At 38.0% G+C, this 70,360-nt stretch overlaps 1 non-coding gene and 1 pseudogene across 1 annotated transcript; one reads left to right on the top strand and one right to left on the bottom strand.

Annotated features, from left to right (window-relative positions):
• Positions 1–28,681: 28,681 nt before the first annotated feature.
• On the bottom strand, positions 28,682–28,841 carry LOC113835970. Its single transcript, XR_003485874.1, has one exon. It is a non-coding gene; the product is annotated as a U1 spliceosomal RNA (small nuclear RNA).
• A 46-nt stretch (positions 28,842–28,887) lies between these two features.
• Positions 28,888–29,484, top strand: LOC100758997 (annotated as a pseudogene).
• Positions 29,485–70,360: the final 40,876 nt, after the last annotated feature.

Raw genomic sequence — 70,360 nt, 5'->3', positions numbered from 1 at the left:
AAGAGTTGTTTTGGCTATCCTGGGTTTTTTATTTTTCCATATAAAGTTGAGTATTGTTCTTTCAATGTCTGTGAAAAACTGTGTTGGGATTTTGATGGGGATTGCGTTAAATCTGTAGATTGCTTTTGGTAGGATTGCCATTTTTAAGTCTCTTTTTATTTTACTAATAAAGACTTGGGTGCCAGGCGCTGGGGTGAAAACCTGCTAGCTCAGAGAGGCAGAGAAAGCAGCCAGCTCATCTTCCACCTCTGCTGTTGTCCCAGTGTCCCCAAAAGAGGGCTCTCTCCTGCTGTCTGAAACAAGAACTCCTCCAGCTGCATGTCCCTCCCTTCTACTTCCTCTGCCTTTCTCTCTTTCTAATCTTCTGACTTCCCCCCTATTTATGGTTACTTCCAGTCAACAGATTGCTTGCTCAACCTCTTGGCCTATGGTTGATTTTATTTAAATAACACAATCTTGGGGTTACAGTGTGAGCAAATACCCCATGACAATAAATTCATAGTTTTTATTATTGCTAACTAGATTTTGCTAGTTAAAGGCATTATTAATCAATTTAAATGTAAAATTATTTAGGGTTTCATATTAAAGACTAAAAATTAAATAGCTAAATAGTTCATTTTGGAGTTATTATAGGACATGTGTTACTCTATAATTCCTAAACAAATGACACATCCTTTAATTTAATATAAGGAGCTAGGCAGTGACTATATTTCTTGTTTTATTGCTCAATACAACAAAATGAGAGGTGACAGTTGGCCAGAGGAAAAGCTCAGTCCCTGAATGCTGTGGACAAGTAACACATGCTTTCTCCTTGTGTGCAGTGGGTCAGAAAAATGTGATCAAATTATGGCTTTAATCTGTATAGCCTCCTCAGTATCCTCTACACAAATGCCTTCATGTTTTCAGTGTCAAGTAAATTCAGCTGCTGATGACTTTGGAGGCTTTGGAGTACCGTTTCCATACATCGGGGCTCACACAGAGTTCTGGGGAATGGAGTCTCACCTGTTATCTTTATCAAAGGGTTTACTTTGTTTTTCTGAAGAGGATAGCATTTAGCCAGATTGAAATTGCTTTACAATTAGTATGGAATAGCTTCTTATTCCAATATACTGGTAGATATGCGTGTGGGCACACACACACACACACACACACACACACACACACACACACACACACACAATATACAAGTAATGCATACAACATGAATACAGTATATAGATTATGAATCTTTACTACTTCCGGATATGTTTTCATTATTAATAATATTTATGGACAAAGTCAACACCAAGGGAGTCAGATGTATAGATAAAGGATATGAATACTAAAAAAATAATCTGGAGACTAATTATCTTTTTACAGGAGCCCTTGGCTATCCGTAGCCTTTCATAAGTATGGGAATGTGTAGAATTTCTTTTGTTCTCATTGGCATGGCAGCTGGTATTGCTATTGTCATTATGTTGGATTTGTTCAGGAGCTATCTGTGGACACATGTTCATAAGAGCAATGCTAAATGAGCTCAATAGTTTTTTATACATTTATGTGTCTATATCATCTATTATCTATCACCTATCTAACAATAATAATAAAAGAAGAGAACATGAATTTGGGAGTGTGACACAGGAGGAGTTTGGAGGATGTGGGAAGATGGAAGTAATATAGATACAATTTTTCATGAAATTCTATTTTTTAAAAAATTAAGAATATGGAATTCTGTAGGGATATTGGGTTATTTGTGAAAATGCTAATGAGAGAACTGTCATACCGTTTTTCCCAGGTTCAGTTAGGATTACATTTCCCATTAAAATAAATCCCTGCATTTTGATTTATTTTTGTTAGTAGTGGTAATTTTTATTATTTTATTTCATCGTCCCTGACATTCAGTTTTAATCCTATTTTTTTCATAGTGCCAACTAGTTAAATCTGTATTGAGACAATACATAGAAGATTAGATGAGCACAGTTTATACCAAGCATAATTCATATAAAATATATTCATACACAAATGTATATAGTATTTCCAACTTTGTGTGTGTACTTCGTCTTCATTTCCTACTTCATTTATCTCACTACTTTTAAAACTGTTCATTCCTGGCAAAAACAACAACAACAAAAAAACACTTGATGAATTGATGAAAGAAATATTTGATTTCTCTGCACAGCTTTAAGAAACTTTCCAGAAAATAAAAGTTTAATCAATTTTTGTTCTTTATGAGAAAATTCCAATAATGAAAATGGCAGGTTTCCATAGCTACACATTGTTTTCTACCTCTAGGAAGCACAAAGTCTTTAAACAAGAAGGGATGCAAATGGTTTTTATTAATATTCACATAATGGTACTTCCCACTCACAATAAACACATTAAAATTTAATCAAGTAGTTGGCAAATGAATGCACTCAATGTTAATTTTCTGATCATGCTGTTCATATTTGGATCTCTAGTCTGACATGTCTTTTTTTTGCCTTGCATTCAATATTGTGTTGGTGCTTCATTTTCACAGTCCAATACCTCATAGAACATTAGTTCCCACAATTATAATTAAAGTGATTTTATTCTTCTTGTATATTATGCTCTTTGACGGTGCTATGAATTATAATTAATATATAACATAAATTTAAATAAGTCAAATAGTGAACATATTTAGACACTGAAGCTATTTTAAATTGTAGTGAAACTTTTATATGTCTCTGAAATGCTAGATTGTTGGTTATTAGTGGGTTTATAAGTTTTACTGATACTAACAAATTTGACTCTCCTCATCAAAGACTATGACCATGGTTATTACTTGGAGACAAATCCGTTCCCTAGTGCTGAGGTTTTTGCTAATGTCTGAGAACATTTTTTTTTTTGGCTTACCCACTGGGGTGGGTAGAATTTGATAGTAGAATCTAGAGATTAGAAGGCCTTGGATATGTCTAAATACTGTACAATGCACAGGGCAGCTGTCCACCAGAAAGATCCAGGATGTGAATGATGTCATTCTTGAGAAATTGTGACTTTGGCAATAGTTTTTTCACTTTAATAAATTAGGCATCTAAAGTACATCATTGCTTTCTATCACCTAGGAACCCCAAAGGTCCATCCTTTGATTTTGTAATCAAAGATAGTATTGATAATATATAATTTTTCAATTTAATGATTGTTCAGGGAGGATAATGTAGAAAATAAAAATAACAAAAGAAAAATATCACAATAATGCTTTCTTTGTACTAACAGAGCCAACTACAGTTTCTTCCAAGGTTCATTTGGTCAGCTTGAGAAGATATTTTTTAAAAAGTAAATCATGGAATTACATGACAGGCTTTTCAAGATTCAGTTTTATTGCTAAGAGAAATGTGTTGGAATACCAGTCCTCAGAATGGGAAGAGATGTCAACACAGAAAAGGCCATTTGATTATAACTTATTCATCCTTAGGAAATTCTAAAAAAAATTCATTTCTCTCCCCCAATAAAATTAATGGATATATACTAAGACACAAATTATCTTAATTTTTTATTGATTATTCTAGTTATCTCTCTTGGTATGCACTAGGGATAAAAATTACTTTTAAACAATTCTGGTGGACTTTGAGATACACACTACCAAGAAATAGAAACAGAAATAAATCTTACTAAAGTCACTAGTAAACCGATGTGGTGGAATATACTCATCCTGCTGGCAGGGTTCTTATTAGTCATACCACTTAGCATCCTGCTTACATAGTACAGTACCTGTCATTAAGTGAGTGCTGGAAATGCCAGTGATTTCAGCATGAACAATCCATTTTCCAGCCTGTATCTGAAACAAATATACCAATGTTGACCAGGGTGTAGCCCAAGAGTGGAATGCTTGTCAAGCACTCACAAGGGAGAAACAATACATTTAGAAGATGCAATTGAAGATAATAAACAGTGTCAGAGAGATATTGCTTATTAAAAAATTCTTATCATGAACCAGTTGTAGGGTATTATGTTTTAGAATCTAAACATGAAAAAAATTCATATGGCCCATGTTGGCTTGAGACCAAGAAACACTTTCCAGAATGTAGGCCCCTGAGGCAGCTTGTCCCATATCGCTCACATACCTTTCCTAGTCCTGTTCTATGAAGTGGCTCCCTCCACTAACTTGACATTATTCACAGATAACCAGTGGGGCTCACTCAAATTAATCAGTCTCAAATCTTTTGGAAGGTGTTTAACCATTGTAGCATATTTCTTTTGTTCTCCCTGATAACTCTTTAGAAATATGACTGATTTATTTATGTATGTATTTATTTTCATCTGGGTAAAGTATAACTGAAAGTAGGTCAGAAAATATCAGAACACATGAGGTTATTTCATCAGAAATATATGTGCAATATCTTCACTCAAACAGCTGGAGTTTTTTGTAGTCAGAGTTGAGCACTGTTTATTGCAGAATGCTTTGCAACTAGTTGACAAATAAGGTTGTCACTAATCTCATGGTCTCCATATCTCACATCTGTCTGTAAATGCTGTTCCATGTAGGGGAACAGTAAGCACTTGCTGCTCTTCTTCTGTGTTTTCCCCTTTTTTATTCTTCTCTTATGCAATACTGAACACAGCCTCCCCTCCCTTCCCTCCTCCCAGTCCCCCTATAGACACCTCCCCTCTCCCCCTGATCCACTCCTCCTACATTGCCCTTCAGGAAAGAGCAGGCCTTCCAGTGATAGACAACACATGAACACAGAATAACAGGATTCAATAAGACTAGGCACAAACTCTCACAGCAAGACCAGACAAGTCAACAGAGTATGAGGAAAAGGCTCCCATGAACAGGCAAAAGAGTCAGGGACATCTTCACATTCAGGGTCTCACAAGAACACCAAGCTAAGCAACCACAGCTTGTATGCAGATGACCTAGCACAGACCCAGGCAGTCTCCGTTGTTGCTTCAGTGTGAGCCCCCATGAGCTCTGCTTAGTTGAGTCTGTGGGCCTTGTTCTCCTGGTGTCCTCAACCCCTGTGGGCCTTGTCCTCAACCCCTCTGATTCCTACAGTCCTTCCTCCCCATCTTCTGTAGGGGAGCTCCACTTAATGTACTGAAGAGTATCATTAGGAATCATTTCATTTTGTTGATGTTGTTGTTGTTGTCAGTCGTGTTTGGTTTTACTCTAGGTTTCTGAGTCATTCAGCTTCCTGTTTCTGGTCATCCAGGAAGTAATGGACATAGACTCTCTTTGGTGGTGCGGGTTAGACCAGTCAGTCGTTGGTTGGCCACTCCTACAAGCTCTGAGCCACCATTGCCCCAGCACATCTTTCAGGCAGGACGGGTTGTGAGTTGAAGGTTTTGGGGCTGCGTTGGTATTCCAGTCCCACTACTGGGAGCCTAGCTTGGTTACAGAAGGGCAGTTTGGGCTCCATAGCCTCCATTACTAGGAGTCCTCACTAGGGTCTCCCTCATAGGTTCCAGGAAGTTTCCACTGTCCTTGGTTTCTACATTATCCCCTAAATGCCCACCTATTCCAGTTGCCCCCTCTCTCTCCCTCCCTCCCCCACCTATTCCTTCTGTTCTTACCCACCCTCCCCCAGTCCACCCATAAAATATATTTCCCCTTCCCAGGTAGATCTATGTGTCTCTCTTAGAGCCCTCCTTGTCACTTAGTGTCTCTGGGTCTGTGGATTGTAGCTGTAGTTTTCCTTTATTTAACAGTGAATATATACTTATAAAGTGAGTACATATCATGTTTGCCTTTCTGGGTCTTGGTTGCCCCACTCACGATGACCTTGTCTAGTTAGTTCCACCTGTTTGGCTGTACTTCCCAACATCCAGCAGTCTTCCACTCACTTACAAGGTCCAGAGTCCTCTCTGATTGCATTCACCCTAAACCAAACACAGTGCCATTTCCACCAAAAAATGCCTTCCCCTCTCATTTTCCACCAAAATCCATGGATTTCTCTAGCTTCTAAAAATTGTTGGAAAGCCTGCAAACCATAAGTCGATATTAACTCCCAACACAGTCATGTTTCTCAGACCATTACATCTTTAATCATTAGTGGATAAACAGAATGTAGCTTTTCTTTTCATGGGCTTCACATGTGTCCTGGTGACAATTACTCATTCCCAGTGGGTCATCCACACACTATGTAAAATAAAGTTAGGAACACACTGTGAGTAAAAAGAACCCATAGATCTTTAAATTGGCCAAAGAATCCTTATTTGCTAATATAAAGAAATAAGGAATTTAAATTAAAAGTTTGTGAAGAAAACAATTGAAAACTAATGAGGGTAAAATATGGTTAGTAACAGTGCCTGATACTGGTCCAGGATAGCTTTCCATTTTTTGACTTGAAATACACCCTGATGTTACAGTAGACAAATGAGTTTAATAGTACTTTGAACAGTTGAAAAGGCAGGATACCAGCCTGTGGTTTAACCTGGGCTTAAAAATTCCAGTTCATTGTCTCACCTACTTAACTCTAATGCTTCCCATCTTTGGGGTGGGTTGGGGGAGCAGACTTTATGGGAATTAATGGTCATTATTACCAGTAATAGTCCTAGTAGATTTTTGACCATATGCTCCAGACCCTTGAAGACTTTATGGCTGTCTTTCCTGTGCTTGGGGTGTTCTCAACTTCCCCTACCCTCATTTCCTTCTGCTAACTCATATTCCTTTGTTTTCAGATCCCACTGAAACATCTCTTCTTCAGGAATGTTTTTCTTGCATATTATTTCACTCCAGATGTTTATTATTTATAATATCTGTATCTTTTTCCTCAAAAAATGCATCACAGTGTTGTTCTACAACTTGGCTTTGTATACCTGTTTGTTTAAGGACATTTGTTTTTACCTTAGAGTATAAAAGACTAGGTGAGCAAGGCTTGAGCTGATTTTTTGTTCTTTTGCATCTGTAGGAAATAGAAAGCCTGTTACATAGTATAAATATTGACTCCATGCAGGTATACGGTGCTTGTGTAGCAAGAGGATATTCATAAGAAAACTATATATAAAAAGCAAAATGCTATCACATTGCTACAGCAGGGGAAAAATGAGCTTCTGAATGTATGGAAACAGGAGAGGAATATCATGCATCCCCTCTGCTCAAATCTCCCTCAATCCAAGACTAAATTCTTCCTGATATTTTCTTACATTACTAAACTGTTGGTGGTATAGCATGCTTATTACAGGATTTACAGTTATATACTTCCCTGGAAATTATGATGACTGAGGACTGAGTCCTGGGTATTTCTGTGGTGTGGGGCACTAAATGAAGCATTTAATGGAAACTAGAGAAGGCATTAAACTGCTCTCTGTGAATGCATTTTGTGGTTGACTGTTTTATATTAAACATCTGCTTGTCTGGAAATGGACAGTGTCTGTTGGAAAAGGGGAAAGGAGAGTCAAGAAAGAATGTCCAAAGCAATGATGAGCTGATTGCTTTCAGTAGCCCAGCCTGACACTGTGGTATAATTTCCACAGTTTGCATCTGATTGCTGTCTGTCTGGGCTCACTATACCACAGTAAGTTGCCACAAAAACTACCTGGGCTAGGTAAAGAAAACAAATCTCACACTTCCAAAGACTGAGAGGCTGAGTGCAGCAGGGGTGTGTTTTCTGAGACTCCTCTTCCTGGCTGTCATGTGGCCATCTTTCTGCTGTATTGTCACTCAGCGGAAAATATACATGTAGCGAAAAAAGAGTCAAGTCCTCTCATTGTTTTCTTTTTTTTAATGAAAGCATACTTATTTCTTTTTATATAAATTTTTATTTAATTTAGAAACAATTTTATTTTACATATCAATCCCAGTTCCTTCTCTCTCTCTTCCTCCCATTCCCTCTACCGACCCCCCTTTTCTACCCCATCCAACTCCCCAGGAGGGTGGGACCTTCCATGGGAGATCATCAAAGTCTGTTACATCATTTGAGTCAGGGTCTAGGCCCTCCCCCTGTCTCTAGTCTGAGAGAGTATCCCTCCATGGGGAATGGGCTCCCAAAACCTATTTGTGCACTGGGAATAAATACTGGTTCCACTGCCAGAGGCCCCATATACTGTCCAGGCCTCCTAACTGACACCCATGTTCAGGGGCCTTGGTTCAGTCCTATGCTGATTCCCCAGCTTCCAACTGAGGGAGGACTGATGAGCAAAGGGGTCAAGACCATGCTGGGGAAACCCACAGAATCAGCTGACCTGAGCAAGTAGGAGCTCTCATTGTTTTCTTATGAGAGCTCCATTCTCACAACCTTAATGTTGTCTATGACTCTGAAATGCCCCCACAGTCTCATTTTGAAGATTTATTGCTCAACTGGTGGTGCTATTTGGAGATGCTTTAGATACTTCTGGAGATAGGCCAAGCTGGTCTAAGTAGGAGAGCACAGGTAGGTTATATCTGGCCCCACCTTGGGTTTTGCTTTCTGCTTTCTTGCTCCCCACGATGAGAACGAACACCACCATTTGTTCCCACCATCGAGTCTCTCTGGTCTTGATGGAATGAGATCTTCCAAATCCATGAACTCAAATAAATCCTTCTTTCTTTGAAATGCTTCTGTTAGAATCTTAACCACACTCTTACAATAGTAATTAACACATATGATTTCTCTAGACTCCAAATACTATCACAATGACAATTTGATTTTGAAGACACACACGTGTTCAGATCATAGAAACATTAGTGCATTTTATTGAAAGAAAAACAAAAGCACTTTATTTTCCCAGTTGACCTAATTTGAATGACTTTGGGTATCTGTTTAGGGTTTATTATGTGCCAGACACCAGCTCATGGTGATAGAAAGAGTTTTAAAAAATCCCTTGTCTTTAGTGAGCTCACAGACAGTGCCAGACATGGAATGCTGTTTTTTGAGAAATGAGTGTACATAGTGTTTGGAGGGCACAAGAGATCATGGGACATAGACGAGAAGTCTGCTTTTATGAAAGAAGGAATCCTTATATATTCTGAGTAATAAACAAGAATTGATTGTATCTACTTTCTCTAATCATGGTTTATAATTATGCATTGCTTTAATTATTTGATTAATGTTTGTGCCTACCACTTAGATACTAAGTTTCATGACATCAGGCTAATATATCTTCTTCCCACCTTATTTCTAGCATTTACTATGGTGTTTGGTACACAGGAAATTGCCACATTTTCTTTCTGAGAAAATAAATTGGTCTGTTTATTTACTGTAACTATTTGATATCATGTACTAAAGCCTAATGCCCATATTCTGTGACACTGTATCTCACTCCTACAAGTGCATTCAACAAAGATGACTGTATACGTTCACCTATAAAGTTCATGATAGTAGGATTGAGTAATAATTTTTACTACTTATCTCTATTTAATGATATGTCTACACCAATAATACATTAAATACCTCTTAACCATGAAATTACTGGATTGTGACTTATTTATACAGCATCATCAATAAATAGGCAAACTTCCATATTTTAAAAATATATTAGACCAAGAAGCTAGGTACAAAAGAAAACATGGTTAAGTTTAGAGACAGCATCAACATAGGCAAAATTAACCAATAGTTTTAGAGGGTAGGACAATGGTTATCTTTGGCAAAGGGGTTGTCTGGAGAGTGGAGATGGGTGTCCAATTGTAGTGTGAACATTTTGGTTGTTTTCTGGATGCACAGGTGTCTTTACTATGAAAATAGATCTTTATGAAACATATTTAATGCTTCGTATTTCATTAGAGAAGTTTATGAAACAAATGACAACTCGGAGTTGCTTGCTCCTAAGTATATGCAGATTGGAAAGGGTCAGCAAGAGGAGAGGGCAACTTTGCTGCAATGCTTTTCTAAGGTGCTGAATAGGGATGAGGTAAGCTCTCCTCTTTTAGGACAGCAAAGGGTTAGCAACGTTTTTACTCAGTCAAGATTTCCCCTTTACTTAATTCTAAACCGTTTTGACCCCTCTGAGTAGTTCACATTTGCCTCAGACATTTATGAAAAAAGTGAAAATTGCTTTACTATAACATTTTTGGAAAGGTTGTGAGTTGTTTTGAAAAGGGCTCTGGAGGGTTGCATTCTTGGTTGTGCCACCTTTGTATTGGGCAATAACAAGAATTCCTTTTCTTCTTTTGCTGAGCGTATGGGAGAGAGATTTTATTGGGAGATCTGGTATTGGCACTTCTAATAGTATTGAGTAGAGAATGAGCACACTCTCAACATAGAATTAAGCTCTAATGAGGCTCTGATGCATTCTAGAAGAAATTTATTATGTTCTAATAACTTGATTATCTTCTCAGGAGAGAGGAAGTGCCCTGAGTTTTGTGTCTGGTCACTGCCTGTACTTGATAGCTTGCCATTGCAGGTTTGCCTATGCATTGCCCTTATGCCCTCTTCAAGTTGGCTGAAGCTGTAGGGGTTCTTCTCTCTTTCAGAACTGGATCAAATGAGGCTGACTTCTTTAAAATAATCATGTAATATGGTGTGCAGAGAATTTAAAGACAAAATTTGCAGAGGAAGTAAAAGCCACTTTTAGAAATATGAGCTAGCTATAATTATGAAAGTTTTTGACTGACATTATATCCCTGCATGAGTGTCAGTACATAAACTACTTTAAGGTATTTGTAAGAAATATTTCTTTATGTCTGTCCTACCTTGACTGGTGGGGAGTGAGGTTGTATAGATGGAGTTTAACCATCTAATCTGCACACATGCAAGAATTTAGGTATATATGATTAGTGGATGAGCTGACATGACTACAAATTTCTTGACTTGATAATTTTATAGCTTCTATAATTTATAACCAAATGATGCTGTTATTGTGCTCTAGCAATTTCCTTTTGTTTTCCTTTAAACTTAAAATGAATATAATGGCAACTAACCACCACTGGAGACAATTTGTTTTAATGGCAGGTGACACTTTGTGTAATTAAGCCATTTCATTCATATGGGAAAAAATATGGCTCAGCATACAAAACATCAATATTACACTTAAGTTTGATTTTCTAAGAACCGTTTTCTTTTTTAAAGGTTCATCATAGCTAAATATGTGTGAAAGGATGCTTTTATTTCAGTTTGGCTTTTCCAGTGAAGTCCTATGGCTAGATCTATCTATCTATCTATCTATCTATCTATCTATCTATCTATCTATCTATCTATCCATCCATTCTATCAATCGTCTATCTGTCTACACACACATATATGCAATAAATTGCACATGCTTGATGGAATTTTAGGTGGTAATCAATCTCATGACCAAAAATCACAGCTATTATAGAAGCCTCTTATCACAACAAAGTCATCTATGGCCATAATTAAAATCTGACAAGGATAGGATGGAAATAAAGGTCCTCCAAGAGGACAAGAGATAATGGTTTAGTAGTTAATAAGATCAAGAAGACAGAGATGCTGGGACGAATCACCAGTAAGCAGGAATGATCAGGATGTGACTCAGCTGGGCTACTGAGATTCTGTGCTTCCATTATTAAACCTCATTTTCTGACGATTATCTTTTATTGAGTCAGTGTCATTACACATCCCTGTATGCAAAGAATCTTCTCTTCATTGCCATTTCTTATTCCCTTCATTTAAGTTCTTTTGTCAGCCCAGGAAACAACCCAGAAGAAGAGACAGAAAGTACACAAGAGCCAGCAGATCTGAAGGAATGCTATAAAATGCAAACTATTTGTATTGTAATTATGAACTCATACATAAGATCAATACAACTGAAGCTGTTGCTTAGATGGGGAAGTGCCCTCCAGGCCCATCCTATACTGAGGAGACACTGTCAGATAAGTGAAATCAGTATCTAGAGAAGGTATTTGCATCACAATAGTTACTTCAGCATTATTTGCAAAAGCTAAGACAATGAATGCACATTTCTACAAGTCTAGCAATTGATGAAAAATGTGATAAGTATACATAATAAGGGAGAGCTTTAACTTGGAAGGGGGAGGGTAATATAGAAGGGGACAGAGGAAGGAGAGTTAAATAACACTAAGGAAAATTGAACAAACCATAGGGAAACATAAATTTTTATCAGCTTACTTAACCATGTGCGTGCGTGCGTGCGTGCGTGTGTGTGTGTGTGTGATTTAAATAGTTATGCCTTTATGCACTTTTAATTAATGCCAAGAGCAAAACAATATTTTAATTCACAGATACAGATTAAAAAATACTACAACTGATATACATATGTGAGCATGGAAACCAGAAGACACTGGTAGTTCCCAATTTAGAACCAAGTCATATAATGACTTCAAAAAGCAGAGGAAGAAAGTAGAGTGCTAATAGGGTTCCACGCAGACGAAATCACTTTGGAGCAAAAGTCTTATTCAGAGTGGGTATCCCGACAGTGAGTCTGAGCCTTAGTATAGCAGATGATATAATACTGGAGAATCTATAATATGAAGAATACCTTGAGGTTTTGAAGAACCAGAAGTGATCAACTTGTGAAGGCACCACTTTGGGGGTACCTGGAGGCAATTTAGAAATTTTCTTTGAAGTATGATTGGCAAAGGAAAATAAGGAAATATGCAAGTTCTAAGAACCAAGTACCTTACATTAAAGGCAGTGACTGTGAATCTAAGACATGCCAATTATCCCTAAAGGCATGTTAAAGACATTGGGATTCATTGCATCAACAGACCCCTTCACTCCCAGCTCTTCCCCTGGTGAAACACCTCTTATTTATGGTTTGGGAAAATCCAAAACATTTCAAAAGGAACAGAAGCTGTCAGGTAACACCCACACAAAGCTAATTCAAGAAGGAAATTAGTTTGAAATCAAAAGTTTGACACATGGTAGCAAACATTTCTCACCTCCCCCATAACCAGGAAAACAATAAAAATTTCCAGAGGATCACTGATGTACATTTAAATGTTTATTAAGCATCAAAACCCAAATACATTTTATATGTGAAAGTGAGGTTTGTGGTAAAAACTAAGAAACAAGCAGAGTGGAAATGAACAACAACAACACATACACACATACACACAAACAGAGAGAGGTAGGGGAAAGCAGGATAGAGAGAGAGAGAGGGAGGGATAGAAAGGTTTGAGAACTGATTAAATAGGAAGGGAACTGGAAAATTACATTTTAAAAGTCATCTTAATAAACAAAGATACCACACATGAGAGAACAACTAAATGGATTGAAAATATGAAGGCAAATGATGGAATATCCAAGCCCAGGAAAAAACAAATGAAAAGATAAATGCATGAGAAAATTTTTATCTTTGTGTAGAAGACAAAGAAAACCAGAATCCATTTATCTGGTAACTGCAATTCTTAACAAAAAAGCAAGTAAAAGAAAAATAGTATGGCAGAATTCATCATTAAAATAAACATTTACACAATGATCTAGAGTCCATGTACTTCCAAGCGCTCAGGTCAGCTGTCGCTGTGGGTTCAGATGTTTCTTTGAAATGTTGACCTTTAAGATGTTTAACACCTGAAGTATACAGGATATGACAACATTTCACAAAACTCCAAATGTTCGTTGTAAACACTACTGGGAATGGTCATTTATGAAAGGAGGGAGAAGCTCATTATCTATCTAAAAGAAATTCCCAATGAGATAAATTATTAGAATAAAGACAGTTATCTATTCCAATGTGGTATTTTCATCAAAGTAGCCTAGACAATTGTTATAAATAAAACTTCTATCATTGTACAACCAACACAAAATAAACAATAAATAAATAACAAAATTTTCAGTATCAATCTTGTGCAACAGAAATAAAAATCACGCTTTTACTAGAAAACAACAACAAACATTTACACAATGAAAAGATCCACTTTATACCTGCAAAGCTGACCAAGAATTGTCACTCTGAGACACAGCTAAACAAAGATTAAAAAAAAAAAAAAAAACACTTGAGGAAGATCAAGAGACCAGAATTACAAAAGATTTTTGATAAAGTACAGCACAAAAACTCCCCGATAGTGGAAGAACACACACAAATCTTAAGAAAGTAAAATGTAAGCTGATTATTTTGAATTTTTTAAAAAAGAATCAAGCTGTAAAAGTGATCGCAAATTTGATTAAAGCTCTCCTGTGTCACGTACATTGACATATGCTTCATCACCGAAAGAAAAAAATTGAGATAACTCAATGAATGAGGTTGTGTATCTAAAATATTTTGTTGTTGACATACAACCAAAATATAGAAAAATGAATCTTGCATGAGTATTATAATAAAAAACAAAAATGACACAACTAAAAACAGAGACTGAATGCTGGTGGAAAGCTGGATAAGCTTGTTATCTGTCACATAGGATTTAAGAGGAATTAAAGATAGAGTCAACTTCAGGTTAAGTTATGGAAAGGGGCCTTGGGAACCTTTGTAATACCATGATATTGGTATTAGTTTCATAACTGGGAAGAGTTAAAAATTTCTAAACAAGTCAACACAATGTGTAGTAGCACACTCACAGAAATTAATGTGATACAAAGTAACAGATGTTGGAGATACATTTATATATAATACTTTTAAATGTAAATTAAGCTAGGCTCACAGAGGAAAATTTCAGAAAAGCTCATATATATATATTATATATACATATATATATATATAATATATATATGTATATATATATCCTGATAACCCAAAAGGTCTACTTGGCAGATCTGAAAAAAAGTATAGACGACTCCTGTATATGACTTGGAATAGAATCCAGGTTATCCCTGCAAAGCAAAATTATAGAAGTGTCGACAGAATGTGTATAACCTTCGTTTTAATATTTTAGGGCTATTTCCCTGTCATCCCCCCCCAAAATCCTAGTTTTTTTTTCAATTTGTCTAACAATGCACTAATTTAGTGAAGAATTTTACCAAAGAAATTTAAAGGGTCTTCCAAATTACAATAGAAATTAAATGGGTATGTTTAACATGAAGGATACAAGTCAATGAAAATATAATGCCAATTCTACAAAAGTGTACTTAGGCACAATTGTTTTTATGATACATGCACACTGACACATGGCTACTTAATTTAAGCAGTCATGAGTTTTATAGACCACTGTGTTAATGGGACAACTGGTTATTACATATACTGATTGACCTGTTAAGAAAGAAAAGGAGGGTAATGGAGGGGTGGCTCAGTGACTAAGAGCTCTTTCAAAGGACCCGAGTTCTCTTCCCAACAGCCACATCAAGTGGCTCACAACCACCTGTAACCCCAGCCAGGAGATCTGATGCTATCTTCTGGGCTTCTCAGATACTACACTTGCACACATCCATAATTAAAAGTAAAAATACAATCTAAAAAAGAAAGACCAACTAGAAAGCTACAGGGAGGGAAAGCTACCTAAATAGGGCTATCTTTCTTCCCTCTCTCTTCCCTTCATTATTTTCTGCTTTTTTTCCTTTTCTTCTGGTCCTGATCATCCATCTATGCTAGCTATTTCTATAATTTTTTCACAGTATATGTGTTGGACTGCTAAAGTTGTTTCTTAGATGCATGTGACCAATCAGCTCCCCTGCCAATGAGATGGAATTGTGACTTCAATGCTAAGTTAAGTGGAAGGAGAGGCAGTGACACATGCACAGCATGAGTGACATGCCTGAGTCAGGAGTTCTGGCAGCAGGCTCTTGACATCTAGATCAGGACCCAGATGGTGTCCTGCTAATATCAGCAGTTGGCTCATAACTCTGCAGTTTCCTAGTTATCTGAAGAAGATGGAATAGATAGCTCTTGGATACCTGGAAGTCACCAAAGGAACATATGAACAATTAGTTCTCAACATTAAGTCTCTTCATTTTTTATAGTAACTGGAGACATTCCTTTTGTTTGAAACTAAACCCCCAGCTGAGGAAATACCTTGACATATTGAGGTGTGTTTTCTTGATGTTCCAAGTCTCTGGTTTCATTATAAAATACATGGAGCTATTAAACTCATCTTTCCATATGTTGAGTAAGCTTCTGTGATTGATTCCTCTTTCCCATGCCTGAGAGAATTCTCTACTTACCACCCTTTCCTCACTTATCACTCTTTCTTTCCTCTTCTGCCTCTTATCTCTTTCCCACTACTTTTTAATGGTGGCAGCAGCTACTCTTCAGTCAAAGCTAATATTGATTCTGGAATTTATCTTACAGAGAAGAAGTTTTCTTTTTTCTTTTCTTTCTTTTCTTTTTTTTTTTTGAAACTCTGAGGTCAGACTCAATCCTGTCATTCTGGCATCTATGAAGTCTGGCTAAAGATTGGGTTTCCTTCCTTCCTCCCTTCCTCCCCCCCTCCCTCCCTCTCCCTCTCTCCCTCCCTCTCTCCCTCCTTCTCGCCTTCCTTCTTCCTTTCTTGCTTTAGTATCTTATCACATAATCCAGGCTAGCTTGTATACCACTATGCAGCTCAGGCAGGAATTAAACAGGTAAGTGATCCTCTTGTCTTCAGTGTAAGTGCTAAAATTGTAGGTAAGAGAGACCATGCCCAGCTCAAGATATGGCTATCGTTCTAATTAGATTTGTGGCTAGCTCTGAGATCTAGCAGAAGAGCTAGAAGATATATCGTTCATAGGGAAATTTGAGTTATTGGAAAGACCTCAAAAGAAGGCTTGGATTGTATTATTTGAGCCAATAGTTTATCTGGGCTAAGACCTAAAAGAGATATTTGATAATAAAGGAATTTTTGCAGTGTTGAAACTAGAAAGTAAAGGATAATTTATGTTGTTTTCTGGGCAGCAGAAATGATAGGATATCATCAAGGTAAGTGTTAGGTTGTTTGTCTTATTTAGAACTGAGCTGAAAGGTTATTTAGAACAGGAAGTTTAATAACTTTAGACAGGGCTATATCTGCCAGAGTTAAGGCATTCATTTTTATTTTAGACTTTAACAGAAGGAATATTCTTCCCCAAACTCTGAAACTGGCTCCTCTGCTTCAGAGACAATATCAAAGGACAATTAAGACATGGGCTCTGGAAATAGACTGTCTCCAAATCTTAAATTCTTCTATCAGCACATCTGTGACCTAGGGCACACAATTCATGGCTTGATAACTATGTTCTAGACACTGTGTTCTATTAAAATTATGTACTGAAACCTAATGCCAATAATGTGTTAGGAGGTGAGGACTTTGGGAGGTGGCTGGGTCTCCGGAAGAGAGCATTCACAATTGGGATGAGAGTTCTGACAAAAAGGAACAAAAAACCTAGGTCTTTCCATGTACCATTCCAAGAAACAGTAAAAAGGCATTCTTAATAACTGAGGAAATCCACTGGGTGGTGGTGGCGCATGCCTTTAATCCCAGCATTTGGGAGGCAGAGGCAGGTGGATCTCTGTGAGTTCGAGACCAGCCTAGTCTACAATAGCTAGTTCCAGGAAATCCTCCAAAGCTATGGAGAAACCCTGTCTCAAAAAAACAAAACCAACCAAACAAACAAAAAATAACTGAGGAAATTGAACCTCTTATGCCACAGGACCTGTGGCTTCCTTCATCATGGGCTTGCTGGCTTTTCAAACTGTGCAGAGTGAACTTTTACTACTAGTAAGTGGTATTTTTTCACAGTAATCCAAATACAGACTATTGAGGTTTCCTCTATGCCTTAGTATCTACAACTGTGAAGCAGATATAATAATACTAATTTTGTAGGGATGTGAGGACATGTACATGGTTGATTATATGTGAATCAGTATGAGTGGCACACCAAGTAAGTCACATAGGAAGGTCCTGGTCATTAGAAGCTTCTAGTGATGATTACGTCTAAGGAGTGTGTATTCTCCATCACAAAGCCAAAAATTTACTGTCTTCCTGACACTACTGTAAGCATTTACTCATGTGTTTGTTCCCTTACAACACACACAGAAGCAAATGTTCTAAGTAAAGATCTATTCTAGGATTGTGAATTAAACTGAGCATGTACTTTTAAGAAACAAATGAGGATAGAATGAAAAATATTTGCATATAATTTAAAGCCACAACAGTAATTATTGCTTTGTGAAACTTTTGTTTCAGTCATTTCACTGTGCATCTCTAGGACACAATGGCTCATTTGTTTCTTTCTGTAGCTCGCAGTTAATATTGCTAAAGGCAACTACAGTCGAATAATGACCCAGGAGGAGATGAAGCTATTAGTCTTGTTCAAGTCTCCCCAGCACATAAAGATGCACTGTGGAGAAGTTGCCTCATCAAGCTATGTCAAATTCATGTGGGAAATAAACAGATGAGAAGGCAAACATGCAACTAATAAAGATTTTCATTTAGCTAACATTTGTTGAGGAATGACAGAATCAGGTTTACATTGTGGTTACCAAGAACTTTTTAAGGAAAGTTTTTACTCCCTTCAAGCATATGAATTTTTTGGAGGGGTGGGATTTTTCAGTATATTGTATGAAGAAAGTATCCATATGCCTAGTATAATTTGCAGCACATTTACATTTAATGGCTGATACATGAATTAAGTAGTTAGTTGGAGGTAGACTGATTAGTGTAATTCTTCAGTCATTGCTTATATTACATTGCAAAGGACTGATATCCTTAGAGCAAATTTAATGATGTATTTTCATGATCATCTTATGGTGAATTGGCCATCATCTTTATTTACATGACCATTCCTCTGAGATTAGAAGTGTGTTGCAGTATGAAGGCAGAAACTTCCACCATATATTCATCAAGTCTTTGGGGCTACTTATGAAGAGCTGTAAAATTGGGGTTTTGTAATTTCAAGAATTGTGTTCTCAGACCACATGAGTTCTGCCCTCAACAGTGTAGACAGGAACAAAGACAGAAAGTAATAGGACCATGAAGTATGTTTGAAGTCAACCTTTGAAGTGAATGCATCCTTTTGTCTTAAGTCTCTGGTCTCACCTAAGTGCAACAGGTTGGGGAATAAGAATCATCCAAGTGTTTAGGATGAACGCATTGTACAGAAAATATTATCTCCCAGAAAAAAATATGAAGCAGAGATCAATCTAAGACAAGTAGAATATAGTTTTGTGGAAGCCATTATCTCTTTAGTAATAGTAGGCACATATTAAGCTCTTCCATATTCCAGGCATCATGATTTGGTACCAAGAACACAGTGACACCTTTGCAAAGAAGCTCCGCCAAGAAAGAAACCAAAGCTCAGGAAAGAGCACTGTTTGCCCTTTGAACTGAGACACTCCACAGAACCTCATGCTGTACGAAGCAGCGATTTTAAATGAGATGAGAGAATGCCCCATCTAGTAAAGAAGGAAGGTGGAGAGCGATGACTTTAGGCATGAGGCAGAAGAACTGAACATTCCCAGCAAGGCTTGGGTGCATGGTCATTTTCCTCATATGAGGGTCTCTGACTGATGAGGTTCTCAGGAGTTTCTGTTTTCTGAGACTGGGCAGAAATGGCATGATGAGATCTGCCCTCAATTTCAGCTTCAAAGCAAAGAAGAGGTTGCCTTTGCAGGCTTGGGAAGAAAAAGGAAAAAGAAATGACATTGTTCTGCTTTCCCTCTATGAAGGTCTTCTCTTTCTGACTCACATTGTTTGTTCAGAAGTCACTGCACAACTGGTGCCAAACACAAAGAGAAGACTCTTAAGAGGGGCTTTAGCACCTTTACACTGACAAAGTCAATACATAGCTAGCTGACTAGCTAGCTCACTAGATGGATTGATCAAACAAAGGGGCCAAGAAATAAAAAGTTCAAAGATACTTTCATGTATAGCTATAAAAATAGTCATGGCTGTTAGAATGAGTGAGGACAGCTTTATGGTTGGCAGTAGAATTTTCAGGTTTCCTGGAGGAGACCTACATAACAGAAATCAAGGAGAAGTCACTGTTCTAGCAAGGGAATTTGTAGGAGGATGGGAATAGATAAGGCCCAGGGTTAAGTGAAGGACTTGGAATTCATTTGTCATGTAGAATGGAGCAGATGTTTTATGGTAGCAAAGGGTAGGATGATCAGATAAATAGGTCTACTCTTAGGTAAATCTACTCTTGCTTATTGTTAGACCACCGTCACATACTGCATCTTACCTTATGTTGCAATATAACATTATGTTGTAATATATATCCCAATAAGCCACTTTAGGAAACAGGATGTTATAAAGGCCAGTTTATGTTTAGACAACATGGTGCTGATACAGATACTTGGAATGAGTACATGGATGATGTTGGACATGGGGGTGGGATAAAAGTCAGAAGAAATGGCTGACACAAGTTATCTGAGAAACCCCAAAGTAAACAGTAATTAAATCTGCTATATGACTATCTTTTAGACAGTGGGCCCTTCTATGTGATTCTGCATAAAGCCTTGGGGTCAGAATCCCAAAGCTTTGCCTGAGGCTTTGCGCTTGCCAGGCTGCTTGTGTGTCAGTCTGTCGGCCTGTGTACCTACCATCATGAAACCTACGTGCTGCCCACCTGTGTGCAGCTCATGTACACCAGAATGTACATGGTTGCTTAGCAACCTTCATCTAGAGTGAATGAAACATGCCTGCCAGTCTATAACTCCTCGAATTCTGTTCAACTTCTTGTGACCCTCTTCTATTCCTGGCATCTGAGCATGGACCTCACAGCCATACTGGAAAGTGATTTTACATGCTCAGGCCAAATAGGCTAGGGGGTGTTTGTTCTTTAATTGAAAAGCTATATAGAAATCAAAGTTTTCTAGATGAGCTATCATCTGCATCAATAAAATTCGATTTCCCACCGGAAGTGAAAAATGTGCTTGACTGTAAAACACAAACTTTAAACAGAGTAACATGTTTGCAACAGACACAGGCAGCAGTCTTGCAAGATTTTGTTTGCTGAATTTGTGAAAAGACTGATATAATACTATCATGTATGGAGTCAAAAAAGTAGTTGCAAAATAGTCTTTCCTGCTGAGGAAAAAGGAAGAAGAATAAAGATTGCTTTTCTCTATTGCTTGTTGAAATCAGCTCTCAAGCATTCTAAGCACTTGGAATAAGGACCTCATGCCCATGGAACCTGGGGAGACCATTTAGGATTTAACATATATGATTGCTTTTCCAGAACTCAGTTTGATTCCCAGTGTCCACATGGAGACTCACAACTGCCACTAACTACAGGCCCAGGGAATCCAATGCCATATCCTGGCCAATTTGGGTGGTTATTAATAACAATAAATAAGAGGATATGATGGAGATAGATAGATAGATAGATAGATAGATAGATAGATAGATGGAGTGTGGGCACTAGTAGCAGTTGATAGGAGCAAATGTGTTGGTATGATCAAACACATTGTATATATAATTGTTTGTAATTATAATTGTATGGAATTTTCAAATAAATATTATTTAAAATAACAAATTCTTATGTCTTTTTCATGGTGGGGATAGAAATGTTTTTTTTCAAGAGCTTGTTGAATTTATTTTCAACATTTCTATTCTGCTGCCTTTTCTCTTTATCACTTTCCATGCTCCCCTCAAACCTTTCAACACCTCAGAAGATTCCATAATACGTGTGATATACGGGATCTGTGTGTGTGTGTGTGTGTGTGTGTGTGTGTGTGTGTGTGTGTGTGCACGCACAAAAGGAACCTTTCTCTGTTATAGAATTTGAGACTTAAACAAAACAAAGCAAAGAAGGCATCAATACCATGAAGAAAAAGAAACCAAACAGGTTCTTAACTACAGGGTTATATAAACACAGACTCTTATAATATAAACATTTTCTAGCCTGCATCCCATCTGATGTTAAACTTCCATTAGTTCCTCCTTCCACTGATATTGCTACTGTTCTCATCTTGCTTTTGCAGTCACATCTAGGGGAGAATGTTCCTCTACAGACTTCTTAGAATTCTGGATCTTCATGGCTTTCTGTTATTTGGGGAGAGGGCATAGGGGAGGTTGGAGGGCATAGAGAGAAGTGATATAATTCCACTTCAATTAAAAACATATCTCAAAAAGCCCAGTTCTTGTTAGAAAATCCTGGATTGTTTGTTAGAGGACACCTGAGTTCCTATGTCACCATTGAATCTGCAGCCGCCTCACCTTTCTTTTGTCTGCAGGTATTCATTTGTGTCATAAAGAACACAGACCTCAGATTCTTCCTCCCCTAAAAGTCTAAATATAAGCAGATTTTAACATATACACCACAGAAGGCTTCTGCTCTATGTTAAATCACCTAAATCATATGCTGTATGAATTTCTTCCTTGGTTGGATGACAACTTAGAAATGAACTATAAGTAAGCAGAATGTCTGGAACTTTTCCGTTGGGCACCATGACAAATAAATATGATAATTGACATGCCATTTTAGGGACCAATACAAGGAAAGTTCAAAGGAAATCATTTATGTGGCAAGATTTGTAGAGAGTCCTCTTTCATAAATTACAAAAATGTGTTTATATGATTTTAAGAAGTTTGATTTTGTCTTTAATTCAGAAGTAAGATTTGTTTTATGATATGAGATCTAATACATTTGGTCTTCTTTTGAGAATGATGTCTGTTAAATACCTTGAATACAAGAGAAAAATCACCATTTTTTTTTCTAGATGATGGATGGCAATATATTGGCCTTTTATACCACGATTACAGACTGATCCACACACATATATAAATATTTCCATCAGTGAGAAAGGGAGGGAGGGAGGGAGGGAAGGAAGAAATAGAGAGAGATTTTAACTGGGAATGAATGTCTTTGAGGGAAATGTTTATGCATGTGTATCTAAGGCAAGAGAAAGAAAAATACAGAACACTAGTCTCAGACTCCATGAGTGTTGAATGGAACTCCCTGTATCTTTTTTTCCTTTAGTTCTGCTTCAGATATATTCTAGTGTTGGCTTAACCATGACTACAGGAAGATCACGATGTCTGGTATATCGTAGTGGATTTTCTCATTCATGCACCCCAGGAGACAGCATCCTGGACAGGTATTTATCCCTTTAAAGAACATTTCACAGCGTGGAGGAGACCTTGATATCTGGTGGGGCATGGCAGCTGCCTAGGATGCACACTGCATCCCACATTGAAATAAAGCAGGTGATTGGTAGCACCTGGTGGACACCAGCTTTATGAGTGCCATGTGAGGCATCATCTAGGTGTTTGAAGGAGTATGTAGGAATGTTCTTTGAGATGCTGACATTCATGGCAGGATATAGAGGGGATCAGACAGTGGAATTGAGCCTTTGTGATAATGTAGTTTCATTTTTCTATACCGTCTGGTGGAGCTTTGAGATTTATTTTTGGTGATACCAAAAAGTTACAAGTTTGTTGAAGGCAAGCTTCTTTTTTTCCTGGAATCCAATTTTACTTATTATTATTATTATTATTATTATTATTATTATTATTATTATTGTTTTTTCGAGACAGGGTTTCTCTGTATTCCTTTGGAGGATGTCCTGGAAATCGCTCTGTAGACCAGGCTAGGCTTGAACTAACAGAGATTCACCTCCCTCTACCTCCCGAGTTCTGGGATTAAAGGCATGCACCACCAATTGGGTTCCTGGAACCCAATTTTAACTAGGACACAAACCCTACAATATTTTCATTAAATACCTTTAGTTGAGAAAGATATATCTTTTTAAAATAACTCAATTAACTTTTATCAAATTTGCAGAGTTCATGTCAGTTATCAGCGTGCCTCCATTTCAAGCAATGGGAAGCAATTATGGCTCTAGTTTGTGAGCCTGGATAGGGTAGAGGATACATTAAGAACTTTAGTTGCCTGCAGGTGGAAGAAGGTTTTGGATTCCTGCTAGTGTGTAAGAGCTGAGTTATGTATGACTTTACACGCTCTCTGCAAGTGTTGCTGCTTTTCCAATCACTAAACTAAAACAAAAAACAGAGTTTTGCCTTGGTTTAACTAGAAACCTTTCTGTTACTTGAAGGGACTAGAGCTCATTTATTTATTTATTTATTTATTTATTTATTTATTTATTTATTTATTTATTTTGTAATCCTTTTCATGTCAAGTGTTTGGCCAGTTCTTTAAACACATAGAAGACTATCTTCTATGTCTGTTGTGAATGAAAAATTCATCTATTTTTGGGTCTGCATTGCTATTGTCCATGGAAGTGATCTGGATTGTTTTTCATCTGGTTTGCTCCTCTACTTACTCAGAATATTACCAATGGTTTGGATCCCCCACTGAGCTTTTATTCACCCAAGACTTTCTTCTTGGTGGATGCTCATCAAAATTAAAAGGTGTAAGAAGCATTGAGATCTTATATTATGGGCATGTACATTCTCATTAATGTGATTCTGCTGGTGCTGATGGCCCAGGTCCTCCACACTGAGTAACAAAACTCTTTACATAGAGAGCTCACTGCTCACTTTTCTGATTCTTTTTTCTTTTCTTCTGGTTCTTTTTGTATAAAGGTCATACACAAAAATGTTCAGGTATTTGGTGGCTGAAGGGCAGGGACAGTTGCTAAGTCAGAAGAGCAGTTTCTTTCCATGAACTGGAAGCTCTGTGTGCTTTTCCATTTAGTATGTCACCTTTCTTAACTTATGAAGATAACTGAGGCTTAGCATTTGTCCTCTGTATGACATCTTTCTGCATTAATGAATGTCTATGCTACTATCAGAATGCGCCTCTGAGTCCATAGGCAGTCATGTAGAGTCAAGAATCTAAGTCCACTCCAATATATGGACATTTCCTATCAGTAGGATTTGAGAAAATACGGCTCCTACATTATTCTCTTTCCTTTCAGAGAACTCCCAAAGGGGAAGAAAATCTTATGTTGATAGATAAGTTCAAAGTATTCCTTGAATAGTGTCTTAGTTAGCTTTCTATCCCTCCGATGGAACACAATGCCTATAAACAATACCCGGGAGAAAGGCTTCATTTTGCGGACACTTCCACATTGTAGATCATCATTGAAGGAAGTCAGGGCAGGAACCTGCAGAGAGAAGCAGATATAGAAGCCACCAGTGGATGGTGTTTACTTGATTGCTCCCCATGGTCTGCTCAGCTGCTTTCTTATACCAACCAGGACCACCTGCCTTGGAATGGCAACACCCATAGAGCATGGGGCCTGTGCATGTCAATTGTCAATCAAGAAAATGTCCTATATTCTTGCCTACAGGCCCATTTTGTGGAAGCATTGTCTTAATGAAGACTCTCTCTTCCAACATATGTCTGGGTTTATGTAAAGTTGAAAATATCAAACAGCAGCAACAACAAGAACCAACCGACACAAATCACCATAGGTAAGTACTGAATGACTGCATCTTTGCAGGTTTCTGGTCAGTGTTATATTTTCTCTCATGGTCTGGAATTGACATCTTGCTTATATTTTTCATTCTAATCTAATCTCTGTATTCTTGTCCCTCATCCCCTCTCTCCACTGCACTTCAGTTGGCTTGTCAATGGATGTTTCTTTTGTCTGATCTCACAAGTATTTTAATTGGACTCCATTCTTGGACATTACACTGAGTAGGGACTGTGGTTCCAATCATCTTTTAATGGAATAACCTACTAGAAAGCACATAGCAAAGATTTTATTTAATTAGGAAATACTGTTTAATCCGTCTTCAGGAAAGAGTATTTCTTCTATTATTAGTTGGTATCCATGAATACTTAGTATCATGAATTTTTTTTGCTGCTACTGTCTGAGGGGGAAGGCTTGTTGAAATTACAAAAAAATAATCAAACTATAATGGTTTAAACAAAAAATAAAACAAGGAAAACTAAAGCCAAAGGAAGAGTCAATAGAACTGTAGGCAAGCGTGTTAAATTTAGGGCAGACTTTATTTATGATTTGCTGTACTTTCTCCTCCATGGGCCATGATTTCTATATTCATTCAGTTAAAATCTTCTAGGTCTTAACACCCTCAAGGTATCTTACAGCAGCATCTTGATCTTGCCTTATTTTGACACACAGAAAAACAAGTCCAGCTTATTTCTGGCTGTTTGTGAAAGTGGGCTTAGCACATATTTTTTCTTTTGAGACAGGGTTTCTCTGTGTAGCCATGGCTTTCCAAGAACTAGTTCTGTAGACCAGGCTGGCCTTGAACTAACAGAGATCCTCCTGCCTCTGCTGGGATTAAAGGCATGTACCACTAGTGCCCAGATTATCAATTATTAAATCATTTACATAGTAGCAGTAAAATCTAGAATGGAGATTTTCATCCTGATCCATATCATTGGTGTAATAAAGGACATAAATCTAAACTTTCTCAGAGTATAATTTTCCACTGTTAATTGCTTGCCTTTCCTTCATAAGTTTCTAAAAAACACCATCCAGTGCTCTATCTTTGATCAAATTATCACCATCATACTCATCATTGGAAAGCCAAGGGGATGCCCTAACTCCCTTGTGAGGAACACAAAGTGTAGACAGATTGATTCTATAACTTCCCAAGGTCAGATGTGGCTGGAACTCAATCTGCTCTGGAAATTTCTTTTCCTGTTTAGTGCACTATTTAATAACCAGTCTATACACAGTTTTAAAAACAAATGTGATTTTCAAAAAAGTTTCATTTTATCTGTTATTAAAAAAAAACCAAAGACCTCGATTTGACAAGCCCTCTGGCTAGATTCCACATTTCTCCACAGACAGAAAACTCAGAATGTCTGATTAAAAACTGGAATGTACTTTGGGGAAATGAGAATGTACTCTCAGACTCCATTTGGTGTTTTCTCTCACTTGCAGAACAGAGGAAAGAGCTTTAGCTCTCAGTTATTTTCCTTACCTCTGATACAAAGAAACCTTGCATTGTCATCCTTCTATTTTGGCCATAACCATGTCAGCCACCATGGCTGAGTTCTCCAGTAAGTTCATAACGACACCGGTAGAGCTTCACAGAGCTGTTTCATGTGTGTAGTTGACAGAACACATAGCCTTGCTTTTTTGTTTTTGTTTTTGTTTTTAAATCACTTGTCTGTATCATATTTTCTTACCAACCACACATACTTTATGGTACTAGATCTTTTATTGAATTACACAAACACACATTAAGGTATATGCATGCATGCACACATGTGTACACACACACACACACACACACAATACTGCTATAGATAAGTGCTTCAAATAACTGAAGTGCACAGAAAGTTAACTTGTTTCAAATCTAACAACAAATAAGTGTCAGGAGTCAGAATTGCCCTCTGGAACCCAGGTTCTAGAATTATTTTTGATTATTATGACATTGGTCTTAGCAAGGCATCACCCTTGTTCTAGTCCTTACAACTCTTAATGACTTATGGGTAGGGAAGTATTTCTTTTCTTTTCAGGTGCATTAAAATTTACTCAGTCAGATTAATCACAAAGTATACTTGGGTTAGTGCTAAATAATGCCAGTGTATTCCTTGTGTAAGTTCCTAAAAAATAACATTTAACAAAACCTATCAGAAGGCTCTTGTGGGGGCAGTTCTAATTTGATATGTGGCAAGTTATGCTTTAGAAATTCCATGGTTGAAGTACTTCAATCAACCCTCCTTTACCCCAGCAGCCTTTCTCATGGCTAACATGCAGCTAGCATGTACTAGCAGCCAGTCAACCAACCTGAAGATCAAGACTTAGCAATGTTGAATTCTGAAATAGACTTGATTTAAGGAGGAAATGACTGGAATACAAATATGGAACCCAAGAACCATTTCTCTTGGAAACTCATTGCAAAGAAACTCACATTGTTTTGAGTTTCTGAGAACTTATCACATTCCTAACCTTTAATTTAAAATATTTTTAGCATCTGAAATGTTACCATTCTAAAGGCTAGACGCATGAAGAATCTTGTACAAAACTTCTTGCATGAGATATTTGAACTACCTTGAGAGTGAGTGTGATTTATGATTATTAATAAGGCCCAGTCATTGAGAATACGAGATTGAATTCATTAAAGCTATTATTTTGTTTGGAATCTTCTGCTTGCTTTAATGCTTTATTGTGGAAAATGGAAGAGTCTAATCATGGGGGAAACTTAGAAATAATGCCTCTCTTTATTTCTCTGCACTTGAGCAACTGCAAAGGACTCTATGTCTCTTTCTTCCTACGAGGGCAGCAATATCTCTGTTTTGAATGTACCTCAAGGAAGACATGAACAGTTCCACAGGCAAACTACCAGATGTTTCTGACAGCCTGACAGCTGTATCCCACTTCTAGAAAACATCTTATGAAACTGAGGCTTTAAAAATGATTAGATAGGGATTATCTATTTGCATTTTAAAAGCATTCTTTACGGCATAGATGGTACAATGGAGAGTTACTTTAAATAGCCAGTACCCTTACCATGCTTAAAATAAAATTTGAGCTATAAACAACATCTCAGAAATAAAACAACTGCAGTAAGGGAAGCATAATTATAACTTTAAAAAGACAATTACATAATTCTTTATATAGAATATTTATAAAGAGATGGGAGCTGCTCTCTTTCCTTTAAATCTTTATTTCAAAATGTTTAAATATAATGGCTCATAGTTTTCATTGCTTTCAGTATGTCCCCACTATGACTGGACCTTCTTCATGTACCACTGCAGTCTGTGAGTCAACAAATGTCCATTTAACAGATAGTTCAGGTTTCAATGATTCTGTAGGATGGATATACGCCTTTTAGGATACAGCTAGGTCAGCAAATTTCTTCTTTTTACTTTTTTCATTGACAAAATTGTGTCTATATAATGTACAACACATTGCTTTTATACTTCTGGACATTCTAGAATGAATAAATCAATCTGTTTAGTTATTTTTTTTGTGATGAGAACATGGGGATAAACTAGAGACCTGAAATGTAGCTATCATGTTGTTGAATACATCCCTTGAATCATAATTTTGTGCACTTCAACATCACCTCACAACACTGCTTCTCACCCCAAAATGAGTACACTAATTCTCATTCCTATGACCATTGAGCAAGATTGCCTCTTTTCCTTATCCCTTCCTTTGCCTATATTTTTTGTTGTTGTTAATCAAGGTAGAGTGAACAAGCAGTCCCCCACTGCCACAAATCACACAGTTGACTTTTCTGAATTAGGGGAAATCCTACGGATTGACAAACACCGAGTGCAATGTATGAGCCTTACCAGGGGAAAAGCACCTTTGGGGTTCTGGTATCTGATGTGCTAGGTAAGTAATGTCTTTTGGGCTCTTCCTGTAAGCCACCTGAGGTAACCTGTGAAGATGGTTTGCTACTCTCTCGACCTAGAAAACCCTGCAAAATCATGCAAGTCACGAGGTTCAAAACTCCGGGTTCACCTTAAGAATACACGTGAAACTGCCCAGGCCATCAAGGGTATGCATATCCGAAAAGCCACCAAATACCTGAAAGATGTCACATTGAAGAAGCAGTGTGTGCTATTCCGGCGATACAATGGTGGAGTCGGCAGGTGTGCCCAGGCCAAACAGTGGGGCTGGAAATAGGGTCGGTGGCCGATAAAGAGTGCCGAATTTTTGCTGCACATGCTTAAAAATGCAGAGAGTAATGCTGAGCTTAAGGGTCTAGACATAGATTCTCTGGTCATCGAACACATCCAGGTGAACAAAGCACCTAAGATGCGTCGACCAATTTACAGAGCTCAGGGCCGGATTAACCCATACATGAGCTTCCCCTGCCACATTGAAATGATCCTCACGGAAAAGGAACAGATTGTTCCCAAGCCAGAAGAGGAGGGTGCACAGAAGAAAAAGATATCCCAGAAGAAACTGAAGAAACAAAAACTTACGGCACGGGAATAAATTCAGCATAAAATAAATGCAGATAAAAGTAAAGAAAAAAAAGTATTGTCTTTTAGATAAAAGATACTCCAACAGGTTTGATGTGACTGATGATAGTTCATGGATTTTTTCATTGGCATTCTCCTGGTGATTAAAATGACTTTAATGACTTTTTCATATATTTCTTGGTCTTTTGAATGCCTTTTAAGAGCAATTTCTGACTCTTTTTGCTCAGTTTTTAATGTGCATTGATTTTTTTCTTCTTGCTTTTTTGTTGCACAAGTTCCTAAAATATTTCAGACAATTTTCCCCCAAATGCATGGCTTGTTTTTGTTTTGTTTTCATATTACAGGCTGTATGGTCTTAGCTATTTTGGATCACCTGAGCCACTACTTCAGGGGGTCTTGCTTGATCAAACCATATTAGTCTGGAAGGAATCCACAGCTTTTCATCTTCTGTGGAAACAAAAGCAAAACCTCTTCTCCAAAGTAATATGTTCTTAGATTGAAAATTTGAAGTCAAGGCATTTTAAAAATATATAGGTTGGATTAATCCAGCACCATTTATAATCCAGTGTCTTTTAGCAACTGTTGCTCCTTCCTCAGCAGCCAAACAATTCAAAGACAGCACAATAACATGCAGTATCCAGACTCTCTGTGTATTTTCCACCTTTTATGTGACTTTTTAAAAAAACTCTATTTCTTTTACTTTTATTTATCTTTTTTTTTTTGAGGCAAGGTTTCTCTGTGTAACTTTGGCTACCCTTGAACTCACTCTGCAGACCAGGTTGACCTTGAAATCACAGATATCTGCCTGCCTCTGCCTCCCAAGTTCTGGGATTAAAGTCCTGTGTCACCACACTCAGCTATTCTATTTTTCTAAGGACTTTATCCTTTTTTTCTCTCTCCCAAGACTAGGTTTTAAACTTAGTGTAAACACTTTAAATGTTTTTCTTCAGCTGAAGCAGTCTTTACTGTACATCTCTATTTCTGACTACATGAGTCTTTAAACAGCATGGCTAAAATTAAAGCAGTGGCTGGCCCTGCCTTATTCCTTGGCTTTCTGAGATTGTAGCTTCATGCTTATTGCTACAACTCTGTGGAGTTTATAGGTCCATGTCACCATCAAGTAGCATGCCGTCTGCTGCTCACAAACACCACTTAACTGTTTGGTAGCAGGGCCTCTTAACAGAGCTATGCATGCTTTTTGTCATTGAATCAGGAAGCCTCTCTTAAAGGAACCAAGAGCCTCTATTTGACTGTAACAAACAGAGCCTACTGAGAAAATACTGCTACCAAGAAGCCATGCTTGTCTCCGTTCTTTTGTGTTTGTGATCCTCTTTTAAGCTTTTGTCAGGTTTTACAAAGGAAATTCTTGCTACACATGTAGGTGCCATTTTGTAGACAGAGTTTCTTTCCTGCCTGGTTCTGCTGCCCTTCAGCCCCAAATAAACACACAGAGACTTATATTAGTTATGAACTGTTTGGCCAATGGCATAGGCTTCTTATTGGCTAGCTCTCTCTTAGGCTAGCTCTCTCTTAATTATTAACCCATTTCTATTAAACTGTGTATTACCAGGAGGCTGTGGCTTCCCCATAATCCGGCATGTTACTCCTTTGGCAGCTTTGCATCTTCTTCGTGGCTTCTGTCTCCCTTCCTCTGCCCAGAATTCTTCTTGTCTGGTAGCCCTGCCTATACTTCCTGCCTTGTTATTGAACCATCAGTGTTTTGTTCATCAACCAATAAGAGAAACATGTACAGAAGGACATTCTCCATCATATATATATTCTGTCCAGTCTATATAATGTTACTTGTTTTTATGTTTTCAGGGCTGACTATTAGGCACTGGAAATAATTGGTGTGCTCCTCCTTGGAAGGGCCAACCACCATTCCTTCTCCCAGCTTTCTTAAGTTGCCTATAGTTCTTTGTGTAGGATGGAGGCCTTGCGGACTTATTCCCTTATAGTTTGGCATATCTATTGGTGTCATCCATGTTCTTCTCACATTTGGACACTCATGTTGGTAAGACTATATGGGTGTAGCTTCTGATGTTACTAGGAGACACAATTTCACAGCAAATTCCATGGTTCTCTGGCTCTTGAATTCTTGTTGCTTCTTGTAGCCCCTGAGTATTGGGTGCAGAAGTTATTTCGTAGATGTATCCATGGGGACTGTATTTCATAACTCTGCATTTTGATTGGTTGTGGTTTTCTGTACTGATCTCTAAGCATATTTTACTCACACAGATGGCTTACAGAGTCCATGAGCCTATAAGAGGGATTTCTTTATGTTCACTGTCAACTACAGTATTCCCAACCTATGACTATCATTCTGAGTGCCTCTTAAGAACAAGTGAAGCAAACAATAATGCATACAAATCCTGAGTCCCTCAATCTCAGACACTGGAAGACTGCTCAGGGATTTATTTATGCCTCTTATCTCCATTTTCATCCTAGGAGCATCCTTTATGACAGCAGGAACTTTTGTAAATATCTTTTCTAATTTGAAAATATTATTTCTTTATCTTCTTTGGAAGTGAAGCAATAATTTTTAGGTAAAAAAACTTGTACAAATCTGATGCCATTCCTGCTGTATTAATTTATTCACTATATGTTATTGATGTCTCAGTTTTTGTAGGTTCAAGCTTTGGTTTTAAGAAAAGAAAGTTCCTGTGATTGCAAAAGATCAGACTTTTCTAGGGAATCACTAAAGAAGATGCTCAGAACTCTCTTCGTCTTCATAGGAGAATGTCTTCATTATTCATGAAAAGAGTAATAAACTTTAAATGTTATAAAAAAGCACACTTGTCAAAGTTTGTTATATCTCAGTATGGATAATTATAGCTACTAAGGGGTTTGTAGCCCCTTTTCTGGTGATGATCCATCTGTACAAATTATATAGATACACTGGCAACATTTATTTCTCATATTTTCAATGAACAATCCAGAGAGACAGTGCCCACATCCAAGGTCATTGATTTCTATTAGGTTTCTTTTCTTTTCTTTTTTCCTTTTTAAAATTTAAATTAGAAACAAGCTTGTTTTACATGTCAATCCCAGTTCCCTCTCCCTAACCTTCTCCCCTGCCCCCCAATGGTCCCCTATCCCATCTCCTTTCTGCTCCCCAGGGAGGGTGAGGCCTTCCTTGGGGGATCTTCAAAGTCTGTCATATTATTTGGAGTAGGGCCTAGAACCTCCCCGATGTGTCTAGGCTGAGAGAGTATGCCTCTATGTGGAATGGGCTCCCAAAGTCCATTACTGTACTAGGATAAATACAGATCCACTACCAGATGCCCCATCGATTAACCAGACCTCCAAACTAACATCCATGTTCAGGGGGTCTTGAACAGTCCTATGCTGGTTTCCCAGCTATCAGTTTGGGGTCCATGGGCTCCCCCTTGTTCAGGTCAGCTGTTTCTATGGGTTTCTCCAGCTTTGTCTTGACCCCTTTGCTCATCATTCCTCCCTCTCTGCAACTGGATTCCAGAGTTCAGCTCAGTATTTAGCTGTGGGTGTTTGCTTCTGCTTCCTTCAGTTACTGGATGAAGACTCTAGGAAGGCATATAAGTTAGTCATCAATCTCATTATCAGAGAAGGGCATTTAAGGTAGCCTCTCAGCTATTGCTTAGATTGTTAGTTGGGAATCAACCTTGTAGATCTCTAAACATTTCCCTAGTACCATATTTCTCTTTAAACATATAATGGCTCCCTTTATTATGGTATCTCTTTTTTTGTGCTCCTCTGTTCTTCCCCTGACTCAATTTTCCTGCTCTCTCATGTTCTCCATTAGGTTTCAATAAAACTGAGTGAATTACATCTTTTTTATGCAGATTCTGATTACTATGACAACATGTTGGGTATAAACAGAAAAGAAGTCTGAATTGCATACCTTCTGTATAAGGAAGTTAGAGCCTGAAGAACAGACATAAGAGTGTGGCTAGTTACTCTGTTCTAAACACGATTAATTCATTTACTTTAAAAAAATTAACCAGCATTTTTCTGATACTCTTTACTTCTTTGCTGGCACCACAGGAACAAGTGACTTAGTGTTCATTCTCCCTCATTCCTGTTTAAACTGAAAGGAATGATGTCAGAAGTGGGATGACCCCATGCTCCAAGGTTTCTAGAGAAAGAGGTAAACCTGTCGCCACAGCCTGCGTTGTCGGGCCGCTTAGACGCATTAGTCAAAATCCATATACTCGTGCCATCCCGGCGCTTCTGGGGTTTAGACTCGGCACTCCCAAGATGATAAAGACAGATCCAGATGAAGAAAAAACCTCTAAAGATTTACACTACATTTAAAAATATATGTAGGCTTGTGAGAGAAAAAATAACAGGAGGAAATAGAGTGGTGGTGGGGCTCAGCGGCTTTTGGCGGAAAGATTTATCATAACAAAGGTTCATAATCTATCCCATCTGACAGAAAGAAAACCTTATTCTAATCATTCTGTTAGGGCATACTGTGTGTTTAAGTCCTGTTATTAGAGATGTGTGGAGGTACATCTTTGTGTATTTAACTATTTTAAGCTCACACAGTGATCACAATCTTGTGTCAGTGAGGAGGAGCTTAATGAATTAAGAGATTAATCTTTGAGTGGCAATTATAATAATAGTGTTTCCTCAGGGTTCTATGAGCACACATCCTGGACCACATTTTCAGGTAGAAAGCTTTCAGTGCAAATAAGCATTTTAGGAAAAAAAAAGGTTTCAAAGGCAAGTTATATCTGCATATCCAGAGGAGGCAGTAGGTAAGGCGAATATTAACAGGAAGAAGACAACTCATATTTTCGTGTGTGTGTGTGTGTGTGTGTGTGTGTGTGTGTGTGTGTGTGTGTGTGTGTGTTGGCAGAGCTTATTGACTAACATATTTGAACACAGTTTTATAGACTTCTAAAAGAAAAAGAAAACAAATTTCTATGTGTTCTTAGCTAGACAACGGTTTATCTATCATCCCAAGAGCTCACTGTCAGAATGCTAAGTGTTAAGTAATTGTTGTATTGAGAAATTCATCCACTGTGTTGGCCATTTGGGATACCACTTCAATGAATCTTGTTATACACCTGGAATTATATTCAAAAAAGAAACATCAATAGCTTCTCAGAGGGATGCCCAATGGTACTTAGAATAGGTAGCAATTCAAAGCGCCTCTTTTCCTATCAAAGGAGGCCAGCATCAGATCTACTGTTTGGATGATAGTAGCTTTATTGTCCTCAACACAAGGCAGTTAGTATGTAAGCAGAGTACTATTGCTACACATGAATACACTCAGCTTGCTTCTCATCAGTGTGATTAGCTGCCTCAAACTGAGAACCTGCCCTCATTTAATAAGGCCTCTGCCTTTCCCCCAGTGTCAATCCCTGGCAACCACTGATTTTTTTTTTATTTCTGTGAATTTAATTACTCTAGGTATAAGTGGGATTATATAGTGAGGTTTTTTTTTTAATTTCTGTATTTAGTAGAGTATCTTCAAGGTTTATGCATGCTATAACATGTATCAGGTCTTCATTCCTAAGGCTGAGAAATATTATGTAAATTGCTAAATAATACAGCAATTATAAAGCATAGTATATATATAAAACAATAGATATTATTAAAATATAATGTACTGTTATGTGTATTGCCATATTTTCTCTGTCTATTCACCCATCAAAGGATTTTTGTAGTGTTTCTGATTAATTTCAGTCATACTGCTGTAAATATTCATAGCATTACACTTTGTACTCATTTTATGTACCACTTTTTGCATTACATGTTTATAGTAATTTTATAGTATGAATTATAAGCTTCTTGTGGCTAGGATCCTTGTTTGTCTTTTATTTATTTATAAGTCCATAGCATGAAATACAATTTTTAGAGATAACAGATCTTAAATACGAACAATTAAAGCTAAACATTTATCAGATAAATCCTAGGCTTTGGAATTTTGACATAGTAATTACCACCATTGTAGATAGTAAATAAAAGAGCAAAGCATAAGTTTTCTTTCTTTAAATTAATTTTTATTTAAATGACAAACAATCTATTTTACACACCAATTCCAGTTTCCTATCCTTCCATCCTCCCCTTTGCACCACCAAACCCCCATCCGACCCCTATCCACTCCCCAGGGAGGGCAAGGTCTCCCATGGGGGAATCATCAAAGTCTGTCACATCCTTTGGGGCAGAACCTAGGCCCTCTCCAGTGTATCTAGGCTGAGAGAGTATCTCTCCATGGGGAATGGGCTCCCAAAGTCCATTCATGCACTAGGGATAAATACTAGATGGATAGACGACAATCTAAGAACACACTCAACAACATAAAGAATAACATGAAAGCATTTTTTTTTCAATAATCTCAGTGTATAAAACCCTCTGCCCCATGTGAGTTTTTAACTTCCTTTAAGAATGCTCAGAGTAAGTGAAGGGATCTCTCCAGACACTGGAGTGTGACAAACTACAGTGGTACACTACTTTAAGTAGTACATAATTATGCAATTCGTGTGAATCTAGAAGTATAGAACATTTAGGTTTCAATCCAATTCAATGAGATAACAGTTTACATCTTTACTATGATATAAAACACAAATCCCACAGTCTAGTCTTGTAGAGAAACTCTATAAGGGAATTATAAATACCCACTTAACCCATCAAGGTATGTTATTTTAGTTGGTCATCAACGTGTTTGTATTTGTAACATCACTAGCAACAATGTTAATCAAAACAAATGCATAAATAACTCTGAATGTAGACAAGGAACCAATATTTTTAAGTGACAGTAACTGAAATTAATGAGTTTTGCTATAGATGCCACTTCTGGACTACATAGATTAGTGCTATTCATTATCTTAATATGAGAAATTCTATACTTTTACAACTAGTGGTTTCTTTTTTTTAATAGAAGAGAAAACCAGGGAGCAGAGAACTTGCTGTTTTCTATTATTTTGGACAATATTTGAATCCAAATTTATTTACTCATGTTTCTAATTCTTGAAATGGTATTTTAGAGGAACAAAAAGTAGTTATGTGTTTATCACTTTATTTTTTTCTTTTCCAGGTATATAGCTAGGTAAAACCAATAATGCAGAAAAGGCAGTAATTATTTTCAAATTATTTGAAAATAGCTATATGCTATTTCAACAGGTTCTTTTGTAGAGGCTCAAATCCCACATTATAAATATTCCCACTCATTCATCCAGTCTCCTTCTCCATGGGCAAGTGTGGTTCCTGATTTGGTTTCCAACAGTCTGAGGCTATCCTCTGGGTATGCTTGGTGGTGTTGTTCCACCTCAGCTATCTCAGGTTATCATTTCCATTACTGTACCTCTAATGCCACCTTGCTGTTATAATGGTTATATAAGATTCTACTTTGTGGTTGAACCCTAATTATCCAAGCAGGTCATTCTTTATCAACATTAGAATGCTTCAGTTTGCTTTGGCCCTTCAAACTAGAACTTCAATGAATAAGTTTACAGTATATCATTTTTTTCACATAAGCTAATATATTTCAAGGATAAATGAAATTTCTTGAAAAGATTATATACATGTATTTATTATGATAGATGTTAAGATCGATTTCCTTAAATTTGCATAGGGTTGTTAAAAATGATTTTTTCTTTTAACAGTCTCAGAATATAAATGCCCTGGATTCAACATCAGGAGTCTGGTAGGATGCTTCAAAACTATAATTAAATTAAAATAAAAGAAGCACAAGGAAACCAGTGGCACGCCCTTCAGTGTGGAAAGTGCTGTTGCTGTGTTTAGCCACAAAACTGGGAAGAATAGAGGATAAAGGAGGGTATTTTAAAGGAGGAAGGAGAGAAACAGAACCACACTTTATGGACTAGTTCTCCAGGGCTGCAGATCAGATGGAGACATATTAAGGTGGGACACTTTGAGCTTCTGACAGCCCCATCTCCTCTCCCTGATATGCTTTTGACATCTTCTAGAATCAGACAACTACAATGCCTTGAAGAAGTTACAAATGTGATGAATTAGTTTTCCATATCAACTAATTTAGAAGAACTGATGCTAAATTTAGAGAAAGCAGACCTCATTATGAACAGGTTGCTCACATGCTTAGTGTGTCTGTGGGCAGATTTAACACACCAGAGGGAAGTTTGTGTTAGCAGTTTTGTGCACTCTGTCTTGGAGCTCCTATGTGTCTGTAAATCGAGTTCTAATTGGTCGAGATAATTAAAGTCTGGAGTCAGATATAGAGGGAAATGCTGAGAGATCAGAGAGAAGGAGCAAGCTACAGCACACCTTACCTCCTAAGCGTCTCTGCAGAGAAGAGAGCGATCTCCTGTACGACCCTGCTTTATCCTTTGTCTGCCCAGCTATGTCACTTCTGCCTGTCTGTACAGACCTCCAGACCTCTGTTGTTAGCTAATGGCAAGCTCCATTCTCTGACCCCTAGCAGGCTTTATTTGTGCAAGAAAGATATCAGCACATGTGTCTGTATGAGGGCTGATGCCTAGTGCATCAGCTACTTGTCCTGTTGCTGCAGCAAAGCACTAGATAGAAGAAACTAATTATAGAGTTTCTTATGACTCATGAATTGAAGGTGTTGTTTATCATGGTGGAGATGTCATAGCAGTAGGAGCATGAGGCAGCTGGTTACATTGCATCCCCAGTCAGAATGCCAAGAGTGATGGATACTTGTGCTCAGTTTCTTTCCTCCCTTTTTATGCTGTTTGGGATCCCAGCCTGTGAATAGTGCCTCCTACAGTTAGGAGCAGTCTTCTTACTTGAATTAACCTAATCTCACAATCAGCCTAGAAATGCGTCCAAGCTTATTTATCAGGGGACTTAGATCCCATCAAGCAACATTAACTGTCACACCCAGAAACACTTCTAATTCTGAAAACTCTGATAGAACACATGTGGGACTATTGTAAAGGTATTGCTCTTCACTTCTTGCCAAGGCTGCACTCTGTGCTGATCATCTCATGCTCTGGACTCCTGGGTATGTAAACATGTGTGTGTACATATGTGTATGTGCACTAATGTGTGTGTGCACATGCATAACATCATTTCTAGTTTTCCCTAAATGTCCGTGCAATTCTGAGTGCCTATTTATGAACTCTTTGTCCAACTGTATTACTTAGACACTGACTCTAGGCATTGCCATAGACTAGGGAAGGAGATATAGATGACAAGACAGCCGTCTTAGGAAGGCATTCATGCCTGCTTTGGTCTAGGGCACAGTGGGGGTTCTAGAGCACAGTGGAAAGTGAACGAAGCAGAGAATTTTGGCTGGATTCAGCAATGGGAGCTTTGGCATCATGGGTCAGAACCTGAGCTCCTCCTATGATGGACTGTCAGTCACTTTTTTATTAGTGTGATAAAACACCATGACCAAAAGCAGCTTGGGGAGGATAGAGTTTATTTCTGCTTACAGTTGTAGACTGTAGTGAAGGACAATCAAGATCAGGTAGGAACCTTGACTGGTTGATCCAAAATTTGACCTTTGATTTTTGATTCACTGTCTGAAATTTGTGTTATCTACCCAACTTATTTTACACACTAAGTTTAAAATTTGGCTTTTATTTAAGAAGCTAGGTATAAACATAAAGTAGTAAATATTATCATATTTAAATGAGAATTACATTTCAGAGCAAAGATGTAATGAAATAAACCTATGACATCATGACATCATTAAGTATCTAGGTGACAAATGTGACATAGTTTTCACTCAGGCTTAAGTAGGAAGAAAGTGTCATGAGTCAGTCAAAACCTTTCTTTGAACTTTGAGTGAGGTCTTGAGTTGTTTCTGGGAATTTCTGGGCAGATATGTAACAAAAACCCACCAAACTTCACGACAACACAAGAAAATCACAAGTGTACAGATGTTCAGGAGAACACACTACTTGCCCTCCATTTCTCACTATCTATTTTCTCTTTTCAAGGTTTTAACACAATTCTTAAAAGAATATTTTTTTTACTTCTCCAATTTTAAAGTAACCAACATTAGTCAAAAATATTCTTGACACATTTCTTCTTTCTTAGCTTAGATGTGATGCCAAGGTGACTTACGCTCACAACAATCAACTAAGGCTCCTCTTGGTAAAATCAGGAAAGTAAGGCTTTAATACTGTGGGACCCTCCCATAGGATACAAAGAGAAGCACCTTGTGTCTCACTTCTTTGTGTTGGAACTAAATTTCTTCTGAGTCTGACAAGAGATTCTGACTCCATCCCTCTCCAAAACACCTCTGCTGCACTCTGTGCATTTCCTTTTCTGTGGCTGACATGATTCAGGAGTTTCCTGCCCACTTTCAAATTGTAATTCAGGTCACGTGATCTCATTACTGATTTCCAGCATTTTATAAATTAAGTTGGTTTTGTTCCAGAACCAATGCAGGTCCTTGGTGCATCAAGAACATAAAATCAGGGAGTCTATGACGGACCATTTCTTCTCATGTCTCATGAGAGTGAAAGGAATAGGAGAAAATAGAAGCCAACCGACTTTGTTTTTTGCCATAGTCTGATGTGAATAGTGATATTATTCTACCTTCAGTGACTTGCCTAGAGAAGATTTTTAAGAGGTGCCATATAAAATAGTCATTTTATCTGGGAAAGGCTAGCTTGTGATATAAATCAGAACAAAGCTTCCAGGGGAGAAGAACATTACTTTTCAGAATGATGAAAATGAGCGTGGTTTTTATACATAATGGGAAAAAGGAAAGACTTCTAGGTCCTATGCCTGCAGAATCTGTTATGCTGCTCAAAAAAAGGCAGTCTACCAATTGTACGGGATCATTATTTACCCAATGATTATTCCACTGCCCATTTTTTTGTGTGTGCAATACATTGTTGAAAGAGACCAGCAAGGCAGAAATGGGAATTACATGGACATGATGTGGTAATCACAAGGTAATTTCTAGATGGGAAACTTGCTATTTAAAAATCTATTATTTAACTGTAATGGATAGGTTGATACATGCCCTTTGATTGACATTGGTGATCTGCCTGCCTACAAGTTGTGATAGTGCAATTTGGCACAAAACTTATGGGACTAGCCAACCAATATCTGATTGGATTTAAGCCCCTCTCCATGATATAGAACCTATTTTATGAACACTGTTTTGTGGCTAAGGATCTGATTTTAGGTAGCCTGGGGACCTGGGGAAGGCAAAATACTACTGCCCTGCTAAAGGGATGTAGCAATAAAATGACACCTAAGGGTATTCTGCTACACTCCCAGATCAGTGTCTTGCTCAGACATCATCAGATGAACTTTTTCCTGTAGTAGATGGGAACAAATAGAGACCCACAACGGGACAATGTGCGGAGAGTGAGAACATTCGGTCCTAAATGGAATGTTTTGATCAAATCCCTTCTTTGGGGCTCAGAGAACCCCATAAGAGACTCATAAGAGGAAGCAGAAAGAATTTAACAGCCAGTGGGGATGGAGGAAACGAGGCCTTCTAAACACAGAAGGACCACCACACATATGGGCTCATAAAGACAGTGGCAGCATGCACAGGGCCTGCACTGCCTTAGTCTGATACTGTCCCAGTGCTGAGAGGGCAAGTAGACACAAGACCACACATCCCTAATCCAGAAACTGTCTCCAGTTGACAACTGCTCACAAATGGAAAATTAGTTTCGTCCATCAGAGTCACTTGGATGCACAAGGCACTCTTAAGGCCAGGTCCCATGTCTAGCAGTAGATACCAATACAAAATAAACTCAGTGGCATTTTTGGTGGTTCATTGTCTCATAAGGCTTTGTCAGGGCATTTAGTCCCTCACAAGTCTCTCTCTCTCTGTCTCTGTCTCTGTCTTTGTTTCTCTCTCTCTCTCTCTCTCTCTCTCTCTCTCCTCTCACACACACACACACACACACACACACACACACATATATATATAATATATATATATATATATATATATATATATATGTTTCTGGTTTTGTGTTTTTATGGTGATTCTCTGTGTGTGTTCCTGTACCTTTTACATTGGCTCTTGTTCTTTTGTTTTTATTTTAGCTAAATTTATTATTATTATTTTAGATACATGATTGTCTCCTAATGAGAGGGGGAAAGAAAGTATATGGTGGATTTGTGTAGTTAGAAAAGTGGGGAGGACAAACCTTAGAATGTATTGTATCAAAACATCAATTTTCAATAAAACCAAAACAAAACATCCCTACATGCCATATGATAAAATGAATTGAAAATCATATTACTTTATGAAATAATTTTCTATAAAAGTAAAACCAAAACAACAGGTAGAGGATAGAAATATTCCAAGAGTTTATTCAAGCCTGAATACAAACTGTGACAGAGCTATGCCTCTGTTACATACACCACTAGAAAAGGGAGTGAGATATACAGTCAGGCATCCTGAGGACTGTGGCAGACACAATAATCACAAGGCTAAATTTCCTACCTCTTTGCCTTCTTCCTTTTTATCTCATTCATTTTTCAACCATGTTCAGTTTATTAGTTTCTGGGAAGAACGTGGGGTGTGGGGATAATTTCACTTGCTGCAGTCTTAGAGAGTGACTACTGATGGATCTGCCTCTCTGATTTAAGATCTTGGCATGGTAAGAGTTATGGTATTGGTATGAAGTATCTGCCATAGGCCTGTGCTTTGGAACACGTTGTCTTCTATGCGGCACTACTTTTTAAGTTTGTGTACCTTTAATGTGTGGGGCATAGCCAGATGAAATGGGTTGCTGGGAGCAGCCATTACTTCTATGATGCAGTCCTGCCTCTGGATCAAGCCTGTCTTCCTCCAAGTCAGTGCCATATAACAAGTGGCTGTCGTGAATTCTCTGCCATGGAAACTTTCAACATCACAACTTCCCTACCGCGATGAACTGCAGCCTGCAAACAGTGAACCAAGATAAGTCCCTCTGCCCTTGGGGTGTTTCTTCCAGGTATCCTGTCACTGCCATGAGAAAAATAACGAACACAGGAAGGTACTGGGCACTCAAATCATTAAATGGTTCCCAGGAAGGAACCGTGGCTCCTAGGAAGCTGCAGGACGTGTATGCTCAGATCAGTGTAGTGACTACATTAAAACATTCTGGTGTTGGTTGCTACTGTATGTGGAAATTCAGGTTCAAAACAGACAAGGCCTGATCAGATCCATGGAGTGTGCCAGATATCTGGAGTGCTGCAGATATAGGAAATGCAGCAGATACCTGAGGTGTTGTAGATACACAGACTACTGCAGATACATGGAGCATTGCAGATACATGAGGTGCTGCAGGTACCTGGCTGCTGTAGATGCATGGAGTACTATAGATACCTGGAGTGCTGCAGATACGAGGAGTACTTCAGACACCGAGTAATGCAGATGCACGGAGTGTGTCAGATACATGGACTGCTGCAGATACATGGGGTGCTGTAGATACATGAAGTGCAGTAGAATTACGGAGCGCTGCAGGTCCACAGAGCGCTGAAGCTACATGGCATGCTGCAGATGTGGAATGCTTCTGTCAAAAGCTCTAGCTGCAACAGAGTAACAGAACTTGAATTTTTCCCACCAGAAAGTAAGAGCATGGTTTCTGGAGAAGGTTCTAGTGTGTGGTTGGTTTGATGGTTAATGCTGTAGAATATGACAGCTTTTATTTTACATATTTTATTCCATGTGCTTGTTGTGAGGTTCCCTGATCTGTCCACGTGCCTCAGCATGCAGCTCAGGGAAGCTAACTACTCTGAAAGCAAATGTTACTACCGTCTCAAAGAAAAGTGACACAAATGTGAGGCTTTTCAAATTGTTTTCTGTGTATTCAGCTCTGGCTTTTGTTTGGGAACTTCTTGTGTTGCTCATTCAATACATTTTGTCTTTTCAAAAGTTTCAAAGCTAAAAGCAAAGATCACAAGAGATTAAATAAGGTATCCAAACTCTTTTTATATTTTAAAGATAATCAGATTTTTCCAAACTCTGTTTCTTTATTTGGAAAGCAAGGCTATTTATATACCCATCATGTAGTTTTGAAAGCAACAACAGGCTAGCTAATTTAATGAGCTACATAGAATAAATGGGCTAAAATAATAAAATTTTACTAAAACAATATGTTTGAATCAGAAAATCTGGCAGCAAAATTTGTTACTTGCCGACAGCAGCTACTGTCACAACATTGAGCTGAAATTTTACCATAAATATGTGTAAGAGATTGCAAAACAGGGTGATAAATTCAGTGGGCTTAACTAGTGAGACCTCTTATTATTATAGCATTTTAACTTTCAAAGCAATTTGGTCATTTTGTACCCTTACAATAAAAACTCTAAAGAGGCAGAGTCATATTCCTCAATGGTAGCCTATTCCCTGCTCAAATAAATAGGTTCCAACCTATGCTCATGCAGGTAACACTAATTAAATGCACTGGGTCACAAATAAATATACAAGGCGTGAAAATAGGAAGAACATTCAATGGGAAGAATGGGTTTGGTGGGGGGGAAGAGAATAAATGAGGACAATAGGAGAGAATATAATAAAAGTAAATTATATTTGTAAAGGCATTGTGAAAGAATAAAAATTGTTAAGCCTTAGGGGATTCTAATATGTATGTTTGTATTTAAAAATCGTATTGCTGTGCATAATTTATTTGATTCTTCATCCAGATGAGTTTAAACTTTGGTGACATTTTATGGGAAATGTTGAGCATGAATTCAGAATTTGTTTAAGTGCAGTCATACATGTATATGATCAACAGTTTCCTCGTATGGGAAAGGATTCATTAGCTCTAGCTATGGAGCCATTCCTTAGGGTGGGATTCCATGCTCAGTGGCAGTAGGACTATGTATAATCCTGGTACATGAGTTAGCTTATTGGAGCCCATTCCCTATGGTGGTATGCCATGCTCAGTCTTAATGCATGGGAGAGGGGCCTGCCCCTGCCCCAACCTATTGTGCCAGACTATGTTGACTCCTCATGGGAGCCCTTACCTGTGAGGAGCGGTAGGGACCAAGTGAGGGGTGGTGGGAGGAGGCAAAGAAATGGGAGGAGGGGTGAGAGGGAGAACTATGGTTGGAATGCAAAATGAAATAAAAATTAAAGAATGGAAAAAATAAAAAATAAACATAAAAAGAGTCACTTAGTGGTATTTAAAGACCAGAAAATTTGAAGTAACTGCTACAAAATTGGAAAAAAAACTGTGAAATAATGATTGGCTAAATATAACACAAAATATACACTTAAAGAAAATGTTGCACTGTAAGGTCACTATGAGAATTAACCCAGAAAGTAATGCTGCTTTATAGAAAAGAAATTAATGTAGCAAATTGCACATGAGAAAAATCAACTGATTTTTAGGCAATAGGCAGCTCAGAAGTGGGAAAAAAATCTCATATAAAATCAAATAATGAACTCCTGATCTTATTATCATTGGTTCAAATGTCCCTTGTCTGGCTAATTGTAGAGAAAAATGATTTGAACCAGTTTTGAAGTGTATAGTAAGACTGTGGTTATAGCTATTGGTTGGTATTTTATTTGCAATAGGATTCAGATTTGTTCTCAACCCACATGGTAATATAAAGAGTTTACAAAAAGTATTAAAAAAAGATGTAAAATTCTTGTAGTTAAAAAAAAGGTACTTGTTAAAGCAAAGCCTGGGATATATTGCTTGTGCATAAAGCTATACCACGGTAGCTGGTATAGACAGAAATACCTATCAGAGGTCAATGATTTCTGGAAGCTAGCTGGGTTTCTCACTATTGCTACAATGAACAAATAAAGAGGATTAAAATAGCTTTATAATGTGCTATATGTCAGTATAAATTTGTCTATTACACTGTGTTCTAGCATAGTTGAGTACATTTACTATTCAGAATTTCAAAACCAATTTTTGTAGTTTTCTTCATGGAGAAAAATGATTATACAAAAAGATTAAATGGAAAAATTGGGTAGATCTCAGCAAGTCCACATGTTTTTATTTCAATGCTGCAAAATGCAATAACTTTAAACAAGGTTTAGTGCTTTCTGTTCAACTCAGTGATCAAGCCTTTAAAAATTTGCTTATATTCCTGTTTTTTTTTCAAAGTTGAACATTTTCAAATAAAAATTACATTTCCAGGAAATGTACACCTTAATTATTTGATAAAATAACTTCAATTAAAAAGAAATTTTGAGAGTTTACTTAATATTGTGGACACATTGAGATTTTTTCCTTTGTTATTTGAATTAGAAACAAACTTGTTTTACATGTCAATCCCAGTTCTCTCTCCTTCCCCTGCCCTCAGCAATCCCCTAACCCATCCCCTTTCAGCTCCCCAGGGAAGGTGAGGCCTTCCTTGGGGGATCTTAAAAGTCTGTCATATCATTTGGAGCAGGGCCTAGGCTCTGCCCATGTGTCTGGGCTTGGAGAGTATATCTCTATGTGGAATGGGCTCCCAAAGTCCATTCTTTGGGTAGGGAACAAAAACTGTTCTACAATGAAGGCCCCATAGATTGCGGAGGCCTCCTCAATGACAACCATGTTCAGGGGATCTGGATCAGTCCTATGTTGGTTTCTCAGCTATCAGTCTGGGGTCCATGAGCTACCCCTTGTTCAGGTCAGCTGTTTCTGTGCGTTTCTCCATTCTGGACTTGACCCCTTTGCTCATCATTTCTCCTTCTCTGCAACTGGATTCCAGAGTTCAGCTCAGTGTTTAGCTGTGGGTGTCTGCTTCTGCTTCCTTCAGCTATTGGATGAAGGCTCTAGGATGGCATTTAAGGTAGTCATTAATCTCATCGGTGAAGGGCATTTAAAGTAGCCTCTCCACTATTGCTTAGATTGTTCGTTGGAGTCAATCTTGTAGATTTCTGGACATTTTCCTAGTGCCAGATTTCTCTTTAAACCTATAATGGCTCCCTGTATTACAGTATCTCTTGTCTTACTCTCCTCTATTCTTCCCCTGACTAGATCTTCTTGCTGTCTCATGTCCTCCACTCCCCTCCTCTTCTCTCCTTCTCATTCTCCTAACTCCCCCTCTCCTCTCCCATGCTCCCAATCAGCTCAGGAGATCTTGTCCCTTTCTTGTTCTCCAGGGGACCATGTCTCTCTTAGGGTTCTCCTTGTTTTCTAGCTTCTCTGGCAGTGTGGATTGTAGGCTGGTAATCCTTTACTCTATGTCTAAAACCCATATATGAGTGATTACATACCATGTTTGTTTTTTTATGACTTTTTTATGACTTTTTTAAAGCCTTGTCTTGTTCTTGATTTTAGAGGAATCCAGTTGAATTTCTCTCCATTTAGTTTGATATTGACTGTTGGTTTGCTGCATATTGCTTTTATTATGCTTAGGTATGTTCCTCTTATCCCTGATCTCTCCAAGACCTTTATCATGAAAGAGTGTTGGATTTTGCCAAAGCCTTTTCAGCATCTAGTGAGATGAACATGTGGTTTTTCGTTCTCAGTGTGTTTATATGATGGATTACATTGATGGATTTTTGTATGTTGAACCATCCCTGCATCCCTGGGATGAAGCCTACTTGATCATGGTGGATGATTTTTCTGATGTGTTCTTGGTTTCAATTTGCTGGTATTTTATTGAGTATTTTTGCATCAAAGTTCATGAGGGATATTGATCTGTAGTTCTCTTTTTTAGTTGTGTCTTTGTGTGGTTTGGATACCAAGGTATTTGTAGCCTTGTTAAAAAGAGTTTGGTAATGACCCTTCTTTTTCTATTGTATGGAATACTTTGAGGAGTATTGGTATTAGCCATTCTTTGACTGTCTGGGATAATTCTGCACTGAAGTCATTTTGCCTAGGGCTTTTTTTTTTTTAGTTGGGAGGCTTTTGATGACTGCTTCATTAAGCATTCTAGGTCTATTTAAATTGCTTATCTGTTCTTGATTTAATTTTGGTAAGTGATATCTATTCAGAAAATTGTCCATTTACTTTAGATTTTTGAATTTTGAGGAGTACAGGTTTTCAAAGTATGACCTGATGATTCTCTAGATTTCCTCATTGTCTGTTGTTATGTCCCCTGTTTTATTTCTGATTTTGTTAATTTGCATGTTGACTCTCTGCCATCTGGTAAGTTTGGATAAAGGTTTGTCTATCATTTTGATTTTCTCAAAGAACCAACTCTTTGTTACATTGATTCTTTTCCTAGTTTCTACTTTATTGATTTCAGCCCTCAATTTGATTATTTCCTGGCATCTATTCCTCCATGGTGAGTTTGCTTCTTATTGTTCTAAAGCTTTCAGTTGTTTGGTCACTTTTCTAGTGTGACTATTCTCCAGTTTCTTCATGTGGGCACATAGTGCTATGAATTTTCCTTTTAGCACTGCTTTCAAGGTGTCCCATAACTTTGGGTGTGTTGTGCCTTCATTCTCATTGAATTCTAGGAAATCTATAATTTCTTCATTTCTTTCTTGACCCAGGAATGGTGCAATTGTGTATTGTTCAGTTTCCATGAATTTGTAGGTTTTCTGCAATTTGTGTTGCTGAATTCTAACTTTAAAGCATGGTGGTCTGGTAAGATAACAGGGGATTATTACAGTTATTCTGTACTTGAGGTTTTCTATGTTGTTAAGTACATGGCCAATTTTAGAGAAGGTTCCATTGGCACTGAAAAGAAGGTATATATTTTTTTGTGTGTGTTTGGATGGAATGTTCTATAGATGTCTGTTAAACCTAATTGGGTCTTTAGTTCCTTTGTTTCTATGTTTAGTTTCTGTTTGGTGTTCTTGTATACTGGTAATAGTGGGATGTTTAAGTCTCCTACTATAAGTGTGTGAGGTTTTATGTGTGATTTGAGTTTTAGTAATGTTTCTTTTACGAATGTGGATGACTTTGATTTTGGGGCATAGATGTTAAGAATTGAGACTTCATCTTGATGGATTTCTCCTGTGATGAATATGAAATGACCTCCTTCACCAATTATGATTGATTTTAGTTTAAAGTCTAATTTGTTAGATATTAGGAGTGCTATCCCTACTTGTTTCTTGGGTCCATTTGATTGGAAAATATTTTCCCAACCCTTAACTCAGAGGTGCCATCTGTCTTTGAAGTTGAGGTATGTTTCTTGTATGCAGCAGAAGGATGGATGTTTTTTCATAGGCGAGTTAAGACCATTAATATTGAGGGAAATTAATTGTTAGAATTGTATATGGATTTTCAACCCCTCTTTCTTTATTTTTTTCTTTCTTTCTTTCTTTCTTTCTTTCTTTCTTTCTTTCTTTCTTTCTTTCTTTCTTTTTGAGACAGGCTTTCTCTGTAAAGCTTTGGAGCCTGTAGGCCTCGACTCACAGAGGTCTGTCTGCCTCCCGAGGGCTGGGTTTAAAGCATGAGCACCAATGCCCGGCCACCACTTTTACCTTTTGGCTGTTGGTAAAGTTGGATTATCTATTGCGTATGTTTTTCTGGTTGTAGTTAACTTCCTTGGGCTGGAGTTTTCTTTCCAGAACTTTCTGTAGGGCTGGATTACTGGATATGTATTGTTTAAATCTGGCTTTTGTCATGGAATATCTTGTTTTCTCCATCTATAGTGAATGAAAGCTTTCCTAGGTATAGTAGTCATGGTCTCTTAGTGTTGGCAGACTATGCATCCAGGACCTTCTGGCTTTCAGAGTTTCCATGGACAAGTCAGGTGTAATTCTGATAGGTTTGCCTTTATATGTTACTTGGCCTTATTCCTTAGCTTCTTGTAATCTTCTTTCTTTATTCTGTATGTTTGGGGCTTTGATTATTATGTGGGGACTTTTTGTGGTCCACTCTATTTGGTGTCCTGTAAACTTCTTGTACTTGGCATGTCTTTCTTTAGATTGGGAACGTTTTCTTCTGTGATTTTGTTGAATATGTTTTCTGCACTTTTGAGGTATGTTTCTTCAACTTCTTCTATACCTATTATTTGGTTTGGTCTTTTCACAGTGTCCCATACTTCCTGGATATTTTGCGTTAAGGATTTGTTGGATTTAAGATTTTGTTGCGTCTGTGAATCTATTTCTCCTAGTGTATCTTCAATGCCTGAGATTCTCTCTTCCATCTCTTGCATTCTGTTGGTTATGCTTACATCTGTACATCTGTAGTTCCTGATAGTTTACTCAGCTTTTCTATTTCCAGCATTCCCTCAGTTTGTGGGGTTTTTTTTCTCTATTTCAGTTTTCAGGTCTTGAACTGTTTGAATTGCTCCCTTCATCTGTTTGATTGTTTTTTCTTGGCTGTCTTTAAAAGATTTGTTGATTTCTTGTATCTTTTGGTTTGTTTTTCTTCCATTTCTTTAAAGGATTTTCTTATATCCTCTTCAAGGGCCTCTATCATTTTCATGAAGTTCTTTTTAAGGTCCTTCTCTTCTGCCTTATCTGTTTTGGGATGTTGAAGTCTGCTGGTGTAGAGTCCATAGACTCTTGTGGTGTCTCATTGGATTTCTGTTGATAAATGTGTTTTTATATTGTCTTCTTCCCAGTGGGTCTTCTCCAGTGGGTGCAGGAGGAGTCTCTTACTCTCCTTGTAGGTTTCTTCAAGGTTTCCTTCTGGTGGGTTCAAGTGGATCCAATACTCTGATGGTTCTCATCTTCCCATGGGTGGAGGCAGGACTAGTACCAGGGCCTTGGCTGTCTCTGGGTGGGCTGAACTGCAGGGATGGGATCCCCAGTGTTCAGTCCCCAGGCCTCAAGAAGCTCTGAGCAGGGCACAGGAAGGTGGGCCTACATCATCCCTACTTTTGAAGATTCGGTGTAAAATATCAATAGAAAATTAGTAAATATATATGATGCTTTCTTCATTAATAATGTCGTTTCATAGTATTTTTATGATAATAAGGATCATTGCCCATTAGCTTACTTCAACATACCATTTTCCCAATACCTTAACTTGTGATTGTCTGAAATATTGAGCCAAACTTCCTCTTGATCACATTCCAGGCATTTTACTCAGTGATAATCTTGACATTCTAAACAAAGAAGCGGAAGTCTTGTATTTGAACACACAGTACACTAAAAACCAAGGAATCCTTTTGGTACAAGTTTCTAATGTCAATGCTGTGGTTAAGAGATAAGTTCTTTGATGAAGGATGTAGTGCTTGCACTTGTGTAAGTGCCCCAGTAGAGGATAATTATGTAACAGTTAAACAGTGTCAAATTTGTCAAGGATTGATTTCTTATGTTGTATTTATTTATGTTTTAGAAAGAAAACTGATATGGAAATAAAAATGATTTATAGATTTGTACTTTCATAGAATTCTAAAACAAAAAAGAACTCAGAAATGGTCAGGCTTCCTTCCTTCCTTCCTTTCTTTCTTTGATGAGAAATGAAGGTGGAGATAGATGGCAATTGTTCTTGGAGAACTCTGGGACTATAGTCAGACATGGGACTATGCATATCCCCTGAATTTCTCAAACATATTTCACCTATAATAGTTACTGAGTTGCTACCCAGGATGACATCTTGGCTAGCCCTTTGGGATAGATACTTGGTTGCCTCTAGTTGTGATGAGAGGAAACTCTGTAACTTGTAAATAGGATGGGCATCTGATTCAGATTTTCGTTGTAGATCTACCCATGGAATAGAAGCAACCTAAATTTCCACTGATGTTAAATGGACAAAGGAAGATTTGTCACACACACACACACACACACACACACATACACACACACACACACACACACACACACACACACACACGAATGTTGTTCAGTCATAAAAAGGAAATACTGCCTTTCCTGACAACCTTGAAGGGCATTATGCTATGTAATGTAAGGCAAATACTACAAATTCTATTTACACATGGAGTATAAAACATTGAATTAATGAAGCAGAGACTTGGCTTTTCCACTAAGGATTTATGGGGAAATGTATGTCAAAGGGCATGAAGTGTCAGGTACATAGGATGAACAAATTCTGGAGACCTTATATGCAATAATGTAACTATAAGATTTTATTGTATACCAAAAATTTGATGACAGAGTAGACAATATTAAGTATTGTAATCTCTCTCTCTCTCTCTCTGTCTCTCTCTGTCTCTCTCTCTGTCTCTCTCTGTCTCTCTCTCTGTCTCTCTGTCTCTCTCTCTCTCTCTCTCTCTCACACACACACACACACACACACACACACACACACACACACACACACACACACTAGTAGCCACCTGAAGTCATCAAATTGTATAACTTAAATGCACATGGTGTTTTTTAAAAGATACTATTTTTTAAGGGAGATGCACTACATCATTACTGAGCCACCGGGAGCATCAGATACCATATTTGGAACAGATTGTCCATGCTAGTCCTTTAGCACTTGATGGTTTAGAAGTGATAGAGCTGCACTGGCCCCAAGGTACAAGCTGAAAGAAGTTTGATTTATTTCATAGAACTGTTAATTTTGATAAATGCCTGATAGGAGACTCAGAGTCAGCTGCTGAGATCCAACAAAATGTTGTAGTTAAAATTCCTGCCTTGCAGTATTGTTACATCCATTTAGAAAGCTCCTCACACCCTTTTCATCTGGAGAAGCTATTTGATATACCATATATGCTTTCCAGAGGTCACCTTATAGCCTAAACGTATCTTTCCCACAACACACTTAAAATTCCATCTGAAACAATGTTTTTCTTCTCTGCACTGAAGAGTCTTGATTTATTTTTAAATGTGCTCCCAAGTGCCCAGTGATAAATGGGGTTGGATTTCAGATGTGTCGTCTCTGGTAAGTTAGAGGCATCTTGTCAGAGTTTTCTATGGAACATCTTATATCACTATTTAAGGAAGCTTCGGAATGTGACTTCTGCTATTTTTAGAGACATAGAAGGAATTTCTTTGAGGCAGCTCTCATGAATACTGACATTAAAGTTACGATAACTTTGAAAGTAGGAGATGGGAAATGTTCAGAAGGGAGAATCAGTTGAGTAAAGACATTTAACACACAGATGAGAATTTTAGCTAATAATATTTTATTGTACACTAGAACTGTGATAATATATTTTCAGCACTATTACTATATACACAAAACAGTAATTGTGTAATATGAAGAGTGTGTTAATCTCCTTGTTAATTTCCATGATAAAATAGTGGCTATTTTCATCATGCACAAATACACAGGCATATTATATATAGTTTAAATAAATACAGTTTAAAAAGGTTTTGTAAAGTAACTGACATCATCCCAAATCATCCATCATTTTACAATTAGTCACAAAAATTTTAAAAAATATTCAGCATCTTGCATTTATTACTGTGATAAATATATGAACTCAAATGATGATCACTTTGGTGAGAAAAATGGGGGCTTATGAAAATTCTCTGTGTGACAGGTTGAAAGTATCTAACAATAGCTTTAGAAATGCACCCATTCTTAGAAATGTTACTTCCATGAACTTATTCTTTAAAAAATAAAAATGCAACAATACTCCACTTTAAGAATTTTCACTATTTCTTTACATTATTGTCAAATACAAACTACCTCCTATGCTATGGTAGAGATTGGTTAAGTACATTCTGATATAATACATGTAACACAAAAAATCAAATTATAATAAATGTACTAAAACAATAGAGGTCGTATAGATGTAGAAAGATGTTTACATAGTATTATTACTAGAATAAGCTTGTTACAAAATAGTTTATACAACACATAAGCTAACATGGAAGGGGGAAAACTCATGGGATCACAAAAGTAGACAAAGAACTACAGGAAAATAAGAAACACTGAAAGTGGGACAAAATAATCTTCCCCAGGGAAGAGTCCCCAAATTTGTTATCCAGTACCAAACGACCATTTCTGAAATCATATACATACAGGTAACATTATATGAATTTTAGAGATTATATTTAATTTATAAATAAACAATCAACCAAAAGGATATTACAAATTTAGACATATGTACACCAAATTCAGGTGCACTCAATATCATAAACGAAATACTATTATATCTAAAACTACAAATACTGTGATAGCTGGTGACTTCTGCACTTAGTTGTTATATTTGCTTAGATGATTATGATATGTACTAGTTTTTTTCTTCTTTTTTTATTTTTCATGACCTTGAGACTTGATACCTGACAGTGGTCAGGTGTTTTATTCATTGTCTGTAAATCAGTATTTGTCAAATGTTACCATTGTTAGGTAGCATTAGGGATTTGGAGGGAGACTATTTCAGAGATGAAGCAACAGTTTTATCTCACCATCTTAGGAGGTTTGTTGGTAGTAGCATGGTCAATGGCTGGTGAGATTCAGGCTAACAAGGCTGCCCAAGAAGCCTGGCTCCCCAAGCAGCCTCTGCTTTCAGTGACTTCTCTGAAACGCAGATCCATAAGTTCTCATCCAAGGAGTGTTCTTTTTATCGCTAAGAATGGAGAAGTCTGTAGTTTTCTTCCAATACAATATTGTTATGGAGACAGGAGAGAAATGCTCATAGCCTCTGCAAATATGGTTTCCTGGAAATGTGACCACATGTCCCACCCTATCTCCTTCAGATTCTTCCTGCACTCAGCCCTTCAATTCATCCTCAGAAAAGTCTGTAAAGTCTGCTTTTAACATTACCTTACAGAGAGCCCTTAATAGTACACATGTGAAGGACTCATTTGAATTTGAAAACATTTCTATATGCAAAATATGTTAGTTTTCTTAGTCTGTGTGGAATTGCCATGGATATTTACTCCCTAAAGGGACAAATGCTAAGCTCAGAACATAACTCAAATGTTTCTAAAACATTTGTAATAATCTCAAATTAGTCCTTGACAGCATCAATGTACATCAAAGTTATAATGTAATAACATTTAGAAATTATATGAGTAGCAAAAATCCAGAATGCTTGATTGCACACTACTTATTTTGCCAGTGGTTTGGGTAAATAAACATTGCCATTTTTGTGGAAAAAGAAAATTAAAGAATCTCCACTGAGAGCAATTTAACACTATCTTTTAGAAAAAGAAGTGACATTTTATTGGACTTGGCAATTTTACTTCCATAATAGATCTTTAACTTATACCATCTACATATGAAATATTATAAATAAGCTAATGTATGTGTAAAGTGACATATGTAGGAATGCTCTAGCTGGGTGGTGGCGGGGCATGCCTTTAATCCCAGTACTTGGGAGGCAGAGGCAGTTGGATCTCTGTGAATTAGAGGCCAGCCTACTCTACAAAAGTTCCAGGACAGTGAGGACTGTTACACACAGAAACTCTGTCTTGAAAAACCCAGTTAAAAAAAAAAAACAACAAAAAAAAACAAAAAATAACCTCTGTATAACCAGAATTCAGGTACGAAAATATTTCATCAATATTCAAGGAAAAGCTAAGTGTCTTATGTATACTGGTAAGTGGAAATCCCTAAAGCTAAAACAAAATTAAAGAGTAGAGTGGCCTGAAAGGATGCTGCTCTTGCATTGGGTATGAAGCACACTTCTGACCTGCTGCTAAGCTTTCATAGTGCCAGAATGTAGTCTGTTGGGGAACAAAAGGTGTCAATGGTTTTAGCAAGCACTAGACTCTGCTGCAATACTGACATACCAGGCAAGATGTGCCTGCTATAGTGGCATGACTGTTACAGCATAACTAACCACATTCTGATTGGAATTTATGCTTGCTCCATAGCAGGGAATTTCATGCCTGGTGCTGCAACCCTGGTCAAAAGCCCATGAGTATGGAATTCATACCCATACCTAGGGTAGAACCTGATATTTTTAGTTTGCTAAATGTTCATGTTGTCAAATTACCTTCTAATATTTATGTTTATTACCATATATCTGGGTTACTCTCAACCTTACTCAGAGAGGTTTCTTTTTGCATTGGTGGAAATCATTGTAGAGACTTAAACTGGCCAGTGCATGGAGAATAAGAGATGGTCTGCTCAATTCTAAATGGGATTGACTTCTACATTAATGGGTTCCCATCAGCACTGCCTCAAATGCTTAGAGAACACCAAGAAAGAGGAGATGGAAAGAAAGTACTAGGGTGGAGAGGAGTTCTGTGAAATGCTCTTGTCTGGAAATATGATAGCTTTTAAAACTGTGAGCTCAGTGTAGCTGTGGTGACCTGCATGAGATCTATAACAAAATCAAATCATCTAAAATTCTGTCATAGATAGACAGTCTCTACATAACACCCTCTACTCAGTAGCTAGTGAGAGTAGATATTTGCTGGAGGAGGGAAAACCATTCTTATATAAGGAAAGTGTATTACTGTTCCACAATAGAGGTATGGGATAAGCATGACTGTGTTGGAAACATAAGAGATAAGAATGTATTTGATAGTTTCATCAATCCTTGTCACATAGGTTAATGGAAAAGTACCAAAACCTATTTCAGACAAAACAATGAATGATCCACGCCATTATGAACTGGAAACTTTGGACTTGAGATGTTTCTCAGTGTGTCCTATTCCCAACACTGCACACCCCATGAAACACAGAATGAAAGTTCTGGTCACCACATCAAGTAAAAAAGTTTTTGCCATCTGAGGTCCTTGCTAACAACAAAATGAATACAGAGTAGGTGGTGTAAGGAGGAAGATAAGATTAGCAACCATCACCTGGACATTTAGAGAAATGCAGATTTCCATGAAATTTTATTTTATTTTGAAAGCTTATATGTGTATATGAGAATTTATATATGTAGTAATAGAAATGTGAATCATAAATAATACCCCTTTATAACTTTCAGATTCTCCCTGTCTCTAATTGTCTCTTGAAGTGCTTATTGCTTAGGACTCTGTCTGATGCTTTTACTATATTCACTTCCCTGTGAATTTGTGCCCACATCTGAGAGCCACATTGTGTCTTAATTTGAACCAATCAGTGAAGGAGTCTGGAATACTTCTGACCCCGTTTTACTGTGAGGAAAAAAAAAAAAAAACTCAGGTGCGGTGAAGTGCAAATTGAAATTTAATCCTGAGACTACACTGGAACAATCATTGTGTTCTCTGTAAATAGAGGGGGGTAATATACATATGTGACAACTCTGCACAAATAATAAGAATTGAAATTTAAAATTGTCACTATATCGAAGTGATCATTATGAGGGCCAGGAAATCTATGCATGCAGCAGCTAAGACTCCTATGCTTATATGTAGTGTTGAGAGAGCTTCCACATCAAAATTAAACTTACTGTTGCCTCAGAGCAGGCAGCTTAGCTCTTCTTCCCTCTCCTTGATCTTGCTCTTTGTGAACTAGGTCATCAGTGACATTTCAAGGGATGAACAGAAAGCAGAAGATAATGCAGCTTTAGTATTGCTGTTTTCTGGGTCAACCTTGCTCCTTCATTTCCAATTTAATGAGACAAAGAGAAATACATTTACATAGACATTGAAAGGGCAGAGAAAAATGAAGAGTTGTAATAGTCAGGAGAACCTATAGGCCGAAATGAAAATCTACAGGTACACAATATGTATAAAAATTAAACAATTAAGCCACAGACTTACTTTTAAAAGCCTAACATTATAAGTAAAAGGCATATAAGAAATAGGACATGAGGTTAGAAAAACAATCTCTCAGATGCAACACCAATGTATGAACTATAAAATATGAAATTGGCAAATTGGGCCTTCATCCATATTTTACATACTTTAAAAATATGAAAAAAATAAGTCAAGGGCTTGAAGAATAGGTTTGAAGTGGCATGTGCAATAGGGAACTGGCATTGTAAAACATCAAAGAGGTTTCAAAATTCACTAATGAGAGAAAAATAAATTATAAAATAACAAAAAAACCAGGGAAAGCATTTCACTGGTAGGGCAAAAGAAATTATAGCTATGGTTGTCCAAAAAATTCACAGGGATGTTTATATTACCAAATAGACATTAGGGAAATGCAAGGTAAAGCTAAAACAGAGTATGACCACACTCATGTTTGAATAATTTAACAGAAAATTACAAGTCACAAGTTACCCAATATTGGTAAAGATATGAAGCAATTTGAAGCCCCATAACCTATTGATAGGAATACAAATTCATATATTGTCTTTTCTTTTTTCTCCATTTTTATTTGAATTAGAAACAAAATTATTTTACATGTCAATCCCAGTTAGCTCTCCCTCCCTCCTTCCTTACCTCCCCCCACAACTAACACCCTACCTATCCCATACCCTTTCTGCTCCCCAGGGAGGGTGAGCCCTTCCATAGGGGGTCTTCAGAGTCTGTCATATCCTTTGGGACAGGGCCTACGCCCACCCCTGTGTGTCTAGGCTCAGGGGGTATCCTTCTATGTAGAATGGGCTCCCAAAGTCTATTCCTATGCCAGGGATAAGTACTGATCTGCTACAAGAGGCCCATAGATTTCTGAGGTCTCCTCACTGACACCCACGTTCATGGGGTCTGAATCAGTCCCATGCTGATTTCCCAGTTATCAGTCTGGGACCAAGAGCTCCCCCTTTCTGTGGGTTTCACAGGCCTGGTCTTGACCCCTTTGCTCATCACTCCTCTTTCTTTGCAACTGGATTCCAGGTCGGTTCAGTGTCTAGCTGTGGGTGTCTGCTTCTACTTCCACCAGCTGCTGGATAAAGGCTATACGATGGCATATGAAGTAGTCATCAATCTCATTATCAGGAGAGGGCATTTAAGGTAGCCTCTCCTCTGTTGCTTAGATTGTTAGATGGTGTCATCTTTGTAGATCCCTAGTGCCAGAATGCTCCTTAAATCTATAATGGTTCCCTCTATTTTGGTATCCCTTAACTTGCTCTCCTCTATTCTTCCCCCAACTCAACCTTCCTGCTCCCTGATGTCCTCAACACTACTCCTCTTCTCCCCTTCTCATTTTCCTAGCTCCCTCTCCCCTCCCCCTATGCTCCCAATTTGTTCAGGAGATCTTTTCCCGTTCCCCTTCTTCAGGGGACCATATATGTCTCTCTTAGTGTCCTCCTTGTTTCCTAGCTTCTCTGGTGGTGTGGATTGTGGCTGGTAATCCTTTGCTCTATGTCTAAAATCCATATATGAGTGAGTGCATACCATGTTTGTTTTTTTGTGACTGGGTTACCTCACTCAGAATGGTTTCTTCTAGTCCCATCAATTTGCCTGCCAATGTCAAGATTCCATTTTTCTCCCTGCTGAGTAGTACTCCATTGTGTAAATGTACTACATTTTTCTCTATCCATTCTTCAGTTGAGGGACATCTAGGTTGCCTCCAGGTTCTGGCTATTACAAATAATGTTGCTATGAACATCGGTGAACAGATGTCCTTGTTGTATGAATGTGCTTCTTTTGGGTATATGCCTAAGAGTGGAATTCCTGGATCTTGTGGTAAACTGATTCCCCTATTCCTGCAGAATCACCATACTGATTTCCAAAGTGGCTGCACAAGTTGGCACTTCCACCAGCAGTGGAGGAGTGTTCCTTTTCTACAGTATAAAGCGTCACTGCTGTTTTTGATTTTAGCCATTCTGACAGGAGTAAGTGGTATCTCAGAGTTCTTTTGATTTGCACTTCCCTGATGGCTAAGGATGTTGAAAACTTTCTTATGTGTCTTTCAGCCATTTTAGATTCCTTTACTGAGAACTGTCTATGTTGTTCTGTACCCAAATTTTAATTGAACTAATTGGTGTTTTGGCCACTGATGACTGCTGGGGGAAGGGGAGTCATTCTTTGGGGATGTGGCTACTGGTAGGTTTTCCATGTCTATGTAGCTGGAACTAATGGATTATACAGAGAAGACTTGAAGAAGGATGTGTTGGAGGGCTAGGAAGGAGTAGGAGGGGAAAGTGTGTGTGTGTGTGTGTGTGTGTGTGTGTGTGTGTAACCCACACACCTATGAACATCTGAATTTTAACAAAGAAGTTAAAGTTATACAATGGAATAAAGAAAACATCTTCAACAAATTGTGCTGGCATAATTGGATACTGGCATGTAGAAGACTGCAGATAGATCCATGTCTATTGCCATGCACAAAACTTAAGTCCAAATGGATCAAACACCTCAACATAAATTCAGCCACACTGAACCTATTAGAAGAGAAAGTGGGAACTACCCTTGAATTAATTGAAACAGGAGACTGCTTCCTGAACATTACTCCAGTAGCACACAAATACTGAGATCCACAATTAATATATGGGACCTCCTGAAACTGAGAAGCTTCTGTTAGGCAAAGGACACAGTCAGCAAGACAAAACGGCAGCCCACACAATGGTAAAAGATATTGACCAACCCCACATCTGACAGAGGTCTGGTCTCCAAAATTTACAAAGAACTCAAGAAGCTAGTCTCAAAAACAACAAATAATCATCTTTTCAACATAGTTTTTAATTCATTAAAAACATTAGTATACCTATTGCATTGTCAAGATATAATACTTGACCCGTAAAAAAAGAGATAAATGAAAGTGCATATTTATAAAACACTTGTATACAATTAATATTGTGAAGATAGCATAAATAATTATCTCATAGATGAACTGATAACTATGCTCTAATATAATGACACTATGCAACAGCAGAAGTGCTTTAGCAGTTTCTTCATCCAACATCTTATAAAACTGTTTTACTGGATTCTCTCCTTCAGTATAACTATTTGAATGCTATTCTTCAATTCTGATCCACCATCGTAGGATTTTCACCACTGGAGTGACTCTAGAGAGATTGATAACATCGATAATACTGATAAAATAGACTCCAGAATTTGTTTAAAATGTGCATGTGATAAAATTCAGTAATAATTTCAAGGCATGCAATTACTTATTTATTTATTTATTTATTTATTTATTTATTTATTTATTAGTTCAAGTTAGGGAAAAAGCTTGTTTCACATGTAAGACCCTTCTCCCTCTCCCTCCCCTCACCCCCATCCCTCCTCCCCCACTCCCTACCTATCCCCACCCCATCCAACACTCCTGAGGCAGGTTAGGGCCCTCAACTGGGGCTCTGCAAAGTCCACCAAATCTTCCTGTGCTGGTCCTGGGCCCTTCCCCATGTGTCCAGGGCCAGAGTGTAACCCTTCAAATGGGATGGGCTCTCAAAGTCCCTTCTTGCACCAGGGAAAAATACTAATCCACCACCAGAGGCTCCCTGGAGTGCAGAGGCCTCCTTATTGACATCCATGTTCAGGGGTCTGGATCAGTCTTGTATTGGCCTCCCAAACAGCATCTGGGGTCGATGTGCTCTCCCTTGTTCAGGCCAACTGTTTCTGTGGGTTTCTCCAACCTGGTACAGACCCCTTCGCTCTTCATTCCTCCCTCTCTTCAACTAAATTCCAGATTTCAGCTCAGTGTATATCTGTGGATGTCAATCTCTGCTTCCATCAGCCACTGGATGAGGGCTCTAGGATGGCATAAAGAAAAGTCATCAATCTCATTTTAGAGGAAGGGTTTTTAGGTTATCCTCTCCACCATTGCCTGGATTGTCAGATGGTGTCATCCTTGTAGGTTTCTGGAGATCTCTCTAGTTCCAGATCTCTTCTCAGACCTATAGTGGCTCCCTCTAATATGGTATCTCTCATCTTGCTCTCTCTCCTCTATTCTTCCCTCAACTCAATATTTCTGCTCCTCCATTTCCTCTCCTCTACTACTCTTCTCTTGCTCTTATTGTGGCAGCTCCTTCTCCCCTACCCTCATGCTCCCAATTAGCTCAGGAGTTCATGCCACTTCCCATTCCTGGGGACCATTTATCCCTTAGAGTCCTTTATGTTTCCTAGTTTCTTTGGTGAAGAGGATTATAGGCTGGTAATCATTTGCTCTATGTCTAAAATTCATATATGAGTGAGTACATACCATGTTTGTCTTTTTGTGACTGGGTTACCTCACTCAGCATGGTTTCTTCTAGTTCCATCCATTTGCCTGCGAATTAAAAGATTCCATTGCTTTTTTCTGCTGAGTAGTATACTCCATTGTATAAATGTACCACATTTTCTCAATCCATTCTTCAGTTGAGGGGCATCAAGGTTGCTTCCAGGTTCTGGCTATTACAAACAATGCTGCTATGAACATGGTTGAGCATATGTCCTTGTTGTATGAAAATGTACTTTTTGGGTATATCCCCAAGAGAGGAATGGCTGGATCTTGAGATAGACTGATTCCCATTTTTTCTGAGCAACTGCCATACTGATTTCCAGAATGGTCTTACAAGTTCACACTCCCACCAGCAATGGAGGAGTGTTCCTTTTTCTCCACATCCTCTCCAGCATAGATTGTCATTGGTATTTTTGATTTTAGCCATTCTGACAGGTGTGAGGTGGTATCTCAGAGTTGTTTTGAGTTGCATTTCTCTGATGGCCAAGGATTTTGAACACTTTCTTAAGTGTCTTCCAGCCATTTCAGATTCCTCTGTTGAGAATTCTCTATTTAGTTCTGCACCCCACTTTTTAATTTCATTGTTTGGTGTTTTGGTGGCTAGCTTCTTGAACTCCTTACATATTTTGGAAATCAGTCCTCTGTCAGATGTGGGATTGATGAAGATATTTTCCCATTCTGTGGGTGGTCATTTTGTCCTACTGACAGTATCGTTTGCCTTGCAGAAGCTTCTCAGTTTCAGGAGGTCCCATTTATTAATTGCAGACCTTAATGTCTGTGCTACTGGCATAATGTTCAGGAAGCAGTCTCCTGTGCCAATTTGTTCAAGGGTAATTCCCACCTTCTCTTCTAGAAGATTCAGTGTGGCTGGATTTATGCTGAGATCTTTGATCCATTTGCACTTAAGTTTTGTGCATGGTGACAGGTATGGATCTAGCTGCAATTTTCTGCAGGTCTGAATCCAATTGTACCAGCACCATTTGTTGAAGATGCTATATTTTTTCCATTGTATAGATTTAGCACCTTTGTCAAAAATAAGGTATTCCTAGGTGCGTGGGTCCATATCAGGGTTTTCAATTCGATTCCATTGGTCTATCTGTCTATTTTTGTGCCAATACCAAGCTGTTTTCAGAACTATGGCTCTATAGTAGAGCTTGAAGTCGGGGATGGTGATGCGTCCAGAAGATCCTTTATTGTAAGGAGTTGTTTTAGCTATCCTGGGTTTTGTATTTTTCCATATAAAGTTGAGTATTGTTCTTTCAATGTCTGTGAAAAACTGTGTTGGGATTTTGATGGGGATTGCATTGAATCTGTAGATTGCTCTTGGCAGGATTGCCATTTTTACTATGTTAATTCTACCTATCTTTCCATTTTCTGGTATCTTCTTTAATTTCTTTCTTTAAAGTCTCAAAGTTCTTATTGTACAGGTCTTTCACTTTTTTGGTTAGTGTTACCCCAACATATTTTATGTTGCTTGTGGATATTGTGAAAGGTGATGTTTCCCTGATTTCTTTCTCATTGGATTTATCATCTGTATATAGTAGAGCTACTGATTTCTGTGAGTTAATTTTGTATCCTGCTACCTTGCTGAAGGTGTTTATCAGCTGTAGGAGTTCCCTGGTAGAGTTTTTCAGGTCACTAATGTAGACTATCATGTCATCTGCAAATAGTGAAAGTTTGACTTCTTCCTTTCCAATTTTTATCCCTTTGATCCCCCTTTCTTGTCTTATTGCTCTAGCTAGAACTTCAAGTACAATATTGAAGAGATATGGACAGAGTGGACAGCCTTGTCTTGTTCCTGATTTTAGAGGAAACGCTTTGAGTTTCTCTCCATTTAGTTTGATGTTGGCTATTGGTTGGTATATTGCGTTTATCATGTTTAGATATGTTCCTGTTATTCCTGTTCTCTCCAAGATCTTTATCATGAAGGGATGTTGGATTTTGTCAAGTGAGATGATCATGTGGTTTTTCTTTTTCAGTTTGTTTATATGGTGGATTACATTGATGGATTTTCGTATGTTGAACCATCCTTGCATCCCTGGGATGAAGCCTACTTGATCATGGTGGATGATTTTTCTGATATGTTCTTGGATTCGGTTCACCAATATTTTATTGAGTATTTTAGCATCGATGTTCATGAGGGATATCTGTCTGTAGTTCTCTTTCTTAGTCATATCTTTGTTTGGCTTGTGTATCAAAGTGATTGTAGCCTCGTAGAAAGAGTTTGGCAATATCCCATGTGCTTCTAGTGTGCAGAACAGTTTGAGGAGTACTGGAATTAGCTCTTGTTTGAATTTCTGGTATAATTCTGAAGTGAAGACATCTGGCCCTGAGCTTTTTTTGGTTGGGAGACTTTTGAAGACTGCTTCTATTTCATTAGGGGTTATAGGTCGATTTAAACTGTTTATCTGATCTTGGTTTAATTTTGGTAAGTGATATTTATCCAGAAAGCTGTCCATTTCCTTTAGATTTTCCAATTTTGTGGAGTACAGGTTTTCAAAGTATGACCTGAAGATTCTCTGGATTTCCTCAGTGTCCGTTGTTATATCCCCCTTTTCATTTCTGATTTTGTTAATTAACATGCTCTCTCTCTGCCTTTTGGTTAGTTTGGCTAGAGGTTTGTCTATCTTGTTGATTTTCTCAAAGAACCAACTCTTTGTTTCATTGACTCTTTGTACTGTTTTCTTAGTTTCTACTTTGTTGATTTCGGCTCTCAGGTTGATTATTTCCTGGTATCTACTCCTCCTTGGTGAGTTTGCTTCCTTTTGCTCTAAAGCTTTCAGTTGTTCTGTCAATTCTCTAATGTGACTTTCCTCCAGTTTCTTCATGTGGGCACTTAGAGCTATGAACTTCCCTCTTAGCACTGCTTTCAGAGTGTCCCATAAGTTTGGGTATGTTGTGTCTACATACTCATTAAATTCTAGGAAGTCTTTAATTTCTTTTTTTTTTATTTCTTCCTCAACCCAGGAATGGTGCAATTGGGTGTTATTCATTTTCCACGAGTATGTAGGTTTTCTGCAATTAGTATTGCTTTAATGCATGGTGATCTGATAAGATACAGGGGGTTATTCCAATTCTTTTGTAACTGTGGAGGTTTGCTTTGCTGCCAACTATGTGGTCAATTTTTGAGAAGGTTCCATGTGGCAATGAGAAGATATATTCTTTTGTGTTTGGATGGAATGTTCTATAGATATCTGTTAAACCCAGTTGGGTCATAACTTCTGTCAGATCCTTTGTTTCTTTGTTAAGTTTCTGTCTGGCGGTCCTGTCTAGTGGTGTAAGGGGGTGTTAAAGTCTCCTACTATAAGTGTGTGTGGTTTTACAGAATGTATACGAAGACAGAATCTATCCTTTGGCTGTTTACAAGAAACATACCTCAACTTCAAAGATAGGAGATACCTCAGAGTAAAAGGATGGGAAAAGATTTTCCAATCAAATGGTCTCAAGAAACAAGCTGGTGTAGCAATCCTAATATCTAACAAATTAGACTTTAAACTAAAATCAATCAAAAGAGATGAAGAAGGGCATTTCATACTCATCACAGGAAAAGTCCATCAAGATGAAGTCTCAATCCTGAACATCTATGCCCCAAATATGAAGGCACCCACATTTGTAAAAGAAACAATCCTAAAGCTCAAACCACACATACAATTACTTTTTAGCCATATTTTATACACTATCATTTAATTTGTGTGTGTTTTACCTTTCCTTCTCCTGGAATATACTTGATATTTGTTACCATTGTATATAGTTTTTGTATCAGGCTTAAAATCTTCTTCTTTAGACAAAAGGAGAATTGTAGTGGCATCTTGCCTTGCCAGTGAACTTGTAGTGGTGGCCATACCTTTTGGACATGGTTTCAGGTGCAGATGTAACCCATTGTAAGGTAGAGGAGGGGCTCGTTTGTGCTCTCTTGGTTTGCAAGAGCATAGGAAGAGCAGAGAATGCGGCGGTTATTTTCTCTTATCTGTGTAAGTCCTTCCCTAATAAATACCTATTCATCATCTATCTTAGGTCTGGTGGACTCATTTAAACCCCCTTTCACATAATTTATACACTACCATTTGAATTTATGCCTCATGAAATAAAAGATGTAGGGTCCTTGTTCAACATTTAGCAATTTCTGCCTGATGCTGACACTCTAGGTCTTCCTTCATTTCAGAGGGCTTTGGATGGTGCTGGGGACCAAACCCAGGGTTTAGGCCATGCTAGAGAAGTACTCTACCACTGAGGTGTATGAGGTGATTTTTTCTTTTTAAAGTAATTTTTAAAACCTACTACACAAACCAATTTTTTTATTATAAACCAGCTTATTTTACATTTCAATCCCAGTTGCCTCTTCTTCCCCTCCTCTCTTGCTCCCCACCAACCCCCTATTCCATCCCCTTTCTGTTCCCCAGGGAGGGTGAGGCCTTGCATGGGATATCTTCAATGTCTGTCATATCATTTGGAGCAAGGTCTAGGCCCTTCCCTGTGTGTCTAGGCTGAGAGAGTAATACACTATGTGGAATAGGTCCCCAAAATCCATTAGTGTACTAGGGATGAATGCTGATCTATTACCAGAGGCCCCATAGATTAACCAGACCTCCAAATTGACACCCACGTTCAGGGGTTCTGGAACAGTCCTATGCTGGTTTCCCAGCTATCAGTCTGGAGCCCATGAGTTTCCCCTTGTTCAGGTCAGTTACAAAACAATGTTTTACTATAGTATGTTCATATATGTCAATATATTCATCTCCCTGTCCCACTTGCTCTCCTTCTTTCCAAGAATTTGAAAAAAATGTGAACCTTATGCTCAGATCACACACATATGATGCTATTTCTATCCTCGACCTTGACGAGTCATACCTTTCTAGATATACCATTTATCTGTGGTGTGTATGAAGAAACACTGTTGTAGGTGTAAATTTGTGTTTTGAGTGCCAATGTCATTCTCTACTTTCTGGGAGCTGTTGTCTGTGGACAGCACCAATCAGATCTTGAAGTTATTGGCTTTAGTAATTCCATTTTAATTAAGTGCCTCACTTTCCACCCTGGATTCTGACACTCCAAGTTACACAGGAATGCCTACCCCTCTAGGGGATCTGACTTCACAAGCATGCCTCTCACAGCAAGGAGGAGTATACCAAATCAAGGAACTGAATATAGAGAAGTATTATGAATTGCTAATGAATCAAAGCCTTCCACGCCCTTAAATTTTGCTGATCACAAGGCTTCATTTTCTGAGACAAAACAGCTAGCTGCTGTTAGCTGTGAGCCACAGTTCTTAATTTTGATGGCTACTTTCCAGGTGACCTCTGCAGGAATGAAAAATTCCTGTTGACTTCAAAGCTAATTTAAACTGAGAAGTGTACTTGGAGTTTTAATCAGTCTAGAAATTGTGAGGGACTGAAGTAAATGGAACATAAAGAGACTGTATTAGAAATCCCCTTTTAGGGACACATACTGTGTCCAATTTACTTAAAATAATTACCTTCCTAGACCTTGTTTCCCATTGATTTTTTTTAAATATGGCAGGGTACAAAATTACCAAATTACCTAGTGTCTAATTACAATTCAGTGTGTTGAATTGTATGAACTCTCTAATCTTTAGTCAGCATTCATCTTCTCAACTTGATTACGTGCTTTTCAAGTGCCATGTTGTATGAGTACTTATCTTCCGTATGTAACAGTGTGTTAAATTCTGAGCTACAATAGAGGCCATTTATCACCATCCTACCCAAAAAACAGCCAAAGAATTTGTCTATTTTTTTAAACATTGTGATGACTTACGAGGCTTCCAGATGAGTAGATGCTGCCACCCTCTTCTTCAAAATTGGCAATGGAAGAAAAAAAAGTTTGGATTGAAACTAGTTGGGCCCGTGTTGCTAAGTATTTTCATAACCCAAAAAAGAGACTAATACTCTCATTAGTTTACTTGTAATTACCAAGCTCCTGCTATGTGCCTGGCATTTTACCAATTGCACAGGATAGAGAAAGACTTCGTGAAAAGACTAATAGCACAACAAATGAAGGATTGAGAAGCATTTTTGGAGGAGATGAGAGTGAACTGAGATTTCTGTTTGGAACAGGAAACAAATATAATGAAATGCTCCCCACCCCTTCCTTCCTTCCTTCCTTCCTTCCTTCCTTCCTTCCTTCCTTCTGTCCACCCTCCCTCCATCCCTCCCTCCTTCTCTCTCCCCCTCTTTTTTACCCACCTGTCATTCATAGTACCTGTTCTCCAAATATGTGCAAAATAATCATGGGCACACAAATTGACATAGTTCTCTTGGAAAATTGAGTTCTCCATGGACTTTCTTAGTGGGTTCTGCTTTCCTTACTATGGTGTCATTTATTTCCAACCTCAAATTTCCCTCAATATTTAGCATATACAATAATTAAGCTCCAGTTCTGTTCCCTTTTGTCTGGTGGGAAGCTTCCCAGCCTCTTTGATCCTTGACAATGAGATTAGGGATCTGTCTATAGCCAGATAGTGCCTGCCCGGTTCCACAGCTGCATCATCAGCTCCAAATGAAACACATGGATGCTATATTAGTTATAAAGCTGTTGACTGAAGACTTGGGCTTCTTATTGGCTAGCTCTTTCTTAATTATTAACCCATAACTACTAATCCATGTATTTCCACGTGGTCTTATCTTACTGGGGAATGCCAGACCTGCAACTTCTTTGCTGCTCTAGAGAGAAGGAAATCTTCTCTAGAGAGAAGAGAGTGATTTCCTGTTTGTCCCTGCTTATATCCTGATTCTGCCCAGGTACATCACTTCCTGTCTGGCCAATCAGCCAATCAGTGTTTTATTCATTAACCAATAAGAGAAACATATACACAGAAGAACATTCCCTATCACTCTTTTGCTCTGTAGATAAATGTGTGCTGAATGGAGGGTGGAGCAGAGTGAGAGTGAGGAGAATGGGGGTGGCTTATCTTTACTAGATTATGCTCTCCCATGCAAATCAAGTAGACCCACTCCACTGCTGCTGCCAGAATCTTTCCTGATGCTAGAATGATACTAAATATGTAGCCTCTGCAGCATAGATCAAGCAGATGAACTTTTTGGAAAAGGGAAGATTTTTACATTTGTAATGTCAGCAGAGGGAATGGCAGCTAGCTTTAAAGCTCCTACTTGTCATTAGCATCACATTTCCAGCAGGCTTCAGTGATGCGACTGATTCTGTCTGCTAGGGAGATTTGAGGTCCTGCTGTCTGTGAGATGCTACACTTAAATGCTCCTTTCTTTATGCTTGCTGATCTGGTGGCAGTGTGGTGAGGTGGGAGCACAGAGGAATACAGGGCATCCTTAGGACTACTGTGATGTGGATGTGCCTGTCTGCATCAGCACAGGATTCAAAGATGCTTGAAGCATCTCAGTTATCTCTTAGACACAAAGTCCTTTTCTGAATTTGAAGGTGGCTACTTAAGATAGCCTGAACGTTTGTTTTTTCCTGAAAAAACATAGGGCCAAAAATATAAAGATCCATGTTTCAATTTCCAGTCTATCATTAATTAGCTTTGTTCTCTTAGGCAAGTTTCTTAGTCTTCCTAGGCCTGTTTGCTGTCCTAAAGTGGAACTGGGATGTTCGGTAAGTATCATGCCAGGATAACTTAATCTGGGTAATAATATGAGCAAATATACTATGAAGTGAACAGTGTTGTGTCAAGGCCCTGTTTTTTCAAATGATAACCCTCAATGGTGTATGTGACTGATGGATACCATGAGAGGAAGAGATTTGTTTTCTGCATATTAAATGAAGAATGAGAGGAATGAATGTTAGGGAATAGAAATCCAGTTTTGCATGCTGTTTTGGACAAGCCATTCATTTAGTCATTCACTTAGTTGACATCATATGTTGTTAGACATCCAATGTGATTAGTGTATGCCATATTGCTTTTTATTTTGATGATTCAGCTTTCAAATCTATAGAAGGGGAATAATGCTTGTGGCTTAGTTCTAGAAGCTTCTTAAAAGGATCAAGTCAGTTTAGTAACATTAACAGCAACTACAGAAAAATTAATTTGAGGCTGTCAAAGTAATTGAAAGGCATGAGGATGAAGACAGGGATTAATAATTAAGAGAGACTTAGACTCCTAGGAGTAGTATATTGGGGCCCTGGAGATCTCTGAGAGAAGAGAGTGGTGGCTTCCTGAAGCTAAAAAGAATCAGCTGTGGTTTCGTCTATCAGAGCAAGAAAGGGACCATTTTCATACTCAGGTTTCAAGGACAGATATGTGACTTGGCTTAATTGTTCTGTTTCAGCATTCAGTTAAGGGCTTGCCAAGTAGTGTGTTTGACAAGCTGCAGGTTGTCTTTTTCTTGGTAAAACACACAGTTGATTCCACCACCTCTGCTACCAAAGGAGGGTAGCTGTTGCTGAAATATCTACTGGTAACTGCAGAAGAAATTCTGGTGGGGGCTAAAGTTCCATCATAATATAGATGGAAGGGACTGAGCCTTAGGACTATCAATTGCCCCCATCTGATCTGTTGCTCGAATTGTTGACAGTTAAACCTGACACAAAGAAAATAATATTGATCTCAGTTAGGGCTCAAATATGTATAAGGTATTATTTGAAAGCTGACTTTTTATTGTTTTTCCAACTTTCTCTCTCTCTCTCTCTCTCTCTCTCTCTCTCTCTCTCTCTCTCTGTCTCTGTCTCTTTGTCTCTCTCCCTCTCCTCAGTTATCACATTCATTCCATGGAGGCTGATAAAATGCTTGACCAAGCAAGAGCTATCTTCATTCATTGTTGAAATACAATTGGAAATGAAAAAGATGAACCAGGTGGATGACATATAAATGTCAAGGACTAGAACACATTAGCAACAGCAAGTCAAGTCATTTGAAAAAATGGCATGGTCGCTGATCCTGCCCTCAACCATGGCATAGCTGATCAGGACTGTACCTTATTAATTAACTGTCCTACATATTCTCTTAAAGAAGAGATGGCTGGTTGGGAACACTCACTGATCCTTACTGATTCCACTGACTTTGTCTCTTGGGATGTCAACTAGAAGGTATTTGTATAAGGAGGACATTTGTCCTCCTTATAGAATATCTTTTGTCTGTTATAGAATATTTTTTTCAACTGGGCAAAGACATGTTACATTTGTTTATGCTGCATTTGTTTAATTATGATAAGATGTGTTGCATTTGTTTCACTTTGTCTGTCTAGGGCACCTGACAGGTCTGACAAAAAGCCGAATGGCCAGTTGGGTAGAGCAAGCATAGGTCAGACTTGTGGAGAGACAGAATAAAGAGGAAGAGAAATCTAGGCTCAAAAGGAAAAGAGAGAGGGATATGAATGAAAGAAGGAGGACACAACATGGGACATGCCCAGGGCAAGAAGCCAGGGAGATGCCAGCCAGACTTAGAGAAGCAGT

The sequence above is a fragment of the Cricetulus griseus genome, chromosome 5, assembly GCF_003668045.3.
Source record: "Cricetulus griseus strain 17A/GY chromosome 5, alternate assembly CriGri-PICRH-1.0, whole genome shotgun sequence".
In the NCBI taxonomy this organism is placed as follows: domain Eukaryota; kingdom Metazoa; phylum Chordata; class Mammalia; order Rodentia; family Cricetidae; genus Cricetulus; species Cricetulus griseus.
Note: the sequence above shows the minus strand (reverse complement) of the source record. Positions and strands in the feature narration are given on the sequence as shown.